The 52,361-nt window shown below is 46.1% G+C and overlaps 1 protein-coding gene across 1 annotated transcript; it reads left to right on the top strand.

Moving 5' to 3' along the window:
• The first annotated feature begins 27,990 nt into the window (after nucleotides 1–27,990).
• On the top strand, nucleotides 27,991–51,464 carry mogat3b (monoacylglycerol O-acyltransferase 3b). Its single transcript, XM_056284356.1, has 8 exons — nucleotides 27,991–28,137; nucleotides 28,577–28,667; nucleotides 40,600–40,707; nucleotides 40,790–40,860; nucleotides 42,412–42,616; nucleotides 50,333–50,507; nucleotides 50,602–50,786; nucleotides 50,863–51,464. The coding sequence occupies exons 1-8, from the start codon at nucleotides 27,991–27,993 to the stop codon at nucleotides 51,015–51,017; spliced, it is 1,137 nt and encodes a 378-aa protein (XP_056140331.1). The 3' UTR covers nucleotides 51,018–51,464.
• Nucleotides 51,465–52,361: the final 897 nt, after the last annotated feature.

Consider the following 52,361-nt stretch of genomic DNA (forward strand, 5'->3'; position numbering starts at 1 on the left):
TAGATTGACTCCTTTGATGGATACACAATGAAGTTTTGCATTTGAATACACATATTCCTCTGAGCTCGTGGTTACTTTGCCTGGGTCTCACCAAGTAGGCATATTCATCAAGTAGGCATATGCCCCTGAGCTCGTGTTTACGCTCCCTGGGTCTCATTAAGTAGGCAGTTCAGAGGAGGTTGATCATAATCTGCCTTTTCCCCTCGTTGTAGGGAAACACATCTATTTTCTCCAGGACAATCAGGCCCACTATCCTAGGGGCATACCAGTATGTCAAAGTAGTCAAAGTCCTGGGGTGATTCAAGACTATCTTTATGACTGATTCAGATGCATGAAATAGTTGAGTTGGTCCAAAAGCAATAAGGGACTAAAGGTTGAGGATGTTTGCTCAAACTGTTACCACAGCAGTTATCTATCCATTCTGCTGTTTGTGCAGTAGTGCATGTGGCTGCAAGGTCAGTTCGTAATAGTAATGGGCTATAAAAGTCCAGAAGTGTATTTCCTGTAGATTTTAGTTGAATAATTGGTAGACAATGTAAGAGTCTAAATTATTTACCGGAGAGGCAGCGTGAAATGATATTGTGGGGTAATGACTATTGCCTCCCTGATAGCACATACATTTCAAAGTTTCAATTTCAATACCATTACCTGTAAAATATTTATGATGGTACAGTGGAAACAAGACGTACCTTTTCTCAAGGCCATCTTCCTGCCATCTATGTTCACCTGATCGCTTGCTTCTTCTTTTTTTTCCTGTTTGTTTTTTTTTTTTTGCCCTGGCTGAAATGATCAACTCAACCAACAGATGGCGATAATACAGATTCTATGTGCAATGGCTTGCACTTTAAAACCACAGGGTGACAAAACCTGCTAACTAATTAAGAATTAATGCTTATTTAACAATTGTTTCAAACCTTAAAGATAAAATTCCTTTATAATTACCCGGTAAATTAAGCTGTGTTAGTGTAATTAACCAACTGACCATGAAGCGAATTCGGGGGGCGGGGGGGGGGGGGCAGCCGGGACGCGAACCTGGATCTTCCGCACCACGGGCGACTACGCTAAGAAGTCGACTAAAGGGTCCAACCCATCAGCCAAGGGCTAGCGAGTCTATTCATCCGTGTTCATTACACTACCCCCCTCACGGTCTCACCATCCCACTTCCGACACCAATGTAGCGAATTCACGGGGGTAGCCGGGAACCGCCGCAGCGGGTCTCCCGCGCCACGGGCGACTACACTAACAAGTCGACTGGGGAAGGGATTTGCTTTCGCTACAATCACATTCTGATATGGAGAACTTCCGTTTGTCATCAGGAAATCAGTGGCAAAACGCACCTCAGCCAGACAGGAACATTCAATTCAATTCAATTTATTGTCAATAAAAACAACGTGCAGGCACATGTTAAAAATGACTGTAAGCTTAAATGGCAGCATGTGGCATGTCTGTCTGTCAACGATTAGTTTCTTGATCCAGTTCCGCTTTCTAGCTTTTTTGTGAAGACCTTTTACTCCGGCCCTGTTGTCAGGTGACATGGGGTAACCCCTGAACCGCAGTCACATGATCTTTGGACTAACATGAGAAATTAATTGCTTTACACAGATCATCTTCTCTGTGGGGAAGTGCTGAACTGCGGGATGTCATCACTGATGCGATGCAAAGCTGGTCATGTCCCTCTGGCCGACACATCACAACCTCCACCACAGTCTACGCCACATCTTCATGTACACGGCATCTCCGGCACAATGGTTCTGGACTTTGGAACATGATTTGAGATTGTCCACCATGACACTGGCAGATTTCACGGTGCTGAATACTAACTCGTTATTTAATGTCACGCAGTAGGAAGCTTCCAGTTAAGTTTGGATTTACCTCTGTGAGTTGCTATAGTCACTCATTAGCTGCAACTCTGAATTGAATTATTGGTTCTGATTTAGGAAAACGATACATCTTGCTATGAAATGTGGTCCCACACATAAACCATCAGTCCAGCCAGTTGCAGGACCTGTTAGTACAGCACGTCATGTGTGTCCACCCAGCAGGGATGTTATTATTCTCATGCTTTCACCAATCATATTCATTTCCAAGGTCAAGCGGTACTGGTTAGTAATTAATTTAACTCCAAACAGAGGCAGTTGGTAAACGTCCAACGCGATGGGGGGGGGGGGTTGAGCCATATCGTCCTGCGTGACACGCGACTGGGTAATTAGTAAAATTGCAGTACATCAGTAAGGGCATTTAATTTGTTGTTGACTCTATCGCCTCCTTTTTGGGGTAAAAAAACCCCCAAAAACAAAACAAAACAAACAACAAAAAAACATCCTGATTGAACCACGCAACAAAACGCAGCTCTCTTGACCAACAGCAACGAAAACAACCCGTTTCCGCTGCTAAAGAGCCAATATGAAGGAGTGTTGAGGGACTTGGGTTTGGGTCATCGCAGCAGCATATGAACAGAGAAGGTGTGTGTGTGGAGTGGTGTGTCTGTCTGAAGTGGATGTCACGCCCGGAAAACACAATGTCATGTTGTTGTTGTTCACAGCGCCTACTCTTTTTACAACGTCTCGTGATCGAACCATCACGTGAGAAATGTCTGCAGCTGACGGGTGTTGATAATGTGAGGGTCTGCTTTAAACAACCGGCCAGGCTGCCCTGAACACGCACACCTTTCCAACACCCCGAGGGCGCGCCGACAACTCGACCATCTGCACCTGCCAGCGCAGCGACGCATCCCTCCACGTCCTCCTCACTATCTCCCCACATCCTCCTCACCATCCTCCTCCTCGCCATCTCTCCACATCCTCCTCACCATCCTCCTCCTCACCGTCATCCTCCTCACCATCCTCCTCCTCACCATCTCTCCACAGCCTCCTCACCATCCTCCTCCTCACCATCATCCTCTCCACCATGCAAACACAACATGTAGTCACATACCTGTCCTCCGTGAGCGCGGAGATGCTGCTCATGACGGCCTTGCACAGAAGGCTTGACTGACAGTGCTATGTTGCTATGGAGGATGGGTAATTTGATCAGCGATGCCGTGCATGTTCCAGAGGCGCGAGTCAGCTGACGGCTTCTTGTGTTTAGGTGAAACGTTTAAAAAGGCTTGTCACGACTAAATTCACACGCGGCACGTCGCGTCGCGTCCGCGAGCCCTGCCTGTGCATCTCACGTCGATGTGGGTCTGTTTGGGAAAAACAGGCCTTTCCTTGTGCCGATGCAGCCCGTGTGGCTTCAGTTGTGTGGCCTCTATGTGTGTGTGTGTGTGTGTGTGTGTGTGTGTGTGTGTGTGTGTGTGTGTGTGTGTGTGTGTGTGTGTGTGTGTGTGTGTGTGTGTGTTATCAATACACTGTGAGTTAATGTCAACCCCTTTACTGCTCTATGTGCAGAACGATAGCAGGCCTAACGACACATCCGTATTATTATTATTGTTATTATTATTATTATTATCATTATGATTATCATCATGATCATGAACCGCCCAGTGCGTTGTTCGTTGAGACAATAGCTTATACATACAGTGCAGAACAGAACAGATGACGGGGTTGTGGTGAAGGAGCAGATCGCTGCAGGTGCATGCCTACCTCAGTAACATGGTAGCCTGGGACTGGCGCAGCGCTTCACTCTGCCAGCATCCAGTTGCCACGGCTTGTAAAATCACACAACAACAAATCCACGCCGGTCGCCTGTGTTGATGACACAGCTCTTTGAGGATGAAAGGGGGGGGGGGGACACAACCTTCCCCAGATGTGTCCAGAAACATCCAAAAAAAATGGAAACTCGGTTGGTCGGATGTGTAATATTACATCGTCGCTTCTCCTTTACGTAAACGAGCTTCGTGTTTGTGATGAAACGCGCGGCACAGGGGCTTCGTGGAGCCAGACCGGTAGGAAATCGGAGTGAAAACCATGATGCAGTCCATTGCGACGTTACAAACCGTTCCTCGGAAAACACACAGGTGCAGCAACATAAGCAGGCGGACTGTCAGTCGACCGTCGCAAATAAATCATCGTCTCGCTCGAAGCACAAAAAAAATGCGGAAAATAGAAGCGCCACGCTGTTCCCAGCTGTGGACATCCTTAAAGTCAATTTGCATGGATATTAATATTCATACAGTAGTTCGTGGAGCAGGCCAGTGGTGGCTGAGGAGGAGCAGCCGGGAGGTGCTGCGGTGCACCGTGCAGGGCGGCGGGACGCCGGATCACTCAGCTGTTCCCAGAACAGCCAGGCCGGAACGCCACATCCTGCTCCATCACTCATTTACAACTGGTTTACTGGCAAAATAACGTTTGCATAGCGTTTGGGATGAACAGATGATGTTTTGACAGACATCGTGACGAGTCGCGTGACTACAGCCATTTTCACTCGGGGGTTGTGTGAAATATAGTTCTCAGTGGTCATAATTAGCCAGAGGGGAGACTACCCGCTGGGGAGGTGTTGGGGATAACAGCCCTGTTACTGGACTATGGTGCTTTAAATACGCAGAGGAGGATGGTACACCACCCTATTTTCCTGTCTCCTTGGAGACGTGCACATAAACAATCTGTTATGTATATTTTCCATCGTAAAACCCAGTCAGTGTGTGTGTGTGTGTGTGTGTGTGTGTGTGTGTGTGTGTGTGTGTGTGTGTGTGTGTGTGTGTGTGTGTTTTGGTCACATGATGACGAACGCCGCTCCACACATGGCTGGCGTGAGACCGTCGACACGCCCCCTAAAGACAGCGGGATGCTACACTCGAGACGACAGCAGCTCCATCTGACAACAGGCTGAAAGATTGAGTTTTCCAGCACGAGATGAGCCGCGGATTTCCGGTGCTGTCTGTCGTGAAACGGAAGATGTGGTTCAGTGATGTTTCAAGCACATCCAAGTCAACAAGTACTCCAACCCATATGACCACACAGGTCCCTTTTTTACAACCCTCAGGAGCGTTTCCTAAATTAGCACCCCTACCGGCAGCAGGAGATATGTCACAGGTACTTTTCGCCTCTGCATTGTGGGTTTTTATCTACTTGTTGACATCCTTTTTACAACGCCTCGTAGACAGGCGAATAAAGGTATGTAGTCAGCAAATATTGATAAAAACAATTTGAGAACAATAGAATATGTAGTCAGTGCGTTTTTGTGTTGTTTCAACTAGTAAAGTAACTACGATTGCTATTTGCAGCACGACCGCTAGAGGTCGCTTAACTTTAAAACGTAACTAGAGGTCGTAATAAGCTGCTTGTACAAACGACCTACGGGGTCGTGTTTTGGTGAAGGGCAGCCTCATTTGGCCTAATGTGAAACCCACAAACTTGAATGTATGGTACCGGAGATGTCAGAGTACAGGGATACGACCCTGGAGCAGGTAGAGGGTTTCAATGTCATGCTTAAGGACACCTGTACAGGGATGGACATATTAGTATTGACATCAACACTGTCCTGCTTTCTTAGGGCATTTACTGTATATCTAATGGTGATGTTGGTGGAAGTACTCTACTTGCTCTGCCATATCTGCTTGTTAGTCACGACAACTTTGCCTTTTCTTTAAAATTGCACCGTACCTATTTGTCTTGTTCGTCCACGTTAAACTCCTATACTGAGATGCAAACTGATATCCACTGGATAAATTCCCCCATAAAGTCCTGGTCAGTAGTCACCATTAAATTTAACAACTGCAAACGCATTCATATTCTGGATAATTGTGGATTAGCTGATGTCTTTAATACACCAGTGATCTCCAAAGGAGTTGAATCAAGTGCAACTGGACTTGGTATATATCCGTGAACACGTTTCGCCTCTCATCCAAGAGGCTTCCTCAGTTCGTGCCTTTCTGACTAGACCAAGCTAGTCTGACTGGCTGGTGATGAGACTCAGAATTTATCCTCTAGGGGTCGTTGTCAGAGCTATAAATGTCCATGGCTCTTTGTGTTCCGATGTTTACCAACGCCCGTCGCTAACAAAGCCATGGATATGAGTGGCTCTTTTGTGTACCGATGTTTGGCCGCGCCCGTCGCCATCTGAGCTATTGGTTTGCATTTGTTTAACAGCGACGGTGGTTGGGGGTGTTAGTTTCGACTTCATTATTCAGTGGTCACGAGAGTCGTTGGAGCCGTTAATGACCGACTGTTGTTCTTGGAGGCTAGGCTTCTTGAGTCCTCTGGGTAGAGATGAAAGGACGGCATTGTAAGTGGGAGATAGGTGGTGTCGCAGACCTCCTCCTCTGTTGAGGGATGGTTTTTCCAGTTTCACATAGATGGCTTCCTTAACCCCTCTTTCAAACCATCTATCTTCTCTGTCCAAAATGTGTACGTTGCTGTGGACAGCAACGTACACATTTTGCCTCCAAGAACAACAGTCGGTCACTAACGGCTCCAACGACTCTCATGACCACTGAATAATGAAGTGGAAACTAACACCCATAACGACCATCGCTGCTAAACAAATGCAAATCAATAGCTCCGATGGTGACGGGCGCGGCTGGACATCGGAGCACAGGAGAGCCACGCATAATCAATGGCTCTGATAGAGACTAGATTGGCCCCTGCATCGCGAAGCAGGGTTGGAACAAACGTCCATTGTAGGGTATGATTTGGGATCCCTACTATACATGAACACAATACCTCTGACTTTTTGGGGCCTCTCATGGTGCGGGGCCCCTGGGCACTCGCCCGGCATGCCCGGTCCATAATCCAGCCTTGGTCCTACCACCTTTCCAGTGAAACAGGGCAATGTCCTTATATGTAGTGTGAGGGTCGGTACTGTTCACAGAAGACGGTGTCTACCCAGCTCATCCCTCCTTTGGATGGCTCGCCATCTTGTTTCCACAGCGCACAGATGCAACGCCAAACCGATTCTTCAACCCCAACAAAAATTGTCCTGTTCAGCTTAATTAAACACAATCCTCGGCACTGTGGACCGTGTGAAACAAAGAAAAATCACCCCAAAGAACAGGAAAAATAAAGTTTACAACATAAAAAGTCGCTTATTTCCTGTTTTCTTCATTTTCACTACTCACTAACAGGCTCTGCTGTGCTCCTGGTGTTTTTCCTCCAGTGTGCGGAGCTCGGCTGTTACAGCTGTTAGTCCTTTCTGTGTGGAGTTTGCATGTTCTCCCCGTTTCTGCGTGGGTTTACTCCGGGTGGTCCGGTTTCCTCCCTCCATCAGAAAGACATGCATGTAAAGGTTAATACTCCTGTCTGTGCCCCTGAGCAAGGCAATGGAAAGAAGAAGTTGGTCCCCTGGTGCTGCAGCTGCCCACTGCTCCTATACAATAGGATGGGTCACATGCAGAGTGAATTTCACTGTAACCTGTACAATGACAAAAACAAAGTGGCTTTCAAATTTTTGTTATTATTATTATCATCATCATTATTATTATTATTAGTATTGTTGTCTATATGGATTTTCCCCCCTTTTTCTCCCCAGTTGTACTTGGACAATTACCCCGCTGCTCCACCCCCTTTGCCGATCCGGGCAGGGCTGCAGACTACCACATGCCTCCTCCGATACATGTGGAGTCGCCAGCCGCTTCTCGTCACCTGACAGTGAGGAGTTTCGCCAGGGGGACGTAGCGCGTGGGAGGATCACGCTATTCCCCCTTCGCCCCCCCGAACAGACGCTCCGACCGACCGACCAACCAGAGGAAGCGCTAGTGCAGCGACCAGGACACACCCACATGCGGCTTCCCACCCGCAGACACGGCCAACTGTGTAGGGACGCCCGACCAACCCGGAGGTAACACGGGGATTCGAACCGGCGATCCCCGTGTTGGTAGGCAACGGAATAGACCGCCACGCTTCCCGGACGCCCCCAATCCATCCATTTTAGAACTCTCAAGAGATCATGGTTAGTAATAGCAAACCCAAATCCCTCTTTAATTAAATACAAAATCTTTATCAGTCGCTCTGATTGGCCGCCTGGATATTTAAGGACTAGATGACAGCAAATTACAAAAAAACAACAACAACTCTGTTTTAAAGTTATTTAGACTGACTGTGCAATGATGAACAACAATAAATTTAAGCCCAAGAACTTCATGTTTGGAATTGTCAAAAATATTTCGAGGGCTGTTCCAACCAGAAATCCCTCCTGTCCGCGGTAAATCACAATGGAAACAGAAGAAAAGCAGAGAAGACCTGACATGCTTGCATGAGGGCAAATACTGGAAGAGCTGAAGTGTACAAACGCATATCAACACCAGGGGTGTGCCAGCACACGAACATGGGCAACCGATGATGTTTTAAAGATCCAGTTCTATGAAAATTATGTTTTCAATCTTGTTATATCAGAATCAGAATACTGTGGCAGGAATGAGGAAAAACACAGGAGACCAAGGCGAGTTTGATGTTTATTCCTCAACTCCAAAAACCAACTGCAGCAGGAACAACCCTGCACCGGCGAGCCCGGGAACGTAAACCACGCCCCCAGCTCACAGTCCTGCTGGGTGAGAGGCATAGCCCCTAGTGTCCGCCACACAGCCCCCCCCCCCGAACACCCAGAGGGGACTCCTGGAAAGAAATTAGTGTCTCACTAGACTAGAGGCTTAAGCAGCCTGCCATAACGGCTGCGCCGTCCCTCAGCCGAAACAGTAGGTGAAACACAGTCCAAAGCCGGCTGAGAAGCAGAACGCTGAACCCGTGAAGACACTGCTGGGGTCCTGGAAGGAGGACGACCCCGACGGGGAACCTGGGCCGGAAACACAACTTCGCCTGCCGCCCTGTGCGCCGGTTTAAGCCTATCAAGCGTGACACGCTCCCTATGCCCACCCATATCTAGTACAAAACCCTTAGGACCCGTCTCAAGAACCCGAAATGGGCCATCGTATGGGGGTTGGAGGGGCGAGCGGTGAGCATCATGCCGTACAAAAACAAAACGAGCCGACATGAGCTCCGCAGGCACGAACGACCGCGGAAAACAGTGGTGAACGGGGCCTGGAACCCGAGTGCTGTCGGACAAAAAAGGATAAACGGCCGGACGGGGTCGAGGAGCGGAACTCCCAGGCAAAAATTCCCCAGGGACGCGGAGCGGCTGACCGAGCACCAGCTCAGCGGGTGACGCGTCGAGGTCCTCCTTAGGAGCCGAACGCAACCCGAGCATAACCCAAGGTAAACGATCCACCCAGTTACCATCCGAGAGCGCAGCGCACAGCGCTGCCTTGAGCCACCGGCGAAAACGTTCACACAACCCGTTAGCCTGAGGGTGATACGCGGTAGTGCGGTGTACCTGCACACCCAAGGATCGCGCAAGTGCCGACCAGAGCTCTGACACGAACTGGGGGCCCCTGTCTGAAGTGATATCTGACGGAGTGCCGAAACGGGCGACCCAGGAGGAAAGAAAAGCGCGTGCAACATCCGAGGATCTTGTGGAGGATAGAGGGACAGCCTCTGGCCACCTGGTGGTCCGATCTACCATTGTGAGCAGGTGCGTAAAACCCTGTGAAGAAGGTAGAGGGCCCACCAGGTCCACATGCACGTGGTCGAAACGTCTGGCCGGGATCGGAAACGGTTCGAGGGGCGATTTAGTGTGCTGGTGGACCTTAGCGCGCTGGCACGCTACACATGCAGCTGCCCACCCCTTGACGTCCTTGCGGAGGCCAGGCCAGACGAACTTGGAACCGACCAACTTCACCGACGCCCGAACTCCAGGGTGCGAGAGGGAGTGAATTGAATCGAAAACTGGACGGCGCCAGGCCACTGGAACAACGGGGCGGGGACGGCCGGTGGAGACATCGCAGAGGAGGGCAGGACCGCCTTCCTGCATCACAGCGTCCTCTAGCTTGAGACCGGTACGCGTCGACCTAAGGGCAAGGACGTCCGGGTCGCTGGGCTGGTCGGCAGCCATAGCGGAGAAATCCACACCGAGGTGCACAGGACACACAAGCACACGCGACAGACAATCAGCAACAGGGTTGGACTTCCCGGCCACATGCTGAATGTCCGTTGTGAACTCGGAGGTCGCCGCTAGGTGGCGCTGTTGACGAGCAGACCACGGCTCAGTCACCTTGGACATGGCGAAAGTCAGCGGCTTATGATCCACATAAGCCGTGAATGGGCGACCCTCCAGCAGGAAGCGGAAATGCCGGGTTGCAAGGTGCAGTGCCAGCAACTCCCGGTCAAAAACGCTGTACTTGCGCTCGCTATCCCGCAGTTTGCGGCTAAAAAATGCGAGTGGCTGCCACGCGTTCGCCACAGCCCCCACGGCTATGTCAGACGCATCGGTTGTTAAAGCTAAGGACGCCGTGGGTGTGGGATGGGCGAGGAGGGCAGCGTTAGCCAGGGCGCACTTAGCTCCGTCAAAGGCCTGAACCTGTTCGGGAGTCCAGTCGACAGGGTCGTTAGCCTTCTTAATCCGCAGGGCTTCGTAAAGTGGCCGAAGGAGGTGGGCAGCGCGAGGGAGGAAACGGTTATAGAAATTCACCATGCCCAACAATTCCTGCAATGCCTTAACAGAGACTGGGCGGGGAAATTCCGCCACCGCTTGCACCTTAGAAGGCAACGGGACCGCGCCTTGCGGCGAAATGCTGTGACCTAAGAAGTCAATCACCGGCAGTCCAAACTGACACTTGGCCGGGTTGACTATCAGGCCGTGTTCGACCAGACGACGGAAAACCTGTTTCAGGTGCGCCAGGTGCTCTTCAGCTGACGGACTGGCCACTAATATGTCGTCGAGATAAACGAACACGAAAGCAAGGTCACGCAACACCGAGTCCATCAGCCTCTGAAAGGTTTGCGCTGCCCCCTTCAAGCCAAACGGCATGCGCATGAACTCAAAAAGCCCAAACGGGGTGATCACTGCGGTCTTGGGCACGTCCTCTGCGCGCACAGGAACCTGATGATAGCCGCGCACCAGGTCCACCTTAGAGAAGATAGTGGTACCTGCCTGGCGTATGGAAAAGTCCTGTATGTGTGGGATGGGATAGCGGTCATTGGCGGTGACGTTGTTCAGGCGGTGAAAATCGCCGCAAGGCCGCCACGACCTATCCGCCTTGGGCACCATGTGAAGCGGCGAGGCCCACGGGCTGTTGGAACGCCTCACTATACCCAGACGCTCCATGATGGCGAACTCCTCCTTAGCTATAGCCAATTTTACCGCGTCGAGGCGCCGCGCGCGCGCAAAAACTGGCGGTCCCAGAGTGGGAATGAAATGTTCTACCCCGTGTTTAGTAACCGCGGTGGAAAAGGCAGGCGTAGTCACCGATGGAAAATCCGCCAGCAAACGCTGAAAAACATCCCCTAATGCTAAAAGGTTAGCGTGTGTTAACGGCCCGGCTCCCCCTGTCTCGCACGGAACAGTGGCGAAAGACACAGCATCAATTAAACGGCGGTTTGCAACATCAACCAGCAGACCATTAGCGCACAGAAAATCCGCGCCGATAATAGGAACAGTAATGACGGCCACTACAAAGTCCCACTCAAAATGGCGCCCGTGGAAGCAAACAGTCACCAACCTTGTGCCAAACGTCGCAATGGACGAGCCGTTAGCTGCACTTAACTGTGGGCCGCCGCCTTCGGCCGACCTGTCTGTCTTAGGAGGAGGGAGTAGGCTCTTTTGCGAGCCCGAGTCCGCCAGAAACCGTCTTCCTGACATCGTGTCCTTAATGAAGAGCAGCTCACTACGTCCGCCAGCGCCCACAGCTGCTACTGAGCGCTGGCCCTGGAGTTTCCCGCCGCCTCAAACGTACACGGAGGGACGAAGCGCCTCGCTTTGCCGCCGAACCGCTGGTGGAAGAAACAGAGGCCTCTCCCGCGCCGTCTCCGGGCAGTCACTTCAGCCACCACTGCCGGGTCCGCGTCCTCCGACGTCAGCTGCAGAGGCTCCGATGCCACACTCTGCACAGAGAACCGTCTGGTAGCCAGCAGGACCCGATCGGCCTCCTCAGCCAAACCTCGGCAGTCACCAGCGGCCAGACACGGGGAGTTAGCCAAAGCCGCGCGCACAGGAGACGTGAGCTGGCGCAGGAAAACGTGCGGGAAAAGGAACCCACCTGAGCCTAGCAGCGACAGCATATTGTCCATGAGATCCACAGCCGTCCCGTCACCCAAACCGGATAGGGAAAGGATTCTATCTGCCCTCTCTGCCGCAGATAGGCTGTACCTCCGGAGCAGAAGATGTTTGAGGGCAACGTATTTATCGTGTTGCGGAGGGGCGCGCAACAGCTGCATGGCCCGGCGTGTGGACTGCTGGTCCAGCGCAGCGACGACCAAATAGTATCTGGAGTCGTCCGCGGAGATTCCACGCAGTTGGAACAGCGCCTCGACATGCTGGAACCACGAGGCCGGGTCGCTCTGCCAGAACTCTGGGAGTTTCACAGCCGCGGCGAAAACGGCCGGCTGTGAGAGTTGGGGCGGCGTGGCCGAAGTGGATTCACACTCCTCTTCTGCTCCAAATATGTTCTATTCGGGGTCACCAAAGGTGGCAGGAATGAGGAAAAACACAGGAGACCAAGGCGAGTTTGATGTTTATTCCCCAATCCAAAAACCAACTGCAGCAGGAACAACCCTGCACCGGCGAGCCCGGGAACGTAAACCACGCCCCCAGCTCACAGTCCTGCTGGGTGAGAGGCATAGCCCCTAGTGTCCGCCACAATACTTCATTTATCCCCGAGGAGCAATTGAGTTCTATTACAGACACTCACGCTCTAATAACTAAAAAATGACAAGATACAAGATAAGAAAATAGAAACAGAAACAAACAGAAATACAAGATAAATAAGAAATATAAATATTTTCAATAAAGAGATTGTTTATATAAAGTTACCCACAATATTAGAACTACTATTGTGAAAATATGACTTAGGCCCCTTCAGAAACTCTCCTCCTGGTTGTCAACATAAATAAACTGTCTCTGAAACCCAGTGTGCTTCCGGTAATACGTTCCATCATCTAATACGTTGATTTAACTGGACAGTCAATGGACCGTTATCAGCAGTCAGTCTGTCATTTGGTTTGTTTTCGAAAGGTTTCCTGGCAACATCATGCAAGTTACTGAGCGAGCTACAGTCTTGTGAACTCAACCTCCTGATAATTGACTGTTCAGAGAGGGGGCGCTAAAGCAGCAACAACAAATCAAATACCAATAAAGCTAAAAAAAAATGACGATCCTCACATTAATATCCCACAAAAATGTTTGTCTGACTAAATTCCAACCATTTAACTGGATATTTACGGCTCAGCTGCCAGTTTAAGAAAACCACACAAACTATTAAAAACCTCAGTGTCGTGTATCTACAGGATAGCTGAATTATACAACGATCAAGGTGTATCTTGGTCTTCCTCTTTTATTTGCTAGACCGTAATAACATTACGAAACGACTGCGTTAAGCAGGCGCGAAAACACATGAGTGACCCTCTTGCTCTGTCTTCTTCCAAGGGCGCGCACCAGAGTAGTGCGCGTACATTTATACAACATACACAACCAATAGACATCGAGGGTCAGAGGTCAAACATAAAATATATATTACTGCAAATAAAAATATTTGCTTTCGTGTGTATCTCCATACACTACACTCCTCCCCTGAAATCTGAACCCAGTACATTTACAGAACAACAAAATTTCATTTTTTATTTTTTATTTTTTTTACATCTTTTCAACATTACATTGTTATAACAACAACTGGGTTCTCACAGATTTAATCTATCAGGCGGCTTCACAAGCCGCTGCGGCCTCTGGACACCCTCGGCAACTGAGGAGGGAGTAGTATCACTGGATCCTTACTGCACAACTTTCTCAGTGGATTCTGGAACGTTTACAGGCATTGATACACATGCATGTGATACATTTGGAACAACCCTCAGATCATCATCAGATTCATCTGACACATTACAGTTCTCAATCTCAGTAATCAGTATTGATCATTTGATTGACATGTCTCTTGTACACCTTTCCATACACTTTCACAAGATATGTGACAGAACCAAGTGCCTTTACAATGCACCCAGGCACCCATTTAACAACTTCCCCTCCCCTGTGGTTTCGAACCAACACCTTCTGTTTTGGTAGGAAGTGTCTGACTTGTGCCAATGTATCTTCTTGCTTGGACTGTTAACTGTCCTGTCTCTGTTGCATGGACTCTGCGAAATTAGGTTTGGTGAGAGACAACCTGGTTTTGAATTGACGTCTGAGAAACAATTCTGCAGGTGTTTTCCCTGTAGTAGACTGTGGTGTACTCCTATAACAGAACAGGAAATTGTGTATGCAGTGCTGCAACATCATATTGCTACTCTTTCCCTTTTCAAGAGCTGTTTTCAGGTTCTGCACCAAACGCTCTGCAGCCCCATTAGAAGCTGGGTGGTATGGAGAACTCTTGATGTGTTTCACCCCATTGTTTTTCAGGAATGTTTCAAACTCAGCAGATACAAATTGTGGTCCATTATCAGACACAAGTTCGTCTGGAAGACCCCAAGTGGCAAAGTATCCCCTCAAAACTTCTATGGTCTTTTCAGATGTAGTGCTACTCATCAAAGCTACTTCTGGCCAATGTGAATAGCTATCAGTGACCACTAGGAAGTTGAACTTTCCCTTCTGAGCATAATCTATGTGTATCCTCTGCCAAGGACGGTTAGGCCAGCTCCAATTGTGAACAGGAGCGGTGGCAGGTTGGTGTCTGTTTAACTGGCATGTCTGGCAACTGTTTATCAGTGACTGTATGTCAGAATCAAGGTTTGGCCACCAAAAGTGACTACGGGCTAGTGCCTTCATCTTTACCATTCCCTGGTGATTTTCATGTAATTCACTTAACATCTGTGGTCTTAACACCTCTGGTATGATTACCCGGAAACCCCACATCACACAGTCAGATTCAACAGTCAGTTCAGTGTTTCTCATGAAGTATGGCCTTAACTCGGTGCAGCCCTGGTTAAATATATCAGGCTTTAAAAATGCAGAGAATAAATAATGTCATATTATTGGGAAAATAAATTCATTTAAGAGAGAAGGTTCAGATCATATAAATAGTTTTAACAAGTCATTTCATAGAGTTTCATAATATGTGTTTTACTATTTACAAGGTTTATGCTCATACGTCATAAGTTCATATTTGAGCTTAGTTTATTTGAATTACACATGGTCCAGCACGTGTTGTTAAGTTTAACAACCTAACCTGATTTAATCCAAATGCCATTCATTATTTTTCTTTAATGTAATTCGTGTATCTTAAATTATTAACCAATCTGATAGTGTATTCAGATTGGAAACGGATGATCCGCTGTGGCGACCCCTAACGGGAGCAGCCGAAAGTAGTAATAGTAGTAGATAGTGTATTCAGAGGAAAAGGGGTGGGGCTTGCGGCCCCAATACTTGGTTTCGTGGGTGTCAGTGGCAGACAGCAGCTGGACACGATAGAGTGAACCTGTCATTTTTGACATTGATCGTGAACTTTGTATGCAGACCGTCTGGGGATTGACGACCAGTTAATTTCATCGTGTGTTTGTATATATTGTTTCTACTAAAGGTAACTATGCAGTTTATATCCTGTATTATTTGCTATGACTACTCGTTATAGTTAAGAAATGTATGTTTTAGCTAATCGCTAGCGGCGATTAGCCTAGCATAGCAACGTTAGCTGTGTGTGTTGCTTTTGTATGTTGGCTGCCTGAGACCAGTTGTTACTAGCTCAAACTGGGATAGTATCGGGACTTGGTAGCTTAGCTATCTATTTTATTCAAAAGGAGTCGGACAAGGTGAACGGTGAGCAGGGAAGACCTCCGTGGACAACATTGAAACGTTCTCCCGGGTACCGTGCTACCTTGGACTGCCCTGCTGTTTCCTCGACGTGGTATTCGTTCTCTCTCATCCTCTGGTGCTCGCTGCGCGAGCGGTTACCCTGATTCCCACCATCGTTGCCCCTCTCCCCCTCTCCCCGGGCGCGGGGACTCGTGAGTACAACCATCCATTCATGCACGTGCATTTTGTTTATACTTGGCAATGACCAAGCGAAGTGGCCATAACAGTTTGTAGGCCCCACTGCTCCCAAGCTACATTTCAGGCCTGCAACGTACCCGTAACAGTCTGGGTAGAAGTTGGACTGTGTCGTTGCATCGCGTGAGTGTGTGTGCGTGTGTGGGCCCACTTTATTAATTTGTGTTGTTGAAAGTTGATAACAGAGTCTAATTGGAGACTCTACTTTATTATTTTTCTAGGTTTTGAACCTACATGGCTTAAAGCCATACATTGTGTTTACATACAAATCCTACTGTTGTGATTTCATATCTATATTATTGTAAACTACTAATAAGACACGTTAGTCCCTAGCTAACGGGTCTGACCCTTTAGCCGAGCGGTTAGTGATGTCGCCTTGTGGTGCATTACACCCCGTATCGAATCCCGCACCGGGCAAGAAAATAACCGGTTACATTGGTGGCAGCGGTGGGTTTCGGAAGTGTGCAGATCCTCAGAAGTCTCTTCGGAGCGCGGAATGACAAAGCGCGAGGGCGCGCTTCAGGGGAGGGTGACGACTGTGAACTAATAATAAGACACGTTAGTCCCTACCTAACGGGTCTGACCCTTTAGCCGAGTGGTTAGTGATGTCGCCTAGTGGTGCAGTACACCCCGTATCGAATCCCGCACCGGGCAAGAAAATAACCGGTTACATTATCATTGTCTATAATAGACAATTCCTCATTTCATTTCATATTGCTTGTTAAATAAATATCTATTTTTTGGTACATTTTAAGTTAAAGGTGTTGTGTCACATATTTAAAAAATAGATAATTCATATAATTCATAAGGTAAACAGGAAGTCTTAATTCATGTTACTTCCTTTTAGTCATGGAGGCACCACCAATATTTACAGTTTATTTACAGCATTAGGACATTTTGGTAACCAGTTGATAAGGTAAGAGCACCATTTAGATCATAACCCAGGGCCCGCCCATATTAGTAACAGACTGCAGATTTTATTTAGATAAATATGGGACGGGTGTTACATCATCTTCATTCAAATGCTTTGGCCAACCAGTCAATGTGAAGTGCTTCACTCTCTGTGGTACTGCATCAGTCTTTGTCTGTTTTGCAATCTCTTGTGAGGACACTGGCACTTTATCCAAGAATGAGACCCTAAACACAGAACTATAATCTGAGTCTGCCTCTTGAGTCTGTAGTGGTAAAGGCGATAATGCATCCGCATTTGCATGTTGTAAGGATGGTTTGTAATGTATTTCACACTGGTATGCTGCTAAAATTAATGACCACCTCTGCAGCCCAGCTGCTGCCAATGTAGGCACTCCAGTCTTGGGCCCTAGTATTTTTAGGAGTGGTTTGTGGTCTGTAAGCAGAGTAAACTTTCGCCCATACAGATAGTCATTAAACTTGGTCACCCCAAAGATGATACTAAGTGCTTCTTTCTCTATCTGAGAATAGTTGACTTCTGTTTTAGTGAGTGTCCTAGACACATAGGCTGTAGGTTTCTCACTGTTGTCTGGAAACTGATGTGAAATCACGGCACCTATGCTGTAAGGCGAAGCATCACATGCCAAAATTACAGGCAGTTTAGGATCATAATGTGTAAGCACTGGCGCAGCTACAAGCTGTGCTTTAGTACGCTCAAACACCTCATGACATTTTCTTGTCCAATCCCACTCTTTATCTTTATGGAGGAGCTCAGTCAGGCTTAATCTCGCTGGAAAGATTTGGTAAAAATTTGCCATAGTAATTGAGCATGGCTAAGTACGACCTCAATTCTGTCACATTTTTTGGCACATGAGCTTTGTCAATAGCCTCAGTTTTCTCTTTAATTGGGTGCACACCCTCGGCATCAATTACATGCCCGAGGTAGGCCACACTGTTCTGAAAGAAGGCGCATTTTTCTTTGTTAAGCCTAAACCCATGTTCTTCCAGTCTCTGTGTAAGATTGCGCAGATGTGCGGTGGTATCGGTTCCTGTTATCAAAATATCATCTAAGTAGCATACCACGCCATCAAGCCCTTGTAATACTTCATCCATAGTGTGCTGGAAAATAGCGGGTGCGCTAGCGACCCCATATGGCAAGCGGTTGCATACACAGAGACCTCTGTGTGTATTGATGGTGAGAAACGGCTTAGTTTTCTCATCCATGTCGAGCTGAGTGTAGGCCTGAGTCAAGTCAAGTATAGTGAAATGCTTTCCACCTGCTAAAGTGGAGAATAAATCCTGCGGTTTTGGAAGTGGGTACTGATCTACATCAAGCCACTGATTTACCATCACCTTATAATCTCCGCAAATGCGCACTGATCCATCATTTTTGAGAATGCACACTAGCGGCGCAGCCCATTCACTATGCTGCACAGGAGAGATAATTCCCTGTTGTTCGAGTTCGATTAACTTTTTATCCACGGCTTCACGCAGTGCATAAGGCACTGGCCTCACTTTGCAAAATGTTGGTATAGCATCCAGTGATACAAGCAAGGTTGCAGTGACGCCTTTTGCACGGCCTAGCTCTGCGCTGAAAACTGCTCTGTGCTCTGAGCACGCTCGCTCCACTGAGTCAGATGCGGCAACGCGATTCACCTTTGACCAATCTAAGTTGAGCACTCGAATCCAATCATGCCCCATCAGCACCGGTGCTTTAGCACGGGCCACAAGTAAGGGCAGCTGTAAATGCTGCTTCCCACATTGCATTCACTAGGATTTTGCCCAACAAAGCTAACGGTTGGTCTGTGTATGTTCTCAATGTAACGTCACATGAATGCAATTTCGACCCTTTCAGTTTCGATTTGTACAGGCTCTCTGAGATAACTGACATTGCTGCCCCGGTATCTACCTCCATGTACATCCTAACAGCATTGCATTTTACCATCACCTTGTAAGGTTTCACATACTCACACTCAGTCTTTACTGAATACAGTCTCATATCAGTTCGTTGTTCAGAATCAGTCCCTGAGTCCAGTTCGCGAGTTGCGTTTGCCTGGTCCACAAAATTCACCTCCGGGCCGCCTTTGGTCCGAGGCGGGCGGGCAGACGAATGTCCAGCAGACCGCCTCCCTTGGTCCCTACCGGCATCGGTGTGCTTGTTCGACAGGCTCGCTCCAGATGTCCGTTCTTTCCACATCCGCGAAACTGGGAGTGTTTGAAGCAGCAGCTCCCTGGTCCGTGTCCTTTCCCGAGGCACCTGTAGCAGTCCTGGTGGCTGTCGCTGACCTCCCTCTGGTTCCACGCAGTCCTGGGCTCGGTGTCTCCGCTCTCCGACATGATCCGTCGCATATGCACAGATGACTGTCCCGTCTGCATGCTTTCTTATCCAGAATTCGTGCATTTGAAATTGTTCATTAATTCCACCCTCTTTTGCCATGTTAATCCCTTGCCAATGGCGGCATTCAGTAACTTTTGATGCAGCTCTTTGTTAGATGTCCCACACACGAGCTGATCTCGGAGCTGCTCCTCGAGGCTCGCGCCAAAATTGCATGTAGAAGCTAATCCTTTCAAGCTAGCAATGTAATCAGCAAAAGTCTCTCCAGACTGTTGTCGACGGCCTCTGAAAGCAAATCTTTCCACCAATACGTCTGTGAATGTTCTCATTCATCCAGGTCATGGTTATCCAAAGGAATTGAATCGAGTGCAACTGGACTTGGTATATATCCGTGAAGATGTTTCGCCTCTCATCCAAGAGGCTTCATCACTTCGTGCCTTTCTGACTAGACCAAGCTAGTCTGACTGGCTGGTGATGAAACTCAGATATTTATCCTCTTTGGAGTCGTTATCAGAGCTAATGATGTCCATGGCTCTTTGTGTTCCGATGTTTAGCAACGCCCGTCCTTATCAGAGGTATTGATATGCGTGGCTCTTTTATGTTCCGATGTTAAGCCCCGCCCATCGTTATCAGAGCTATGCGGGGCTCTTTGTGATCCGATGTTAAGCAGCGACTGTCGTTGGGGGTGTTAGTTTCGACTTCGTTAGTGCTCCATTCAGTGGTCATGATGAGTCATTGGAACCGTTAGTGACTGACTGTTCTTAGAGGCTAAGCTTCTTGAGTCTCCTGGGTAGAGATTAAAGGACGGCATTGTAAGTGGTAGATAGGTTGTGTCGCAGACATCCTCCTCTGTTGAGGGATGATTTTTCCAGTTTCGCATAGATGGCTTCCTTCACCCCTCTTTCAAACCATCTATCTTCCCTGTCCAAAATGTGTACGTTGCTGTCCTCGAAGGAGTGTGTCTTCTCCTTTAGGTGTAGATAAATTGCTGAGTCTTGTCCTGAGGAGTTTGGCCTTCTGTGTTGGGCGATCCGTTTGTGTAGTGGTTGTTTGGTTTCTCCTATGTACACTCACTGGCCACTTTATTAGGTACATCTTGCTAGTACCGGGTTGGACCCCCTTTTGCCTTCAGAACTGCCTTAATCCTTTGTGGCATAGATTCAACAAGGTACTGGAAACATTCCTCAGAGAGTTTGGTCCATATTGACATGATAGCATCACGCAGTTGTTGCATATTTGTCGGCTGCACATCCATGATGCGAATCTCCCGGTCCACCACATCCCAAAGATGCTCTATTGGATTGAGATCTGGTGACTGTGGAGGCCATTTGAGTACAGTGAACTCATTGTCATGTTCAAGAAACCAGTCTGAGATGATTCAAGCTTTATGACATGGCGCGTTATCCTTGTGGAAGTAGCCATCAGAAGATGGGAACACTGTGGTCATAAAGGGATGGACATGGTCAGCAACAATACTCAGGTAGGCTGTGGCGTTGACACGATGCTCAATTGGTACTAAGGGGCCCAAAGTGTGCCAAGAAAATATCCCCCACACCATTACACCACCACCACCAGCCTGAACCGTTGATACAAGGCAGGATGGATCCATGCTTTTGTGTTGTTGACGCCAAATTCTGACCCTACCATCCAAATGTCTCAGCAGAAATCGAGACTCATCAGACCAGGCAACGTTTTTCCAATCTTCTATGTCCAATTTTGGTGAGCCTGTGCGAATTGTAGCCTCAGTTTCCTGTTCTTAGCTGACAGGAGTGGCACCCAGTGTGGTCTTCTGCTGCTGTAGCCCATCTGCCTCAAGGTTCGACGTGTTGTGCTTTCAGAGATGCTCTTCTGCATACCTCGGTTGTAATGAGTGGTTATTTGAGTTACTGTTGCCTTTCTATCAGCTCGAACCAGTCTGGCCATTCTCCTCTGACCTCTGGCATCAACAAGGCATTTTCGCCCACAGAACTGCGGTTCACCGGATATTTTCTCTTTTTCGGACCATTCTCTGTAAACCCTAGAGATGGTTGTGCGTGAAAATCCCAGTAGATCAGCAGTTTCTGAAATACTCAGACCAGCCCGTCTGGCACCAACAACCATGCCACATTCAAAGTCACTTAAATCACCTTTCTTCCCCATTTTGATGCTCGGTTTGAACTGCAGCAGATCGTCTTGACCATGTCTACATGCCTAAATGCATTGAGTTGCTGCCATGTAATTGGCTGATTAGAAATTTGCGTTAACGAGCAGTTGGACAGGTGTGCCTAATAAAGTGGCCGGTGAGTGTATATGTCAGTGCAATCCTCATGCCATTGTACAGCATACACCAGATTGCTTTTTTGGGTGTGTGGTACACGGTCTTTGGGATGAACCAGTCTTTGTCGGAATGTGTTGCTGGGTTTGAAGTATACCAGGATGCGGTGTTTGTTAAAAAATTCTCCTGAGTTTCTTGGAGACCCCAGAAACATACGGGATGACTATGTTATCACTTCTGTTCCTTTTCTCCTCATCGCTCACCCGGTTGGTCTTTTGGGAACGTGTTGCAGTTTTCACAAAGGTCCAACTGGGGTAGCCGCAGGTTTTTAAAGCTCCCTTCAGGTGTTTGTGTTCTTCCCGTTGGGCCTGAGTGCTGCTGGGCACATTGTCAGCTCTGTGTTGCAGAGTTCTGATGACGCTCAGTTTGTTTTCCAGAGGGTGGTGTGAGTCGAAAAGTAGATATTGGTCTGTGTGTGTAGGTTTCCTGTAAACCCCAATGTGGAGGCTCCTGTTTTCCCCAATGTGGATGTCACAGTCCAAGAAGGGCAAACTGTTGTTCTTTACATCTTCCCTTGTGAACTTAATGTTCTTGTCCACTGAGTTGATGTGTTTGGTAAACGCTTGCACCTCTTGTGTTTGGATTTTGACCCATGTGTCGTCCACATATCTGAACCGGTGGCTCGGAGGTGTTCCTCTGAAGGAGTTCAGGGCCCTGTGTTCTACCTCTTCCATATATAAGTTGGCCACAATGGGAGATACTGGTGAGCCCATTGCACAACCGTGTTTCTGTCTGTAAGACTGACTCCTGAATTGGAAATATGTAGTGTTCAGGCAAAGGTCCAGTAGTTGGCAAATCTGGTCTGGGCTGAGGTTGGTCCTATCGTGGAAGGTGTCATCCCGTAGCAAACGTTGCCTCAGTTTCCAAAGCCTCCATGGTTGGGATGCAGGTGAATAACGAGGTCACGTCGTAGGATACCATGGTTTCATTCGGTTCCAGTTTTACGCCTTGGACCTTGTTCACAAAGTCAATGGAGTTTTGAATATGGTGAGGTGTTTCGCCCACTAAAGGGGTCAAGATGTTGGCTATATGTTTGGCAATGTTGTATGTGACTGAGTTTATGCTGCTGACGATGGGCCTGAGGGGGGTTCCATCTTTATGGATCTTAGGGAGTCCATATATATATGCATGGAATGTTATCTTGTGGGTAGAGACGGTGGTATTGTATCCGATCAATGGTTCCTCCTTTCTGTAGCTTCTGTAGGTATTCTATTATTCTCCTCTTGTAACCACTAGTTGGATCGCGTCTCAGATGTTCACAGGTGTTGGTGTCGCTGAGTAATGACGTGATCTTGGCGTGGTAGTCTGTTGTGTTGAGGATAACCGTGCATCTCCCCTTATCTGCTGGAAGGATAGCGATGTTTTCATCCATGCTCAGGGCTGTCATGGCTTTCCTTTCCCCCATGGTTAGGTTGGAAGGAGGGAGTTTCGCATTGGACAGAGCTGCTGATACCTTTAACCTAAGCTGTTCCACCTCAGTTTCCGTTAGATTGTTTTTCTTTATAGCTGATTCTGTGGATGTGATGAGGTCAACTATAGGGAGTTGTTTGGGTGTCATGGCGAAGTTCAGTCCTTTGGCTAAGACCTTCTCTGATTGGGTAAGTACCTTGTCCGACAGATTCTTGATCCATCTGTTCTGCATTCCGTTTTGTGTGTGATGTTCTGTCTTTTGTCTCCAGGTAAGTATATCTGCTTGGCTAGTGTTGTTGGTTCGTCGCTGTAAGTTTTGAAACTTCCTTGTCTGCCTTTCTTTGGTTTTGTGGTGTTGAGATAGTTGGGCTTTCTTGGTGAAATCAGTGATCCTCTCCAAGACTGCATCAGGCAGGTGGGCTGTTAGTTGGTCAGATTTCTCCTTCAGCCCTTCAATAGTGAAATGGACCTGTCTCACTCTTTCATTCAGGAGTTGATTCTGTGCCTTCTCTATGATTCTGTCTGCTCTATGTCCTTTTATTGTGGTACACAGGCGCAGGCTAGTGGGTATGAGCCTGTGTTGTCTGCATCTCAGATTGAATCGCAAGTGGTTTCTGTAGTCTGCAATCTTCCGAGCCATCCTTTCATATTCCCTCACCATTTTAAGAGTGTCAGACCCAAATTGTTCCGCAACATGTCTGTGAATGTTCTCATTCATCCAGGTCATGGTTATCCAAAGGAATTGAATCGAGTGCAACTGGACTTAGCATATATCCGTGAAGACGTTTCGCTTCTCATCCAAGAGGCTTCATCAAGGATTTCCGCCAATACGTTCTTCTTTGGCGTGTAAAAATCCCGCAACGTCTGTAGCAAGGTTGCAAAATCAACTTCACTGAACTTTTTCGGTGATATCAAGTCCTTTAGCAAGGCAAAATTCTTCGGTCCAACCACAGACAAAAATACGACTCTTCTCCTATCTTGCTCAATTTTGTTAGCAGACAAGAATTGCATAAGCCTTTCTTCGTAATTGTTGAAGGTTTCTGCCGTTTCGTTGAACTGCAGTCCTATATCTGTACTATACAGTGTCATCGCGTACGTTAGCTGCTAAGCTGCTAGCATTGTTAAAAATTACTGGTCAAGACGGGAGCAACCAGTTGCACATATAGATAAAGAGGAAAATCCCATCCTCGTCCCCAAAACTTGTCGTGTATCTACAGGATAACTGAATTATACAACAATCAAGATGTATCTTGGTCTTCCTCTTTTATTTGTTGTGGTCCAGACGCAAGGCGCGTCTCCTGAGTCTACCAGCAGGGTTCAATCAGCGCGCTCATTGAGAACGCAGCCACGCACCAGAGGCTCATCGGAAATCAGCGCACCTGAGGCCAATCTGCAGCCAGCTATAAGAGAAGACACCGACGTGCAATCGGTGCCAGATTGTGCCATCTAGTACGAACCCCCGATGCTTCTCGGGCTCCGTCTTCCTCGCGTCCCTTGTGTTCCTCGGACCCCTCCCTTGTGCTCCCACACTGCCTCCCGCAGAACCCCTACTTCTGGACTTGCGCTTCACCAGCACGCACACACAAACACCCTCCAGTCATTTACATTCCTGCACACATGCACCACACTCGCCCTGCACACAAACACATAGTATTTTACACACCCCACATCCAGGACTCTAGTTGCACCATACACATCCCGCATTTCCCTTCCCTGAATATTAATAAACGTGCCTACGGGCTTGACCCTGCCAGACCCCTGCACTGGTTCCTTTCCGACTTACAATATTATTTACTAGACCGTTGTAACATTACAAAACGGCTGCGTTAAGCAGGCACGAAAACACATGAGTGACCCTCTTGCTCTATCTTCTTCCAAGGGCCGCTCACCAGAGTGGCGCGCGTACATTTATACAACATACACAACCAATAGACATCGAGGGTCAGAGGTCAAACATAAAATACATATTACTACAAATAAAATCATTTGCTTTCGTGTGTATCTCCATACACTACACTCAGAGATAAAATACCAGCTTAACTCAGCAAGATGTCTGCAGTCTGTGTATGGAGAGGGAGAGAGCTACCGCAGCTCCACGACTCCCGCTCTCTCCCTCTCCATGGTTTGCTGTCATGTGTGTGTGGACAATGCTACCCCATTCATGCTCATAATGCTGTTTTGATGCCATGTATCCCCATTTTGGAATAGATGGCATCAAAACAGCATTATGAGAGTGAATGGGGGTGTATCCCAGGGGAGGCTGGGGACATGGAGTCTGAGTTGGCCATGTTCAACGCCTCTATTGCAGATGCAGCAGGTAGGAGCTGAGGTCATAAGGTCATCGGTGCCTGTTGAGATGGCAACCTAAGAACCTGCTGGTGGACACTGGTGGTGAGGGAAGCCGTCAGGCTGAAGAAGGAGGCCTTTCGGACTTGGTTGGCCCAGGGGTCTCCTGAAGCAGCAGACAGGTACCGGTAAGCCAGAAGGGCTGTGGCTTCAGTGGTCACGGAAGCAAAACCTCGGGTGTGGGAGGAGTTCAGCAAGGATATGAGGAGGACTTTCGGTTGGCCTCAATGAAGTTCTGACAAACCATCCGGCGACTCAGGAAGGGGAAGCAGGGCCAGACTCAGGCTGTGTTCAGCCAGGGAGGGGAACTGCTAACCTGGACTAGGGATGTTGTCGGGCGGTGCAAAAAACACTTTGTGCTGATGATGAATGAATGGATGGATGAATGAAAAATTCTCGACATGAGTTTACAGTAGACACTCAGCCATGCCAGTAAAACCAACAATGACCTGTAAGTCAAGTCCGCTGAAGAGAAACCGTCACTATTTAGCTGGCAAAGTTGTGCCCCTCCACTTGTAGTGACTCCCAGCAGAGGGTCTGTTAAGTTAAACAGAATACAATGTTGCATGCAATTCTGCAACAACATACACATGTCAGACTTACCAACAACAAAAATAATGTCTGTTGTGTTTCTTCCCTCGTATTACTGCTGTGAAGAAGGCACTTCTTTGGAGATAACTCAAAGCTGTCCAATTGACAGTTGTGGGAAATGCAGTGTGTAAGTTATACGCCACGGCATCCCAACCTGTTATTATGATAATGCACACCTAACTGTAAAATCTATTTGTGAGGGGTTTTTTTTCGGGACCCCTGTTTTTGATGTGGGATCCAAATTTCAGAGAAATCTTAGTTTAGTCATATTCTATCGCATTGTCCACCTAATGGGATCAATCGATATAACCTTGCAACAGCACTGCATAAATCTAAGTCATCAGCAGCTACCAAATTATTTGCATTAAAATCATTGATAGATTGCTACTGGACACAGCGAATGGCAGTATTTCTACAACCTGTGGAATTAGATAAAGAATATTCGAATACTTCAACTGGCTAAAACTTCCATTTGTTATGCAACACTTCAAAAGCTTGACAATCATTTTCATTAATATAGCTTGAATTTGTCTGTTTTGCCCAATTTTTCTGAAACCAGACTGATTGCAGTATTTATCAAATTAATTTTAAGTGGATTTTTAAAAATTAAATCTATTAACATTTTTACCTAATTTTCTGCACTTTAATTTTCTACACACAGAAAACTGAGTGTCCCATATTTCAAGTCAGTATCAGGTGTCAACTTACAAAATATAGAAATTTTTTTGAATTGCAATGAATATTCTCAATGGACAATTTTTTTGGCTGAAGTCCAATGAAGCCCTTAACTATAAATAGGTGTTGCTGCGCTACAGTAAACCTACTTGATAAGAGGAAGGAGGTGAACTTTTGTCAGTCACAACCTCATAAATTAATGAAAACAGAGGGCATTGTGGGAAAACACGCAAGCGTTTGACCATCTCTCATAGACTCCTCCATGTTACTGAAGAATTAATCCAGACGTTCAGCATTTCCTGAACCCCTGCATGTGTTTGCTGTGCTGCCCATGATATTTGACACGTGCACATGAAGCTCTTCACTGTCAGAAAAGTTTTAATCAGGAACATTTATGTGTCATTTCATCTCGTGCACCTGCGCATATGAAATGAAACGAAATACCGTTTCCCCCAGCCCACAACAGTAGCCCACAACAGTACAACACAAAGACAAAAACACATCCAAACTACAAGAACACACACCAAAACTACAAAAAACTACAAAAAAAAAACAAAAAACACATATCCAACATATCCACACAAAAAAAAGAAACACTGTCCAAGAGCGCGAACGCCAGGATGACTGTTGGAACTGCCAGTCTGCATGGGCTAGCAGTTAGCTTAGCCTGCCCCGCTTCCGCATCCTGTCAGACTGCCCTCCGTGTTTCCTCCGCAGGTGCAGCTCCAGGCAGGGCCGTGGTCCCTGGGCCCACCGGACGCGGCAGACCAAGCTCTCCCTGCCGATCCAATGCCAGCCCTCCCAGCCATCAAAGGAAGACACAAACTTAGACGCAGACGTAGAAAAAGATCTGTACAAAGACACTGCTTGGACGGTACTGGTACTGCCACCTTCCCAAACCGGTACTGGGTGAGGCCTCTGCAAACGTGAATTCATGCCGCCATCTTCCCACACCGGAAGCAGAATTAATTAAAGGAATTAATAAGTACAAGAAAATCAAATAGCTTAACCTAACTGTACCTGATATGAATTTGTTTTGAACTGGAAACCATCTCTTTTAAAAATTTACATTAAAATGGTTTTGGGCTGTTATAGTCACATTGAATCTACTACTACTACTACTACTACTACTACTTTCGGCTGCTCCCATTAGGGGTCGCCACAGCAGATCATCCGTTTCCATCTCTTCCTGTCCTCTGCATTGTCCTCTGTCACACCAGCCACCTGCATGTCTCCCCTCACCACATCCATAAACCTCCTCTTTGGCCTTCCTCTTTTCCTCTTCCCTGGTAGCTTCATATTCAGCAAAGTATAGTCACATTGAATCCTTTGAATATTAGTGATTTCCCCATCAAAACATTTCTGCAAGAACGAGCAATGATTTACTGATTACAAACATTTCAGTTTATGTATGTTTGCAATATCGAGCTGTGACATGGCAAACATACATAAACTGAAATGATGTGACATGACTTGACATAACATGACATGATGTGACATGACGTGACGTGACATGGCTAGCCTGCAGGTGGGTGCAGGTGTCAGGGGTGTGGATGTGTTATCGGAGGCCGGCTATCTGGTCAAAGTGCAAAGCAGTTGTGCTTCACCTTGGAGTGGCGAAACTGTACCACACAGATCAACGACGGAGTACTACAACAAGGTAAAGAAAACTACAGACCACACTGTGTATTATTCTCTGCTTTATACTACTCAGCCAGGGGGCCAGTATTCTGGTTCATTTTAGGTAGATTTATTTTATAGTATTTTCACATCTTTAAAAGCGTAATGTTCTTCTAAGCATAGCTTTTATTTGTAGGAGCAAAGAACACAACAGGTACCAGTGTGTGTCTGAACACTTTGTTAGCTCATCATGTATTTAGACACGTCATGTCATGTAGGTTGTCCATGTCTTTCCTGAAGAAAAATCCCGAATGGAAGCCAAAGTGCAGTTATGTGACGCAAATGGACTTTTATCAGAAAATGGCTACTACCTCAGAGGACGTTGTGAAGTCTCTACTTGCATGTGCAGTTCATGTGCACACAACCTTTACTGTATGAAAACACAATTCCTAACAAACTACTGATGGTGGGGTCTGCAGGTCGCTGAAATGAAGCAAGAAAAGAGTCAGTGGAAGGAGTTTCTAGAGACTCTGAGTGTCCTGCAGGCGCTGATGACCTTCCTCCTGCTGGGTGAGACTCCAATACGCTTACTTTAGTTTGTGTGAGACAACAGACACACACAGACACAGACATACACACACACACACACACACACACACACACACACACACACACACACACACATCTGTGAGGAACCGCATTGACTACATTCATTCCCAAGCCTCTGACCCAAACATTAAAGGGCGAGTTCACCCAAAATTAAATAAATAAATAAAGTATTTTTGGACTTGCCCGTGGTGCAGTCCATCCATCCAGATAGTTCGACACGAGTGGGCGAGGTTTTGATTTGTCCACAGTAGAGCAATCTCCCTTCACCCCGACACCATGGAGGTGTGAAGGAAATGAGTTCATGGAGCTCAAAGTGCCAAAAAAAAAGACATTTTAAAAACTCCACAGCAGTGTCTGGCCGTGTCTCTCCCCAGACGTGATGTGGTTACACACAATAATCCAGACACCTCACCGAGAACTGCTTTCTGCTGAAGAATACCCACCAAATGTATTCACGGGGGAGGGGGGGTGGACACGTTAAAGGAAAAGCCCGCATAACGTGTCTCAGTGAGGTGCTGGTCCACCAGGAGCCTCCAGAACATCTCCGACGCTCCTTGTCAGAGACGCCACACATCTTGAGCTCTGCTGGAGGGGCGGACAGCATCCTAACAAAAGATAGTCCTCACTTTTATGTTTAAAAATAAAATCGGTTCTTACTGTAGTGAGCAGGTTTTGATATGTAATGAGCGCGCATGCGCGAGTGTAGAGACTGGAAGATATGCCTAGTAAAAGGTCAACGTTATGCCTTGGTCTCCAGTCCAGTCATTACTAATATAAGTACTATAAAGTACAAGACTGTTGAATGTAGTACTTTTCCAATAGACATCGCCAATAGATGGCACTGTTCCACTGCCCTACAGTATACCACCTCTTCTTCTACTCTAGAGTTCCGGTTCGTGCGCACTGTGTGTATCATGCTGTTGACGCTGTGTGTGTAGCTCACGCTACAAGCTAATAAAAAGCTCTGCAAATAACAACAGGTTATGGTCCCAGAACATCGCTGAAAGCTGTTGTACACGCTTGTGTGGAGTAAACAGTATTGTGGGAATTCACAATGGAGGATAAGCGGTTTATTGACAGGCTGAACGGACCAGAGAACTGGGCAACATGGAAGTTTCAAATGGAACACTTGCTAAAGGCTAAAGGACTATGGGGTATGTTAATGGAGACTGAAACACTAGCTGCAGATGCTAATGCAGCAGCACAAGCTGAGTTCACTAGAAGGAGAGAGAAAGCATTCTCTATGTTGGTGCTGAATGTAAGTACACTCCAGTTGTCTGTGATAACGAGCTGCCAGACTCCCAAAGAGGCGTGGACCACGCTGAAAGCCCATTTTGAGAGAGATACTTTGGCAAATAAACTGTTCCTGAAGAACAGATATTTCCGATGTGAAATGAAGGAAGGAGATGCCTTAACTGATCATTTGAAACAAATGAAGGAGCTAACTGATCAGCTAGCAGCAATAGGATCTGTGATTGAAGAGGAAGATCAAATTTTAACACTGTTGGGCAGTTTGCCACCAAGCTATGCTACGATTGTCACTGCGCTAGAAACAAAGATTGACAACCTGACACTGAAGTTTGTTCAGCAAGCATTAATAAATGAAGAGCAAAAGCGAGTGAATGCTAATGATTCAAGTGGTGCTACGTCAGGTGGTGCATCAGCCATGTTATCACAATTTAGAGGAAATGTGCAGGATAGCTCCAAGTCAGTGGGAGCAGCAGACAGAAGCACGTGGAGATGTTATAAATGTGGGAAAGAAGGTCACATAAAGCGGGACTTTCCAAGCTTGAAAAATAAAACAAAAAAGAAAATTCACAAGGCCAAAAACATGACCTGTGAGGATGAGGAAGATTCCTCTGAAAGTGTTTTTGTAGTCACAGAGGCTAGCACTGACAGACCAAGACAGGTTGAATGGATAATTGATTCTGGAGCATCAAAGCACATGACTTGTGATAAAGAAATTCTCCAAGAATATCAGCAATTCTCAAAAGCACAGTCGGTGAAACTAGGTGACGGCAGGGTGGTTGACGCTCTAGGAATTGGAAATGTCAACATGAAAATGACTTTCAAATCAAGTGATGTAAAAAATGCCACAATGTATGATGTACTGTATGTTCCAAAGCTGTCTGGGAATTTGTTCTCAGTGGGAGCTGCTACCAAAAAAGGGAATACAGTGCAGTTCAAAAAGTCTCGCTGCTACCTACGTGGAAAAGATGGAACACTAAAAGGAATGGGAACACAAAGAGTTGATGGACTGTATCAGCTAGACATTGAAGGAAGTGAATCTATCTGTCACAGTGCATCAGTAGCTGCCAGCCTGTGGCACCAGCGCCTTGGTCACACTTCCAAGCTGAAGGAGCTAAAAAATCTGGTAAATGGAGTGGACTTCTCCGCAGAGAAAGAGATTCCTTTTTGTGAAGGATGTGTGGAAGGCAAGTTGGCTAAAAGGCCATTCAAGTCGATTGGAAGAATCCGTTCCAAATGCAAGATGCAGCTAATTCATGGTGATGTCTGTGGTCCCATGCAGACTGAGTCGATAAGTGGAGCAAAATACTTTGTGACTTTCATTGATGACTATTCAAAATGCTGCAAGGTATACTTCATGAAACAGAAGAATGAGGTACTAGACAAGTTCAAGGAATTTGAGAGAACATTCTCAAATGAGTGTGGCCTGAACGTTGCAAGGCTGAGAACTGACAATGGTGGTGAGTACACCTCAAAGGAGTTTCAAGAATATTTGAAGGCTCAAGGCATCCACCATGAAATGACTGTACCTCACACACCACAGCAAAATGGCGTTGCAGAAAGAAAAAATAGGACGTTGGTCGAAGCAGCTAGAAGCATGCTGTCTCATGCAAAGTTGCCGAAGATGTTCTGGGCAGAGGCTATAGCCACAGCAGCTTACATACAGAACAGGCTACCCACAGCTGTTTTGAAGGAAGAGACACCCTATGAGAGATGGTGTGGAAAGAAACCTAACATGAGTCACATGAATGTGTTTGGCTGTATTGCTTATGCACATGTCCCAAATGAAGAGAGACGGAAACTGGACAAAAAGGCTATAAAGCTTCGTTTTGTGGGATATGCAAACAATGCCAAGGGCTATCACCTGTACGATGAAGAGAAGAGGAGGATTCTAATCCGTCGTGATGTAATCTTTGATGAATCAAACTTCGACTGGAGGCAGGAAGTGAAAGTACCCTGTTCAGAGAACGAGATAAACATGAAAACAGATGACAGTGAAACACAAGATGATGCAGTCACTGCTGATAGCAGCACTGTCAGAACAAGCGGCAGAACCAGAAATGCGCCAAGGAGATATGGATATGATGAGTTCGCGGATATAATGACTGTTGATCATCATGCCAATATGTGTCGTGTGACAGAGCCAATCACACTAAAAGAAGCATTGGAGAGTCCTAATGCAAAAGAATGGCAGGAGGCGGCTGACTTGGAATATGAGTCGCTGCTGGAAAATGAGACTTGGGACTTGGTGGATTTACCAAAAGAAAGAAAAGCAGTAGGATCGAGATGGGTGTTCAGAGTCAAGCATCATAGTGATGGAAGAGTGGAACGATACAAGTGTAGGCTTGTTGCCAAGGGCTACTCTCAGTTGTATGGTGCTGACTACGATGAAACCTTTTCACCAGTTGTACGCGTCAGCTCTATTCGTACATTACTGTCCTTTGCTATTCAAAACAATCTACATGTACACCAGATGGATGTCGTAACTGCATTCCTTAATGGAGACCTGGAAGAGGAAATCTACATGCAGCAACCAGAGGGCTACATAAAACCAGGACAGGAGCACCTGGTGTGTAAACTGAAAAATCAATCTATGGACTGAAGCAGTCTCCTCGCTGCTGGAGCAAGGCCTTCACAGAGATCATGATGGAAATTGGATTCAAACAGAGCACATCAGACCCCTGTGTGTTTGTGAGATTAAGACAAGAGCTTGAGATACTTGCGGTTTATGTTGATGATCTCATCCTGATAACAGAGTCAACTGAAAGCATGAACGGGCTAAAAGTGACTCTCAAGGAGCGCTACAAGATGAAGAACATGGGTGAGCTGTCCTATATACTGGGCATCTCTGTGATTCAAGATAAAGAAAAGAACTGTGTCATTCTTCATCAGAAGCAATCCATTGAAGCCATACTTCATAAATATGGAATGGACAATGCAAATCCTGTAGCAACTCCTGCTGATGCCAACGTCAAGTTGAGGAAGAGTGATGGTGTCAGTAAGCCAGTGGACCAACATGCCTATCAGTCAATGGTAGGAAGTCTGCTGTATGCTGCAATGGTTACAAGACCAGACATAGCTCAAGCAGTGAGTGCTGTGTCAAAGTTCAACGCAAATCCAGATGCTTCACATCTGACTGCTGTGAAGAGGATACTTCGTTACTTGAAAGGGACAGTGAACTTTGCTCTCAAGTATGAGCAGTCAGCCTCTGGAGCTTTGATTGGATTCTCAGGTGCAGATTGGGCTGGAGATCAGGATGATCGCCGCTCAACAACAGGCAACATCTTTCTACTGAGTGGAGGAGCGGTGAGCTGGCTCAGCAAGAAACAACCAACAGTTGCACTTTCAACAGCAGAAACCGAGTACATGGCACTCAGTCAAGCCGCTCAGGAAGGAATCTGGCTGAGACGATTACTTAGTGATCTCAGAGTGGAGTCTATGTCCACAGTGATCCTGGAAGACAACCAAGGAGCCATCGCAATCGCAAAGAACCCTGTGAACCACTCCAGGAACAAACACATAGACATTCGCTATCACTACATCCGTGAATGTGTGCAGAATGGACAAATAGAACTGCAATATTGTCCAACAAATGACATGGAAGCGGATATATTGACCAAGCCACTGACCAAACAAAAGTTTGAGTATCTCAGGGGAGAAATTGGACTTTTCCCTGTTTAATTAAAGTGGTTATTTGTGCTTGACAGGTGTACGCCGAACGCTGCCTGATCAAAGCAAGTCTGAAAAATGTGATTCTTGAATCTGAAATGTGAAAAAGAGTTCCAGATAAAAACAATGTAAACAACAGTATTTGAAAAAGGAAGATTTTTTGTTGTTGTTTAAAGTTTGATGACATTATTTTTGTGAAGGAGAGCACGGCTCTGTAATATTATTTAAAGGGACTTAATGTTATTGAAAAAGTAAGTGGGAGTGTTGAATGTAGTACTTTTCCAATAGACATCGCCAATAGATGGCACTGTTGCACTGCGCTACAGTATACCACCTCTTCTTCTACTCTAGAGTTCCGGTTCGTGCGCACTGTGTGTATCATGCTGTTGACGCTGTGTGTGTAGCTCACGCTACAAGCTAATATAAAGCTCTGCAAATAACAACAAAGACATGGTGTCAGAAGTCGTCGTCCTCGCCTCTGAGATAAATACAATCACCTGACGCAAGTGACCGGAATGATCCGTGCAGTTTAACTACGTGAGAAAGGAACTTTTGAATTGGCCGAGTGAGCTAGCAGAGCTAACGCTAACGTGGAGTTGTGTTGATACAACGTTTGAGAGGAGCATCCGGAAGGTAAAACAGAATGGATTCTCTATTTTCAATAAGTTCGCCTGAAGCATTTGACTTCGGAGACTTTGGTAGTTGGCCTAATTGGATCCGACGTTTTGAAAGATTCTGCATAGCGGCAGGACTAAATGCAAAGAGTCAAGAGTATCAAGTGAAGTCGCTAGTTTACACTATGGGAGACATGGCGGATGACGTTCTGAACACGTTAGCACTGACGGATGAGGACAAGAAAAGTACGACCAAGTAAAGCAAACGTTCCATAAACATTTCATATGCAAGCATAATGTGATCTAGGAAAGAGCTAAATTCAACAAACGTAGCCAGGAGCCTGGTGAGACGGCTGAAGCGTTTATTACTGCTGTGTATAAACTGGCTGAGCATTGTCAGTATGGAATTCTCCAAGATGAGATGATCAGAGACTGCCTTGTCGTGGGTATCAGAGACCATGGACTTGCAGAGAAGTTACAGCTAGATTCTTTGTTGACTCTCGTGAAAGCTGTCACACAAATCCGCCAAAGTGAGGAAATTAAAAAGCAACAGCCTGCATTGAGACAGAGTAGCACAGATGGCACAGATGCAAACATGGGTGCAGTTAGATTCAAGTTTAAACAGAAATACTCTCCACACGGAAAAGGTGGTTTTAAACCAAAGGAAAGAGTGCAAAATAGTGCGAATACTAAATGTGGCAGACGTGGGAAGACACATGAAAATTCGTTCAATGCATGTCCCGCGCGCACTGCTGAGTGCAAGAAATATAAGAAAAGGGGGCATTTTGCCGCTGTTTGTAAAATGAAAATGAGAGTGGAAGAAATTAAGGAAAATTACTTGGATGAAAGCGTAGAGACATTGTTCCTGGGCACAGTGAATTGTACAAAATCCAACATATTCTGGCAGAAATCGGCTCCAGTGAATGGTCAGCAGATGAAGTTCAAGTTGGACACGGGCGCTGCAATGACAGCTATCCCGGCACATTTGTACTCACAAAAGCGACATGAAAAGCTGCTACTGACAACCAAAAGACTGTGTGGACCAAGTAACTCTCCCATAGAAGTGAAGGGACATTTTACTGCGGATATTAGTCACATTGGAATTGTTGCGAAGCAGCAAGTGTATGTTGTGCCAGGGTTAGTGACTCCTTTGCTTGGCTTACCAGCGATACAAGACCTCTGCCTGCTCAGCCCTGTGCAAGCTATCACATCAGCTGAGGTAAGCTACAAAGAACAATATCCCAGAGTTTTCACAGGCTTAGGTAAGCTAGAGGGAGAATACAAAATTAAATTAAAAGAAAATGCCACTCCCTTCGCCCTCGCTGTGCCACTCCGTGTGCCATTGCCCTTAAGAGGAAAAGTTCAAGAAGAGTTAAAAAGGATGGAGGAAATGGGTGTTATTTCTCCCATAGAGGACGCTACAGAGTGGTTCTCAGGAGTGGTCGTAGTACCAAAACGTAATGGAAAAATTAGAATATGTGTCGACCTAACCCGCCTGAACGAAAATGTGTGCAGGGAGCGACATATTCTTCCAGCTGTTGATGAGACGCTAGCTAAGCTAGCTGGAGCTAGGATTTTTTCCAAACTGGATGCCACTGCCGGTTTTTGGCAGGTGCCTTTGCACAAAGATTCACTCACCACCTTCATCACACCATTTGACCATTATTGTTTTAGTCGGTTTCCCTTTGGAATATAATCCGCGCCAGAACACTTTCAGAAGCGTTTAACGCAGATGCTTGACAGCCTAGAAGGAACTTTGTGTCATGCGGATGACATCCTGGTGTTCGGTGCCACGTCCAAAGAGCATGATGACAGGGTTCATCAAGTGTTGCAAAGACTGCAGCAGCGGGGCCTAACTCTGAATGACAAATGTCAGTTCGCAGTGAAGCAGGTTAAATTTCTCAGACACGTTGTCAGTTCAGAGGGCATACAAGCAGATCCTGAGAAGATACGGGCAATTAAAGAGATGCCTCCACCAAAAGATGTGGCTGACGTAAAACGCTTCATGGGGAAGGTCAACTATGTGGGGAAATTCTCTCCTAACATTGCAGAGCTCACTGAGCCAATCATAGAACTCCTGAAAGCAGAAAATATGTGGATGTGGGGAGCAGCACAGCAGTGTGCCTTTGAAAAGGTGAAAAACGAGCTCAGCTCATCTACTGTCCTTGCCCAGTACAGTCCAGAGAAATTGACCAGGGTTTAAGCAGACGGACTAGGAGGGGTCTTATCTCAGCTTCAAGAACCTGGAGACCGGAGGCCAGTGGCTTTCATATCTCGCAGCATGACTGAAACAGAGCGCAGATATGCCCAAATTGAAAAGGAGGCCCTTGCTGTCACCTGAGCTTGCGAAAGATTTCAGACCTACCTCCTGGGCCTACACTTTGTGATGCGAAACGACCACAAACCGTTAATCAGTCTTCTCAGCTCAAGGCCGCTGGATGACGTCCCGCCTCGTATAATGCGCTTCAGATTGAGACTTCTGCATTTTTCCTACTCAATTGTACATGTACCAGGGTAGGGCTGCAACTAACGACTATTTCGATAGTCGAATAATCTATCGATTATTGAAACGAATAATCGACTATTCTGATTATGAATCGCACAATTACTCAATGGCTCTTATTTAGCTATCAGCTTTTAAATTTAGCTTGAGGTTGTTTTAGGCATGTGATAACTAAAAATAAAGACAATAAAGATGAATACTTCATTCAGAAATACATCTTTTAATGAACTTTCCTGCTGATACAAAAGATAAATAAAAATTCATTTCCAATATCCATTTTTTCTGTCAAAATTTAAAACCAAGGATAAGCAAAGTAGCAGCAATAAAATACAACAAAACTACAGCAGTTTTCCCTTAATCAAATAAATCAAACAATCCATCTAAATTTAAAAGAAATAGACAAGAGGGCGTAAATGTCTACCTGGGCCATGCTTCATCACGGATATGATAAAGCTACTATAATCCCGATTTTGGGATAAACGGCAGAATTTTCAGTTTCAAGAGACGAATTAAGAGTCTTTAGGTTTATGATTTAATTAGCTGGATAACCAACCAAAGGAGTTGAATCAAGTGCAGCTGGACTTGGTATATATCCGTGAAGACGTTTCGCCTCTCATCCAAGAGGCTTCCTCAGTTCGTGCCTTTCTGACTAGACCAAGCTAGTCTGACTGGCTGGTGATGAGACTCAGAATTTATCCTCTAGGAGTCGTTGTCAGAGCTATTGATATGCGTGGCTCTTTGTGATCAGATGTTTACCAACGCCCGTCGCTAACAGAGCCATAGATATGTGTGGCTCTTTTGTGTACCGATGTTATGGCCGCGCCCGTCGTTATCGGAGCTATTGATTCGCATTTGTTTAACAGCGACGGTCGTTGGTGGTGTTACTTTCGACTTCATTGTTCCTGGATAACATACAACACGCGGTGAAATCACACACAGAATTTAACGAAACGAACCATTGTAAGACTGGAATTTAGGAAGGAACACGTTTTTAGCATTTAAGAGACTGACAAGACTCATTAAGTCAGTGGATCTCAAACTCGGACCTGGGGGCTCCCTGCGTATGTTGGCTTTGGTTCCAACCACAATTGGCTATCCGCTCTTTTTAACAATCAACATGTGTGGTCGAAACGTTAACCGAGCTTATGACTGAATAGCTTGCCGTTATATTTTTGGAGCATCGTTAAGCGAGTGCGCGAGTCTTTTCCCTTTAATATGGTTAGGGCACATTTGGAATGTGAACAGGATCGTTGTGAATAATACGTTATTATTTGCTAGCTACTATGTATGTTCAATGCCATTAGCAATTCATTGATCAAGAGAAAATGTATTTTAAAATAGAAAACGTTACAGCTCATAACGTGAAGTAACATGGCTTTTAACATTAACTAGCTAGTTAACTAGCTAACTAACTTACCGAGACGAGTCTTCTCCGCACAGAGAGCCAACGTGCCTCCTCTTCAGATGCTCCAGCATAACGGATGTGCTCCCATGCCAGGCAAGGTCAGCTTTGCAAATGTTGCAGTTTACAACCGTTTTGGCTGAGTTGAGAGTGAAATGCTCCCACACTTTGGATGTTTTTGGTCGCGAAGGTGTTGCCATTGCTCCATTGTTCAATTAAGTCCAGTAAGCGGTAATGCCTGCATCATGTCAGAGCATTCTGAGTCGGTGCAAAAAACACGCGCGATGACGTCACCCAACTAACCGACAATTATATTCGTTGGCAACTAATTTGGTCATCGATTTTTGTCGACTACGTCGATTATTCGTTTGCACCCCTATACCAGGGGAAAATCTTATTGCAGCTGACGCTCTATCAAGAGCTCCACTCCAGCGTACTGCAACAGAGGAAGACCTTGCGCTTCAGAACGACATCACAGCTCAAATCAATGAGGTCATTCAGCAACTCCCGGCCTCACCTGGGAAGTTGCTACAAATAAGAAGAGCACAAGAAGAAGATCCACTGTGTAAGTAGCTGTCCTCCCTGATCCACACAGGATGGGAAAGAAGCAGTTCTGCGCCACAGTTAAAGCCTTTCTGGCAATAAAGAAATGACCTGTTGATGGTGGATGGCCTGTTGATGAAAGGAAAGAGAATACTGATTCCAGCAAGCATGCAACAGGACATCCAGGACAAAATTCACCAGGGTCACCAGGGAATGGTGAAATGCATGGCCAGGGCCCATGAAGCAGTGTGGTGGCCTGGGCTGACAAAACAGATCAGAGAGAAGGTACATCAGTGTGAAATTTGTGCTAAAGAGTCAAAATGCCACAGAACCTCTGATGACCACACCTTTGCCATCACGCCCATGGGAACGGCTAGCAGCTGACTTATTTGAGTGGAAGACTGGTCAGTATTTAGTAGTCATTGATTACTATTCAAGATACATTGAGGTTGCCAATTTAACAAGCATTTCAGCAACAGCTGTGATTGTGAAAATAAAAGTCATCTTTAGCCGCCACGGGGTGCCGGATACACTTGTCACAGACAACGGACCGCAGTTTGCTGCTGCAGAGTTCGCAGATTTTGCTAAAGATTATAACCCTCAACATGTTACCAGTAGCCCCCGTTACCCGCAAAGCAATGGGGAAGCTGAATGTGCAGTAAAGACTGCTAAATCCTTGTTGCAGAAGAGTGAGGACCCTCACAAAGCGCTTATGGCATACAGAGCAGCTCCTCTTGCCCATGGAGTGTCGCCAGCACAGCTCCTGATGGGGCGCAACATCCAAACACCCCTTCTGGTGTGTCCATGCGCTCTCAAACCAGCATGGCCAGACTTGAGAGCTTTTGAGTTGAAAGGCCAGGAGCTTAAAACGCAACAGGCTGAAGGATACAACAGACGACATAGAGCACAGGAGACACCACCACTCCAACCAGGCCAGAGAGTTTGGATACGGAATGTTCCACACACAGGAGTCGTCTCTGGATCAGCAGGGACACCACGTTCATACGTGATCCAAACATCAACAGGTTGTCTCCGAAGAAACCGTTCTCATTTGCGAGTAGTGCCTTCACCGTCTGGAAGCCAGCCAGACTCTGGACTACACACCAGAGTTGGCAGGGCAAGTCAAGCCTGTTAAAAGACTGAATTTGTAGTTTAGTGTTGTGAGTATACACGGAGCAGAATAACCTCCATACCACAACAGAGAGGATCAGGTAGTCTACCCTACCTCTCAGTTAGGTTATGTACTTGTCTTGATGTGTTCATAGGTTAAAAAAAAAAAAGGAAAATTAAATGTGAAATGTGTGTCTAGATATGAGATGTGAAATGTGAAGTTCATTTAACCAGTTTACATATGCTTACGTTTACAGAGATGTTTAAGGTGCCAGCTGTTCCCCTGCCTTGTTGGTAAAATCAGCATTAGGCTTTATTAACATATGATTTAATTCTTCTGTAAAGATCCTGAAAGTATCAGTTTAAAAGGGGGAGATGTAGTGAGCACGTTTTGATATGTAATGAGCGCGCATGAGTGAGTGTGGAGACTGGAAGATATGCCTAGTAAAAGGTCAAAGTTATGCCTTGGTCTCCGGTCCATTCATTACTAATATAAGTACTATAAAGTACAAGACACTTACAAATGTAGCTGTACAACAACACACATATGTACACAATCACACACAATAACTTAAACAAAACTTGCAATTTATTAATAATTTTTCTCATAATATCATGCTTACCTAACATACACTATTCTGCTGTAGTTACAACAAATTGTTTTTTGTTTTTTGTTTTTTACTTTGACTGATTAAGAAGCACTGTTGTAAGACGTAAATTTGCGTGTCTATTCATATGCCACCTGTCTTCCTTCCCCTCCATGTGGGCTGTGACATGACCACCCTGGTGTCGGTGCTGCCACAGGTGCGGCCTGTGTGGTGGTGATGGTGTGGTGCATGTTCACCTCTCTGTGGCCGCTAACCACCCTGTACTTCATATGGTTGGTACAAGACTGGCACACCCCTGAAAGAGGTACATACAGTCCATTCTTCTTCAAGGTAACGTAAAGATGTGAGAATTCTATTCCTTTAAATTCAAACACTATCACCACCAGGGGGAAGAAGAACAGAGTTTTTGAGGAACTGGACAGTGTGGAAGCACGTCAGAGACTATTTTCCAATCAAGGTGAGGCAATGGATAGAATTCACATGAACTGTAGTGGCCACATCCTCCACCATGAGTCCAGTTTGCTGTCGTCTACTTCTACTACTACTACTACTTTTGGCTGCTCCCGTTAGGGGTCGCCACAGCGGATCATCCGTTTTCATCTCTTCCTGTCCTCTGCATCTTCCTCTGTCACACCAGCCACCTGCATGTCCTCTCTCACCACATCCATAAACCTCGTCTTTGGCCTTCCTCTTTTCCTCTTCCCTGGCAGCTCCATATTCAGCATCCTTCTCCCAATATACCCAGCATCTCTCCTCCACACATGTCCAAACCATCTCAATCTTGTCTCTCTTGCTTTGTCTCCAAACTGTCCAACCTAAGCGGTCCCTCTAATATAATCATTCCTAATCCTGTCCTTCTTCATCACTCCCAATGAAAATCTTAGCATCTTCAACTCTGCCACCTCCAGCTCCGCCTCCTGTCTTTTCATCAGTGCCACTGTCTCCAAACCATATGACATAGCTGGTCTCACAACCATCTTGTAAACCTTCCCTTTAACTTTTGCTGGGACCCTTCTGTCACAAATCACTCCTGACACTCTTCTCCACCCACTCCACCCTGCCTGCACTCTCTTCTTCACCTCTCTCCTGCACTCCCCGTTACTTTGGACAGTTGATCCCAAGTATTTAAACTCATACACCTTCTTCACCTCTACTCCTTGCATCCTCACCATTCCCCTGTCCTCCCTCTCATTCACGCATAGGTATTCAGTCTTGCTCCTACTGTCCAGTTTGCTGTGTGGTTTATTTTACCAGATGAAGTGCTTGGAATAATGTCAGTGAACCAGACAAATGGTGAAAACTCCACATCTACTACAACTTTATGTGCATGTCTGCTCTGCCATGTGATGAGTGTTTGCAGCCATGTGGTCCTGATAGAGTCAGGCTCAGTAAAAGTAGGTCTACAGTATCCTGAATATTCAAGAGTCACCTAGCACAATGACTTGACTTGAGCAAATGGGAAGATGCAGATGTGCATGCAGTTAGCTCTGGAGAGGTAAAGAAAAATAATCTTATCGCAACTGTTCCCTTAAACCACCTTCCCCCTACTGTTTTACACGTCAGCATAAAGTTACTTCAGACAAGTAACTTTTCAAGGTTGAGAAGGGCCGTCAGTTTTACCAAAAACACAAATCGTCCATCCTCCCATATCATACAAATTGAGAGTAAAAATTAAACAGAAAACTGATACTTCATTGTCTAAAACCCCACACTTATTTATTCTGTCTTGGTTTCTGTTCTGGTTCGACAATGGACTTTTAGCTGCGAAACTGACGTTATTTTGACACCAAGTTATATGATGACATTTTTAAAATATAGCAAAAGTTGGGCATTTAAAAAGACTAGCATAACATTTTTATAGATAAATATGTCTGAGAGGCTTTAATTTTCCATCTTCTCTATCATTTCTAGCTGTTAATGCTAGCTGTGTTTCAGTTATTCTATCTCACAATGGATCAGATAATATCAATAAATCAATCAGTCGTCTCTGGTCTCGTGTTTTCATTAGTTGGTGAAGACGGCTGAGATGAACCCAAACAGGAACTATGTGTTTGGCTGTCACCCACATGGCATCATGAGTGTCGGAGCCTTCACGTGCTTCAGCACAGAAAGCTGTGGCTTTGCAGAAACGTTCCCCGGGATGCGCTCCTCGCTGGCTGTTCTGGCTGGCCTCTTCAAGATACCCCTCTTCAGAGAGTACATCATGAATGCAGGTATGCAGATCAGGCTGAATTTAAAACCATGAACTGTTGTGTATGAGCCACGCCAGTCGTGGCTGGAGTTGCCGCAGTAAGCACAGCAGTTTTGCGACAGTCTGCCAAAATTAGGTTTGTAGCAAAGGACATAAAGCGACGCGCTGGCACAATAAAGTTGAGGTGTTCGAACTGAAGTTGTTAAACATAACATTGGCGTCGAGGATGTTGTTTCCGTTCCCACCTCTCTCTCCGTTCCTTGCCCTGCTCGGTGAGCCGCCGGTTTCGTGGACTCGCTGGTTTATAGCAGCCATCTGATTAACGGCCGTTAGCGACGAGTGGAAAGAGAGCCATGCTCATCCACAACCTGGGCAACGAGGGACAGCGGGTTTTTCAGACTCTCGGACCCGCCTCTACATACGCTGCATGTGTCACACAGCTGTCTGCACATTTCGCTGCTCCGCCAGCGCCGGCAACAGACGGGTGAGTCAGTCCACCATTACGTAGCCGACCTGAGGGGCCTCTGTAAGTTTGGGGCACTCAAGGATGAACGTATAAGGGACCAACTAGCTGAACACACTAATAACCCGAAACTCAGGGAGAAACTTCTGATGTTCCCTGATGATTTAACCCTGGCAAAGGCTGTGGAAATAGCATTCCAGCTTGAATCTGCGGCTGGTTTAGCGTCGCGACTAGCACCCTCCAGCCCTTCCCACTCCCAGCCCATGCTACTGCTGCAGACGGTGCGGCCGTCCGCGGAGTCTCTGAGCCCTGGATACCCGGAGGACAGCCCCGAGGTGAATTTTGCCGAACGCCAGAGTGCAGCAGCACGCTGGACCTGTGATAATTGTGGCTCCTCATCGCACCCCACCCGAGCCCCGACTTGCCCTGCCCTGCCAAGGGGCAGAGGTATCAACGCTGTGGCAAACAGAACCATTTTGCCAGGGTCTGTCGCTCAGCCCCCGCAGCTGCCAGTCCAGCGCCACATTCACGTGGTCCGCCAGCACCAACCACCATTCATTCAGTGAGTGCCACCTCCCAGCCGTTTAAGTGGTGCACAGTGGAATTACATGGGGTGTGCCTGCCACTACTGCTGGATACGGGAGCTTCGCGGTCGCTACTGAATTTTGCTACTGTCTGGTGGGTCTTTCCACTCTTGACACCCACTGCTGTCGCTGAGGATCTGTATGGCTATGGGCACTCTAAATTTGCATGGTGAGCAAAATCACCTTCTCTGTGCGTCCCTCCTATCATTCACCTTCCAAGGATCCCGCCATGGAGCTCATCTCATGGGCATGGACTTATTTTGTGACCTGGGTTTCTCTCTCCTGGATAACGCTGGGTCCGCCATCTTGACAGTTAGCTCGACTTGGTAACAACAATGCTGGCCTTCTCTGTTCAACGGCCTGGGTTGCCTCACTGCCTTTAACCACCAGCCCCTCCTCAACCCTGAGGTGCGTACAGTCATTCAGCCCCTGCACCGCTTACCCCTTGCTCTGCGTGATGATGTAACTGCCAAACTGCGAACACTCTTGGAGGCAGGCATAATCAAGCGGGTGGATGCATCCCCTTGATTTTGAACTTAGTGGTGGCAAAGAAAAAGTCAGAAGGCCTGCGCCTGTGCGTCAACCTCAGGTCAGTGAACAAGGCAGTGATCTCGGACAAGTATCCACTGCCCACAGTGGAGGAACTGACTGCCAGATTTTATGGCCCCTCCATGTTCTCCAAACTCAAGCTTCGCCAGGGCTACCTGCAGGTCCCGCTGCACCCTAACAGCCACAACCTTACAGCTTTTGTGTCCCATGTTGGGGTTTTTCGTTACACCCGCATGCCCTTTGGCCTCAGCTCCGACCCCAGCTGCTTCCAGAAAACCATGACCACCATCTTCGCTGGCATTCCAGGAGTGGTAATTTAACCAGATGACATAGTGGTGCGACATGGTGCAACACCGGCCCTCCATGATGAACGCCTGACTGCTCAATGTCCTCACCGTCCACAACCTCACACTAAATGGGGGAAAGTGCATCTTCGCTGTGCCTGCCATCGAGTTTGTGGGGTTTCTTCTGACTGCTGACAACCTCAGCCCACTTCACGCTAATGTGGAGGCCATGCAGCGTCTCCCTGAGCCATCCTGCCCAGCCCAATTAGCATCACTCCTAGGGATGACAGCCTACTACCTGTGCTCCCCCCCCCCCATACTCCGCAACCACTGCCCACTATGAAAAAGGACACAACCTGGACCTGGACTGGTGCCAGCTCTGCCACTGTTGACCAACTCAAGGCACAGCTCACCTCGCCACCCGTGGTTGCGCACTTTGACCCGGCAAGCCACATAATCCTGACCTGTGATGCCTCCAATACAGCGGCCAGAGCTGTGCTGTCTCAACTCCAGTGCAGCACTGAATGCCCGGTGGCATTCGCCTCTTGGTCCCTCACCTCAGCTGAGAAAAAGTATTCAGTGGGGGAGCAGGAGGCGCTGGCCTGTGTCAGGGCGTGTCAGTGGTGGCACATACGCAGGGGTGCACATAATTTTTTTGGTCTGGTTCTCAAAGGAGCACCTGAGGTTCTTGCTTGGTGCTCACCTTTTTTTAAATGCATTTTTCCATGACCCACCAACCTCACAAAATGAACAAAATATGAGGGATACGTGGATAACATTACATGTACTTTAATTTCAATTGAAAATGAATAAAAGCAGTAGGTTACAACAAAATGTCTGTTCTTTAAAGTGCCATACATGAGACTTTCAAATGAAATGACTGCTCTTCAAGCACTGAAAACTAAATATACAAATGACTGCTTTTTCAAACACTGAAAACCAAATCAAACTCACAACAGATACTGCTATTTAAAGCACTGAAAGTTCTGTTATCCTACAGGACATCATCGTCATCTTCATCACTCCCCTCCAGACTGTCTTCCTCTATTTCAAAAACACCAGATGTACTAGGCCTGCTCCTTTCTTGCTGCTTCAGCCTACGATTAGCTGTTTGCATCCACAAGTCTACTGCTGGCTTTGGGTCAAAGGTTTCTGTTGTGCACTTAGATAAGTGGATGTGCATTAGAGATGAGAGGCGATAGTCTGACAGGCAGGATCTGTACTTGTTTTTTATTATATTCAGGTGTGAAAATCCCCTCTCACACGCAGCACTGCTCAAGGGCAGTGTAAGGGACAGCAGAAGGACTTTCTGAATGTTGGAGTAACTGCCTGGGTTGCTGGTGTTCACTACATTGACTAGATCATGCACAGAGGAGGCTGCCAAACGTTTTCCAGCTTGCTTTAAACGCATCCACTCTCTTAAAGTTGAATCTTTGTCAACATGCATGCTGGCGTCATATTTCTCAAGGATGTTTACTAAGTGTTGTGTTGCGAAAACCGTGGTGGTCTTTCATTTCATGAGGCCAAGTTGTAGGATCAAAAATCAAAAAGTGATCGCATGACTTGAGGGATTCATATCTGCTTTCAAATTCATGAATTAAAGCTCTCAACACATCAATCTTATCCCTGTCAGCTTCAGTATGTGCCACAATCTCCTCCCTGTACTTGCCCTCACTGTCCATCAGTAGCGTCAACTGTCCAATAGCAACCATGAGCTCATCTTTGCATTCACCAATAGTCAGATTGTCTTTCTGGAACCTGAGGGAGGTGAACTGTAAAATGTTCCCAACATCAAGCATGTTGGCTAGGAAACAATGAAAACGCTCTGTGCTGATATGTTTTAGGCTACTGTCATCACTTGTTGCCACTTGGATCTGAATGGCTGGTAACATTCTCCATATTTTAAACAGAGTCTCTTGTCTCCATGCAGACCATCTGATGTTGTGGAACTTACCTAGTTTGACAAAATCAATGTCTTTCTTCTCACATATCTTTTGTAGTTGTGCAATTCGTTTTGCACCCCCTTTCTTTAAGTAAAAACTTAGCAAAGTGATGATAGATTTGTTAAATGACTCACAGTATGGGACCGCACGATCAGCTGATTTAGCGCAGTTCTCCAGCGTGTGGGCGGTGCACAGGATATGCACAAGGGAATCCCCGATATCCACCATCTGACATAATTTGGGACGAACCCCGCTGTAAACTCCAACATTGACAGCTGCTCCATCACTGCATACCGACACCAACTTTGCCTTCCACTCCGCTAAACCACAATCATTGAACAGTTGCACAAGTCCATCCACTATGTCCTGTGCTGTTCGGTTGGCCCCCAGATTAATTAATCCAAGGAAGTCTGAGCTGTATTCTCCGTTGTGGGACACATAAACAATGTACACAATTTCCTGCTCCGTTTTTGTTATATCTTCGGATCCATCGAAAAGCACACCCCAAAATTCAGCTGCTTTCAGTTTTTCACTTAACTCTGAACTTGTTGTCTGAGCGATGCTCTCCGTGATGCGGGATCCCCCTTCTCGTGAATGACAAGCAGTCCCAACGTTAACTCCTAACCTCTTGAGAAGCGGAATATCCTCCTCGTATGAACGCATAGGACGTGCATGTTTCGCTTTGTGAAAGGCCAACCAGAGCATGTTTGTCAGTGCCTGATGTTGTTCTTCCGTCAGTCTGTCTTGCCACGTGTCGTGCGGGCCGCTGGGTCTCTCGTCCTGGCTGCGCCTGTTAGCAATAGCTTCCACTACTTTCTGGTGTTCTCTGCTGTTTGCATGCTTATCAAAAGCTGGATGGCTGACGTGTTTCGTCCCCATATAAAAGTGGCAGTTTCTATCTGCTAATGTGGGATTTTCCCGACATAGTTTACACCACATCTCAGTGCGGGCGTCATCTGTTTGAAGCCAGCCGATGTCCTGCAGCCATTTCTCTGAAAACGTACGCTTTGACTTTGGTTCTGGTTCAGTATGGCGTTTCTTTGGTGGAGGTGGAGGAACACCAAAGAAATTACTCAATGTCGCTTGCTTCTTTGACATTTTGGAGAAATTAGTGGCTCATACTATAGCATTGGCTAAAAGCAGTGGCTCATACTCAGCACTGCAAAATGTTTGGTACGCAAATGCGCAGTAAAACACTTGAACCTGGTGCTCGTTGAATATTTTAAGTGCGCATGCGCACCTGCGCACCACTTATGTGCACCTCTGCACATACATATATGGACGGCACTTTACACCGTAACATATTGCTTTTCTTGAATGAAAATGAAATCACGGGAATGTTGTAACCAGTCAGTGAACTGGCCTTAAACATCAATGAATGAAACATCAACTGCAACTTCACTCACAACATCCAATTCCTGGCACAGTGTTTCCAAAGCCTCCAGCCTCTGCAACCTGTCCACACCCATTATCACCTCCTACCTATTATCACCACCTGCCCATCATCACCTCCTACCCATTATCACCTCTTTATGCAATCAAATTTTTAAAATATTGGATAAAAAAACCAAGGGAATTTCACCACTGCCATATCCTGAAAAAATACAGCTTTCTTAATTTTGATAATTTTTTGTTTTATTCAGATGTATGCCTGATGTTCAAGATTATTCATGGACTCGCACCCCCCCATTACCACCTCCTGCCCATTATCTCCTCCTATCCATTATCACCTCCTAACGATTATCACCTCCTGCCCATTATCACCTCCTACCTATTATCACTTTCTACCCATTATTCCCTCCTGCCCATTATCACCTCCTACCTATTATCACCTCCTGCCCATAATCACCTCCTACCTATCATCACCTCCTACCCATTAGCACCTCCTACCCAGTAACACATCCTACTCATTATCACTTGCCCATTATCACCCCCACCCATTATCACTTCTTACCTATTATCACCTCCTGTCCATTATCACCTCCTACCCATTAACATCTCTTACCCATTACCCCCTGCTGCCCATTAGCACCCCCTACCCAGGAACACCACTTACCCATTATTATCACTCCCTGCCCATCGGGGAATTGGACTCAGTTGGTATTGGTCATAGTTTAATGATTTGATCATCACACCATGAAACAACGTGTCCACTGCAGAGAGCTAACGTTAGTCAGCTAATGTGAAGTTCAGAGCTTCGGTCTGGAGAGTTTGCTAACTTGTATTCACCACGCGAACATGTCATGATTTAAACATTACCCAGTAACATGTTATAGTTGTTAACATTACAGTGAAATGCTCTCAAAAAAGGGCGAATTGATATTTGATGCCTTTTAATGGAGAGTCAAAGTGTAAGTAACATATTTCATACACAAAGACCATTCAAGGTGTTTCACATAAAGGCTTAAAATGCCTCAAATGAGAGATATAAAACAAGATCCAGAGGTTAGAGAACAGGATAATATGGAAGAAATACGATAAATAAGATAAAAAATTAAAAAAGAAATGAAAGGATAACCAGAGCTAGATAAACAATATAATCATAATATATGGAGACAGAACCTCCCTTTAAAACCTGCTGAAATTCACTTCACTCGTGCAGCCAGCAATGAAAACTAACTGGAACAGCTCTTGCACAATAACATGAAGTACAATTTAAGTTTTTTGCATATAGTGGGTCTGTGTAACATTTAAATTCAGAGGAAAAAAATCCCTTTAACACTCCTGTGTTGGTCAAATTATATAAGCAAATATACATTTAATACAGCAAAGGTTTTACAGAATCACACTCACTCTGTGTGACACACACAAACACGATACATATTGTTAGTCCAACAAACGTTTCAAAATTGCCCCTACCGATGTTGAAATCATGCTTTTAGTTTATACTCTTGCCTTATAAAACTGTTCCATACCCCTCTGACCATCAATGGTATGGACGTGAAGAGAGTCAGCAGTGTTAAGTTCCTGGGAGTTCAAATCACAGAGGACCTCTCCTGGTCTTCACATGTCACTGCGCTCTCCAAGAAGGCCCAGCAGCGTCTTCACTTCCTGCGGCGTCTGACTCAGGCGAGTCTCCCCCCACCCATCCTCATCACATTCTATGGAGGCACCATAGAGAGCATCCTGACCAGCTGTATCTCTGTCTGGCATGGGACCTTCAAGGCCTCCGCCCGCAAACCCCTACAGCGGATAGTGAAGACAGCTGGAAAGATTATAGGAACTGCTCTCCCATCCATCTAGGCCATCTATGATGCACGGTGCACCCGGAAGGCTCTCAGCATCATGAAGGACCCCACCCACCCTTCCCACATCCATTTCACCCTCCTACCCTCTGGCAGGAGGTACCAGAGCGTCCGTGCTGCCTTCTCCAGACTATGCAACAGTTTCACTCCTCAGGCTGTGAGGTTCCTCAACAGCCTGAACACTTAGACCTTCCATAAAATGACTTTTTGACCGTCTTTCTCACTGTCCGTGCCAGGTGTGCTTGTGATGTTGAGGTCTGTGAAGTAATTCTTGTTTTTAATGCACTTTTTGTTTTAAATTATTGCGTGTTATTTGTTTTATGTGGCACTGAGGTCCATGTGAAATGTAAATTCGTTGCCTTGTATGTATGAGACATGCATATGAGGCAATGACAAATAAAAGCAGTCCAAGTCTAATGAACTGGCCTTGGTACAGTCCTTGGTAGTAGTAGTGCTCTGGTAGCACTAATAAACAGTCAGGGTGTATTAAAGACTGTATGGCAGAGCCTGTAGCTGATCCATACTGCTGTAAGGCTCTGTGCTGTTATGATGTGCTCTCATATGCTAAACATCCAGTTAACCACTCAGTATATCTGGGCCTATATATTCATTTCATGTTCAACTGCTCACATCTTCTCACCCTTCCTCTGTTTCATTTCTCTCTTGTTAGGCCTGTATCCCGTTAGCAAGGCCGCTCTCGCACATCTCCTCTCAAAGAGCGGCAAAGGAAATGCTGTGGTGATCGTGATAGGAGGTGCAGCCGAGTCTCTGGCGTCCTCGCCTGGGGTCAACACAGTGGTGGTCAGACAGAGGAAGGGGTTTGTGAGGGTGGCTCTTGAGTTTGGGTGAGATGGTTTTTCTGAAACACAAGTGCAATAACAGAATTTAGACACGTGACATCGAGTACCCAACCATCTCAGTGTGTTTAATTGCCTCCAGGGCTGACCTGGTGCCTGTTTACTCATTCGGGGAGAATGAACTGTTTCGCCAGGTGATCTTCTCGGAGGGCAGCGTGGGTCGGAAGCTGCAGGACCTGTTTAAAAATGTCATGGGTTTTGCCCCCTGTCTGTTCCTCGGTGAGCGACTGGGTTGGCTGCCCTACAGAAGTCCAGTAACTACTGTTGGTAAGTACCTTATCACTGTGCTCACGGGCCCAACTTACCCCGTTAACACCTAACCAATTAATAACTCCTATTCCAGTGGGAAAACCCATCTCGGTGCCAAAGTGTGTTTCCCCTTCGGAGGAGGATGTGGACCACTATCATGGCCTGTACATGGACGCCTTGGCCAAGTTGTTTCATGAACACAAGGTTAGCTGTGGACTCTCTGAAGATCATGAGCTTCGGATTATTTAAACTTTCACTCCCACATCATACATATATATCACATCATATACATCATATATATATATATATATATATATATATATATATATATATATATATATATATATGATGTGAACCGCCATGCTGTCTTCAGTACTGGCACTTCTTGAATGAAAGCTGATATTCTGGCCTTAATGCAACAGCTCTTGTAAAAGGGTTTCCTGGTGTGTAACTTTTGAATGCATTTGAACATGTTTGAAATTATTACTTACTTTAAGAAACTTAAATTGTACATTTCTTCAGTTCAGGGTGCCACGTACACCAAAACAGTAAAACAGAGTAGTATTGCAGTATTTTGTGTTACCTGTGATTAAAAAAATAAAAACAAGAAATGACTTACCTAATATGTATATTACAATAAATGCTTATTGTGATGAATTATATATTTTGGAGTTATTGATGCATTTGTAAAGTGGAATAAAATTGGCTACTTCAAATCACTTTAATATATTCTCATGAAATATTGAATCATATTGTAAAAAATATGTATAAATTATTCTAAAAGTATTTCGGTATAAATGGTAATTAGGCAAAATTGACGTCCCAGTGTTCCTCTCTAGTTCACACAATTCAAGGTAAACAAGAGACTGTCGGAGCAAAACTGGTTTCAGCTCCTCGGGAATATTCCAGAAGCCCTCCTGAGAAGACACTCCAAATTAAACTAACATTTCACCAAAGTTTGATGGCATCGTACACAAAATCATTGTTGACATTTTGGACCCATGACAAGTTCATATTTGGGATTACGTCTGTCTTTAAAATGAAAGATTATGTCAATGTACTTTTTAAATATAGACCCCCCCCCCCCCCACACACACACACACACACACACACACACACACACACACACACACACATAGTCACACGTACAGAATTTTCCCACTAGAGGACGGTAGATCTCCAAAATTAAAAGGGCCTTCCCACTACAAATACCTCACAACAAACTAAGCGGATAAGTGTTTAATTGTGTGACTACTGCAGCAAATGCAGCGGTCATATTTAGTTATCGTCACTATTTTTTTTCTCATTGTGTGCTTGCCTTTTGGCAACACATCTTAATCTTGCTGATATTTATTAAGTGAGCAGGGGAACTGCTCAATTACTGTTTTACATCTTATGTGTTTGCCTTTGGCAACACATCTTAATCTTGCTCATGTTTATTATTATTAAGTGAGTGGTGGAACCTCTCACTTACTGTTGTTGTACATGTTATTATCATTTTCTCATCCCATCATCAACCAATTCTCCGGGGTCGGGTCGCAGTGGCAGCAAGCTAAGTAGGGCACTCCAGACGTCCCTCTCCCCAGCAACATC

This window comes from Lampris incognitus, chromosome 8 (genome assembly GCF_029633865.1).
Source record: "Lampris incognitus isolate fLamInc1 chromosome 8, fLamInc1.hap2, whole genome shotgun sequence".
In the NCBI taxonomy this organism is placed as follows: Eukaryota; Metazoa; Chordata; class Actinopteri; order Lampriformes; family Lampridae; genus Lampris; species Lampris incognitus.

Coding starts and splice junctions, on each gene's coding strand:
- mogat3b (XM_056284356.1), top strand. CDS start 27,991: ATGGCTAGCCTGCAGGTGGGTGCAGGTGTCAGGGGTGTGGATGTGTTA. Junction 28,138..28,576: donor CGACGGAGTACTACAACAAG/GTAAAGAAAACT, acceptor TGGGGTCTGCAG/GTCGCTGAAATGAAGCAAGA. Junction 42,617..50,332: donor AGAGTACATCATGAATGCAG/GTATGCAGATCA, acceptor CTCTCTTGTTAG/GCCTGTATCCCGTTAGCAAG.